The following is a 72,089-nucleotide window of genomic DNA, read 5'->3' on the forward strand; positions in this document are numbered from 1 at the left end:
GAGTTGTGTTGATCCCTCAGGGAACGATCCAGACACAGGTGACTTAAACAAATGCGGGTTGTACATCAAAGAAAATCCTCCCTGTCTGGTTGCCCTAGGAAGAGTTTATGAGGGATCCACAACTGTTCACAACATTCCTTTGTTGCATGATCAAGTCAAGGTTGGTGTTGAGGAGGTTAGAGATACAGATGCTCCGATTCTTGTACCCACTGAAGAGGTTAAGTTAGTGGAGCATACACTTAACACCTTTCCTGCTTGGCCGACACATCTTGTCAAGCGTTTATCAGAACAAATATTTCAGTGTCATTAAATGCTTCTTTTTTCAATTAAAGTGTTCACTGTAATTAACTTATGTTAATTAACTATGTTGGATAAACAGGGAGCTGTGGGACCGGCAAAACCTGCAGATAGGCCGGAGCATGATGTCGATGATCCCCTATATTTCATGACATTGACCATCCCACAGCTTTTTTTGAAGCCATTGCAGGTTACATGGGATGCTACCGTGTTTGGGGTGTTTAATGAAGACTTCCCCTTGTACATAAAGTATGAAGATCTATCTGAAATAGTACATGGTGGTCAATGTCTCAGCATCTCTGTCATACAGTTGTAGATTCTGTAAGTCAATTTACATTATTTTTAATTACCTAACTTATTATTTTAAATTCATACATAATTTACTTTGTGTTAACAACAATAGACATATGACTGAGACAAGTATGCAAGCGGGGAATGCGGATGTGCATGGATTCCTCGAGCCACAGTCCATCCAGAGATCTGGGCAATTACAATTTGAATCAAAAAGTTACATTAAGAATTGAATGCAGAATTCAAAACGGGATGTGTACCTAAGAGCCTGCCTGAATGAGTAAATTAAACTGAACAAATGAATTTAAATAATATATAATAGTATAATAACCTATATTGGTTTCCACTGTAGTGCACATTGGCAAGTGGTCGTCATTTTGCCTAAGGAAAATGTTGTCATATGGTTTTGTTCATTGCATAATAGGCTAGACAACTACCTCAAAGGAATAATTAATAGGTCAGTGTTGTTTTTCAATACATTTTCATTAGCATTAGTCGGGAACATCAATATTTTAATTATACAATAAGCATCCATCTTTGTATTCAATAATGCTTTGAAAAGACTTGACGATACTCCACAAAGTAAAACCAAGGCTGGTGCTAGGTGAATTGCTGTTAGAGTAAGTGATTTAAACAATACTTTTACTTATATTTCAGTACTGTATAGACTAATTTGTACTTAATGTTGAATATCTAAATTTCATAATGTTTTTAGTGTAATAGACAAAAAGGAAGCACTGAGTGTGGGTATTATGCCATGCACTGGATGTCAACTATAATCTTAGGAAGTTTCAAGAATAATTGGGAAACGGTAATTGTTTAATTCGAACAAATTTCATTTTCTTATGATTGGTATTATATTATTTACTTGTGTTTTATTATATCATGCAGTATTTCAATTATGCTAGACCATTGGAACCAGAGAGATTGAAGGCGCTTCACTTACAGTGGGCAAAGTGTTATTTGAAAGTTAAAAATAATACTTAGACTGCTTAGGAAATTTTGTAATTGTAGTTTACTTAGTTTAGATTTTTTACAATTCATGTCTCACAACTGGAAAAAATACTTTCAACATCACTAAGTTAACATCGGTTTTTGATAAAATCGATGTTAACAAAAACGCGGTGGCAAAATGGTAAATAACGAGACTTTATTAACATCGGTTTTTTAAAAAATCGATGTTAACAAGAGCATGGTGGTAATAAATTCAGTTAATTGACATCAGTCTTGAAAAAACCAATGTTAACTACTTGACGTTAACATCGGTTCTTTTCAAACCCGATGTTAACATTAATTTCTTAACATCGGTTTCATCAAAAACCAATGTTAAGTTTGTAACGTTAACATCGGGTTTTTCAAGAAAACCGATGTTGTGTTATTCATTACTTAAAACACCAAATTCTTTTCCTCCCGCCCACTCAGTTTCACAAACCCTTTCTCCCTCACTGCCGTCTCCCTCCTCCACGACACTGCATTTTACGGCCCATCACTGTCGTCCGGGAGTTTGATGTCTCCTCGTCCGCAAGTTTCAGGTACGTGGCTGCTTCCCTCATGTCTTGTGAGCATTCATTGAGGTACGTGGCTACTTCTTTTCAGACTGTGAGCATCTTGGACTTCTGAAAACTCTTCTGAGCATCCTCTTCATCACTTAGTCGAAGATACATTCTGTTGAGGTACGTTGTTAGGAATGTTATTCAGTTAGGTTTCTCTGTGAGTAGTTTAGTCCATTCTTTATTGCTTCCCCTATCACTTCCTTGCAATTGCTTGGCATCATTATGCAACCTAATTCCTTGTGACCTTTTCCCTTCTATTAACTTCGAATGAATTTGACATGGATGTCTTAATAGTGGATTTATATATGATTATATAATTTTCTATGTTCGGCATTCAAACAGGCTATAGCAAAAGGACTAAAAGATCCTTCTTTTCGTGTGATTCAAAAGCACTTTGCAATTTCAGGATACCTAGGAGAGTCAGCAACAAATGTATGGTCATTTTGGAAGTATCATAAGCATTTTGATTTTAGAAGCTAAGTAGAATACATTTACAGTGTAAATGTTTTTTATGCTGGCAAGATTCATAATTATTATAATAATTATTTTAAAAGTCATATGAAATATAATTTCTAATTGACTAAGTTTAAAGTATTCTCAGTGACCATGTATCAAAATTACACACTTTGATACCATGTGGGAATAAACCAAATTTATCTTAAAACTCTTCTTAAATGCCTCCAAAGCTAGGACAAATTCCAAGTGATAATCTTATTAACAATACATGTAAAGACAACAAGAAGTCAAGAGTCAAGACAGATGCAAGCATGTAATAAAAGAACATCACTAGCTTTTAGAAGTAAAAGGATGGTGAAAACTTCAAGACTACTGTAACCTAGAAGGTTAAAGATTATACAGCCTTTAGTTTGTTGTGCTAAATAGTTGCTGCACTTTGGGAATCCTAGAAGAGCCACCAAACAAGGACAACATCATCTACGCTGCTCTTGTCCATCTTTGCATACACTGCTCAAACTTTGCATGAATGATTGAAGAGCAGAAGTCAATGTCCTTAAATAAAACATCCAACTCAATGTTGGTAATAACATCATAGGATAGTGTTATTTTTGCCCTATCACACGCACTCCTCAACCTCCTTTGGAATTGAATGCTTTTTGAAGAGTGATCAATTAATTTAAGGTACTTTTGTTGGGTTTTGAACTCACAGGAATGCCTTTCCTGGCTGCATTAAAACCCCCTATTGGAGCCGAAGCAATAGAATCAGCTTTGCCTGAAGGATTTAATGAGAGAACAAAGGGAAGAGGGGTGGTACATGGGGATTGGGTTCAGCAGCTATTGATCTTGAGTCACCCATCTGTGGGTTGCTTTGTGACTCATTGTGGGTCTGGGTCAATTCAACTGATAGATTCAATTCAACTTCAGACTCACCATGGTAGGGAAATAAAACCTTCATGAGTAAAATGTACAATACAAAGTAAATGTAAGCACTAAACAATCACTTATTTTTCAGTACAATATCTCTAATTTAGCGCAAGAAATAGTGTAACATCTCCTAAGAAGTAACCCGTACTATCTGTTGAGCCATTATGTGCTTGAGAAGCACATACACCATTTACTTCTTCATATGATGTGGGTGGTGTCATGCTGCTATCCACACTAGGTGTAGGAGGGGCTTCAATTCGTTGTCATTCTGATATTATCTATTATTAAAATATACATATGCCATTTAATCATTTGTTGATACCAGAAGAAAACAATGTAACAAATGGCATACTTTTCTATATGGAGAATATAATGAAAAAATGACAAAAGGATACAATGGCTCACCTCTCCCTCAAGTTGATCAAGTATTTGGAGTACTCTTTGATGATAGGCACGCTCTGCTTCAACTTGCATAATAGAAATAACACATTGGAATTAAGTGGGGATAATAATTTCTTATAACTCAGATCCAAGATTTTAAAACAAAAGAATTGCAGAATCATATGGTTAAACAGTAATACCATAGCTATAAGATGCTAGAGGGTTAACCTCTGTTGTTGTGCTTTTACAACAGCCATTGCGGAAGCTACTTCTTTTCCCAATATGGCCATGTTTGTCTTCTGCTCTTGCAGCTTTGTTTCAGCTGCTTCTAGCTTCATAGAATTCTCAGCATTGCCTGGTGTTTCTCTTACTTTTGCCTGGCGTTTGGAAACTTTAATAGCCTATGTAGGTTTAAAAGACAATGTAATTAAAAAGTACATAGGAAAAAAAATCGTTGATGAAACAAATGTAGAAATACATATACCAGAAAACAAATGTAGAAATAACAGATAACAACAATCATAGCTGATACACATATTATGCCCTCTTAGGCCTAAGCTACCATCTCATTCCCAAAATTGTAGTCATACCTAGGGACTACTAGACAAAACACAAATAATTGGTCTCAGACCTTAAATTAAAAAAGCAGGCCCCTAATGTGGAATTACCAAAAAGATCCAACAGCAACGAACCTGAGTTTCAAGGAGCACTAGCATACCATATCCCTAGGTTTACTTTTAACTAAAATGTTAAGAAATTTCATAGATAATGTATGTAAATAACCAGTGGAGTTTTGCAAAATAATGTCAAAGATATAGCTTTACTAATTGTATTAGGATATATGTATAAATAACCAGTGGTATTAGTAACCTTTTTTCAGTTGTGAAATGATTAAAACAAAACTCCACTTTCTGTTCTCAGATTCTCTCAATTTCATTTCTCTTACAAACTCTTTCAAATTGTAATTAGGAGGAAATAATAAGAGTGAAAATGAACTGATTAAGACCTTTTTCACAGCTGCATGAATATTATTTTTCTGATCATAGCCAACAGTGAAGGTTACAAGGTAATTTGGTCTGGACGTAAGATCCTGCAAGTGTGAACTTAATTAAATGCTCTGCACCTTTATTTCATTTTGATATTGGCATGTGAATCTTAATGTTTTACTTATCCAAAGCTATAGATATCTGTTAAACTCAATGGGTTGTTAGAGGAAGAAGTTTACATGACTCAACCTCCAGGGTTTGAGTCCTCTGATAAATCCCTTATATATAAACTGAATAAAGAAATTTATGGACTCAAACTTAAGCCACTTTATTCAAGTTTGGGTAATCTTAAAGCTCTATTTGTTGGAAGATTATCCAGTAGCCTGGTTTTTGTATTTTATTAATTTAAGTTGAGAAAGTATTTGTTTTTTGTTAGCACCCCCTAGATACTGGCTTTGAGGCAACAGAACCTCCTAAGAAAAGAAGAAGGCACAGAGAATAATACATAGAGAAGAAAGGTAATTTGTATATTTCTCATTGATTTTCCTTGCTTGTTATTTACATATATATATATAGGCTTCATCATAACAGAAAAGGATTCTAGAATGATTTGCAATAACGGAATTTGTTAGTGCTTGTCTCCCTAAAGCAAACAGCATCAAGCAAGGATATTCCCTCATAGTGCGTGGTGCCTTTGCTGATCAAGCTCACCATTCTTCCTCAGACATAGTCACTGAGGTAAGATGGTTTGACAATTCTTCTTTTGGGCTTTGTTTCCTCCTATACCCCCTAGTTTGCTATTTTGACCCCTAGCCCTGTTGTTGTTGTTTCTGTCTCTGAGTTCGTAACATTTTCACTTCTGAGTTCTTTCACTTATGAGTTTTCAAATATTGCTTATTGTTATTCTCAAAGGAAATTAAATGCTTGCTAGTATTTGTTAGTATTATCTTTCTGCCACTGAATCATATATTTATTATTATATACTTTTATTTCCTTTACTTTTTCTCCTTAGATCTATCTAAGCATAGTTGAAACTGAAACACCCATTCTTATGTGTTTTTAGTGTGGTAAAGCAATAATTATGAACATCAAGAAGGAAATAGCAAAACATTCATTAACTTGTTGAGTAGAAGACAGCATGCATCAGTGCTTTAGGAAAGGATATATCACAGGAATCAGATAAGAGAACCAGAAAAAAAGTAATGATATTAACCTTGGCTCACTTTGATAATGAGCTTCAACATATAATGCTTGCCTTTTAAGTTTTACTTCCCTGGCCGAAGGAATCCTAGAAACTAGTGGTGTGATCTCAATACAATAAATGATATTTGCATATAGCTAGTAAAAAATTGAAAAGGGTCTTAGCAAACTTAAACACAATACAGAGATTGTACTATTTGATTTATTACTTTATACATAGATTGTACAACTGAGAACTTTTCTTTGCTCTCGATTCACCTAATATATAAAACTTTGAAAAGCCACTGCAGCACTCCAGCTAGCTGTTATTCATGTGGTTCTATTGCTTTGAAAAGCCATTGCAGCACTCCAGCTAGTAATATAGAATTGTGAATTAACAATACCTGCTCAATGATGGAGTTGTCAGTTAGAGCAGTCCTCTGCTTGTTTAGCTTTCCATACCCTTTCTTGTAAATAAGTTCTCTCACACTCTTAAGATTTGGGTATCTAGAACAAAAGCAGAAGTCTCATTAGCAGTTATAAAAACCTATAATCATATTTAAATAAGTGTGGCAGGGAAGTTAACATACCCATAAGTCACATAGGGCTCAACTCTATGCACCATGTTCACTATGGCTTTGTTAACTTTGAGAAATACACCATTGAAAATCTGTTTTACAAAAAGATAAGGATCAGCATCACCAAATTGCTTCTATATAAATACAAATACAAATATTTAGTATAATGCTACTCTTTGCATGCTCAAAAATTCATCATATACTTCAAATGGAAACAAGTTGCATGGAATGAGCACAACTAAACAATTGCCAAGCATCCAATAGTTGCTATCAAACTAAATAAAGTACAAGTATAGTGATCCTCAAAGTACAGGCACTTTAACAGGTCACAAGATTAAAATATAAGCAAAATGTCAAACAACCAAACAATGCACCAAGGCCAAGTGATCAAACATGAAATCATTGCTTAGGTACAGAGCTGGTTCCAAGAGCTAGCCTAACAGTCTTTGAATTTGCAATTTTTTTTATCATCTGGATTACCAAAAACAAGTATTGAAACATGAAGAGAAGTTCCATGGTCTAAATTGCCTAAGATATCTACTGTTGTATCATCTTCTTCTAATATTGTGTACACTAAATGAAATTAATTGCCCAAATTTGCTTCTTATTGATAATTTTTGCAGGCCATACTGATTTTGTTAGTAGGTTTAAATAAATTTGTCATTTCCAAATTTTCATATCCAGTTTTGTGAAAGTTTTGCTGATATGCTTGATTGATTGTTGGCCATGATAAAATCAAACACTAGATATGATCCTTGGCTATTTTCTCTCCTTAAGTTGTGCCTTGGCTGCATATTGTTCCTGTCAATTATTGTTGAAAGAAGATAAATATAACACCCCCAGCCCCCAAAAAAACCTTTATAGTTCAGACTAGGAACACAAACTTGAATAGCAGCTAGAACCAACAACTTCTAAAATCAGTAAAGCAAATAAAATCAGTAAAGCAATATGACCTTTATGGTTCCGGCTCCTCCATGTCCATCCCCTCCCAGCTCTGATCCTCCTACTTCAACCCCAATTTCTCCCTCCAACAACATCAACGTAGAACCTTCTTCCCCGGCATAGCCTTTTCCTCTGACAATACCAACAACAACACATCAAAATTCTTAATTTCCAATCCAACACCCTCAAGGTTTCTAAGAGCCTAGCATAATACTTCTCTGCTCCTTCTCAAGGTTTCCAACAGAACTAAATCACAATTATAACAACATTATTAAATCACATTTTTTAAAAATTAAGGAATGAGGCAGCTTGGCAATAAAATTGCAGTTACTTCTCTTATAAAAGTCAAATTTTGAAACTGTTTCACTTATTCACATTGTATGACTGTCCTCACTACTCTGTGTGCTACTTACAAATGTTTGTTACCAATTAATGTTTTTATTACTTGTTCACTGCCAATAATGACAATTGATATATGATATACAAATTGTGTTCATAATGACCGAACCTTAGATTCTCGTTTGAGATTGAATGCAATGATTCTTGCGAACAGTTTGCATTAATCATTGTATTCAATCTTGAATTTTCCATTTGGACAATTTGGGAAGACTGATATTTTTATGGTAGATTCATGCGTTAAGGTTAACACTATTTTGTTTAATTAGATGACATTTTGGTACAATGCATTTCTAGTTGTTCTCTGAGTGCATACTTGATTATTGGGAAATTAATTTCACCGATTTCATGTCATGTACTTGGAAACCAATGCGAAATGCTGCCGAAATTTTTTCAAATTTAACAAAATAGAATTAACCCTGACGTATGAAGCTACCATAAAAGACGGTCTTCCCGAATGGGATAGGGCCATACCTATAATAAAAAAGTGAGATTTTCATGCATCAAATAACTTCGTGAGTATCACAGAGTTATTACTGAGACGGATCGAAGTTGGATGAATAAAAGTCGCATCAGCCCAGAATATGAGGAAGGCGTCGAGCAGTTCTTACAATTTGCTTCAGAAAGAGGTCGACCGGATGAAGATGGGAAATATTATTGTCCATGCATCAATTGTTTGAACGGAAGACGACAAATACTGGACGACATACGGGAGCAACTGTTGTGTGATGGAATTAAGAGGAATTATACGACGTGGATATGGCATGGTGAAATGACAGACATGCAGAGTGGGCCCTAATCCAAACCATTTGATGTAGAAATGGGAGATCGCTTGGAGGATATGATTCGTGACCTTGGACAAGAGTCTTTTTAGCAAGCACATGCCCCTGTGTATGAAGGATTGTAGAGTGACTCAAAGAAGCCTTTGTATCAAGGGTGCAAGAATTCCTTGACGTTGTTGTCGGCAGTGTTAAGTCTGGTTAATGTCAAGGCCAGATATGGGTGGAGTGACAAAAGCTTTACTTCACTGCTTCAAGTAGTGCACGATCTGCTTCCAGAGGAAAACACGTTGCCTAAAAGCTACTATCAGGCCAAGAAGATACTGTGTCCGATTGGTATGGAGTATCAGAAGATTCGTGCTTGCCCTAATGATTGCATATTGTACAGGCATGAATTTGAAGAAATGTCCAAATGCCCTAGGTGTGGGACGTCATGGTACAAGGTGAAAGATGATGAGGACTGCAATTCTGATGAAAACTCAAAGAAGGGCCCTCTAGCGAAGGTGTTGTGGTATCTTCCCATCATTCCAAGGTTTAAGCGTCTTTTTGCTAATGAGGACGACACAAAAGACCTTATTGGCATGCAAATGGGAGAAACTCTGATGGAATGGTCCGTCATCCGACTGATTGCTCCCAGTGGAAGAAGATTGATGGTTTGTATCCGGATTTTGGCAAAGAGGCAAGAAATCTTAGGCTTGGACTAGCCAGTGATGGAATGAATCCATATGGCAATTTAAGTACTCAACATAGTTCATGGTCAGTTCTACTAGTAATTTACAATTTGCCTCCTTGGTTATGCATGAAGCGAAAATACATGATGTTGTCTATGATGATATCGGACCCAAGACAGCCAGGAAATGACATTGATGTTTATCTAAGTCCTTTGATTGAAGACCTGAGAAAGTTGTGGGATGAGGAGGTTTTAGTGTTTGATGGGTTTCGCAAGGAGACTTTTGAAATGCGTGCAATGCATTTTTGTACCATTAATGACTTTCCAACATATGGGAATCTGAGTGGTTACAGTGTTAAGGGTCATCATACATGCCCCACCTGTGAAGAAGACACAAGCTACATACAACTGAAACATGGTAGAAAAATAGTGTACACTAGGCATCGTAGTTTTCTAAAACCTCATCACCCTTACAGACGATTGAAAAAATCTTTTAATGGAAGTCAAGAGCACGAAACTACACTGATACCATTGACTGGTGAGCAAGTCATATAGCGGGTTCAACACCTGAATACTGTATTTGGAAAGACCCAAAAGAAGGATAAAAGTAAGAGTTGCATATGGAAGAAGAGGTCCATTTTCGTTGATCCTCCATACTGGTTTGATCTAGATGTTAGACATTGTATTGATGTTATGCATGTGGAGAAAAATGTATGTGACAGTGTCATTGGGACGCTCCTTAACATTCAAGGCAAGACGAAAGATGGTCTCAATACCCGTTAAGATCTAGCTGACATGGGTATACGATCGCAGTTGCATCCAAGGTTTGATGGGAAAAAAATATACTTGCCTCCAGCTTGTCTAACTTTGTCTAGAAAGGAGAAGATAAGTTTTTGTCAGCATCTGCGTCGGGTCAAAGTCCCACAAGGATACTCTTCAAATATTAAGAGCCTTGTGTAGTTGAAGGAGCTTAAGCTGGTAGGGTTAAAGTCTCACGATTGTCATGTGTTGATGCAACAATTATTAGCCGTGGCCATACGAGACATTTTTCCTAACAAAGTCAGGTTAGCCATAACTCACCTATGCTTTTTCTTCCATGCCATATGTAGCAAAGTCCTTGATCCTGTCAAGTTTGATGACCTGGAAAATGAGGCCGCAATTATACTATGCCATTTGGAGATGTATTTTCCTCCTGCTTTCTTTGACATCATGATTCACTTAATTGTTCATCTGGTCAGAGAAATCAAATGTTGTGGTCCTGTTTATTTGTGGTGGATGTACCCGGTTGAGCGATACATGAAGATCTTAAAAGGGTATACAAAGAATCTACATCGTCCGGAAGCATCTATTGTTGAAAGGTACATTGCAGAATAAGCCATTGAATTTTGTTCAGACTACATTCAAAAGGCTAAACCTGTTGGGCTTCCTGAGTCTCACCATGACGACAGAGTGGGCGGTAAGGGTTCAAGAGGACTGCATGTTATCACTCCAAGTGTAGAAGATTTGTTACAAGCTTACTTGTATGTGTTGAACAACAGTAATGAAGTTTTTCCATACATACTTCAGCATGAAGCTTTAGTCAAACAAAATAATCCAAAAATGTCAAAGAGCTGGGTGTTGAAAAAGCATAATAAGACTTTATCTGATTGGTTTAGAGATACAATCTTTGCTGATGAAAATGCTTCAGAAACATTAAGAAAGTTAACAGATGGGCCTAAAAGAAATGTTATAACTTGGCAAGGATACGACATAAACAAGTATTCCTTTTACACAAAAGCAGAAGACGACAAAAGTACAATGCAAAACAGCGGGGTCACCCTAAGGGCTGAATCTTAACACTTCGCAAGTGTGCATGATGACAATCCCTGTGTATCTTCCATCCCTTACTTTGGGTTCATTGATGATTTAGGAGCTTAACTATGTCAAATTTACTGTATGTGTTTTCAAATATAAATGGGCTGATAGCAACACCGGTGTGTGGATCGATGATGTAGGATTTATATTGGTAGACTTAAAGAAACTAGGTTACCATAATGACCCTTTCATCATGGCAGAACAAGCTAAACAAGTATTTTATGTGCAAGACCCTTGTGATGAAAGGTGGTGTGTGGTTCTACACGGGAAAATAATTGGTGTTAATGTAGAAGATGATGATTCATACATGGACACTTATGTTAGTCCTTTGTCCACACAAATCACTCCTAACATCGTCTGAGAAGAAGAAGCTGACGACATTCATGCTAATCGTAATGATCATGATGAAGGAGAATTAATTAACATCGTCTAATGTAATTTTTTAATTATGTATTTCATTTCAGTAAATTGATTTACATAACTCATACTATGGTTTTTGATAATGTTAACTAAATCAAGTTTTTCTCTTTACTGCTTAGAAAGATTTGATATGGGAGGATATTCAAGTATTTTAGTTTTCTTCTTTGATTTTCTTTAGTAGCCAAAATTTATAATTTACTAACAATAAAACCTAATTTATTGTTTGTCAGGCAGAATTTGAAATCCCGGAAGCTTCTAACAGTAGGACAAAGAAGAAAGTTCTTCAAAATGTGGGCGAGCGGTGGAGGCAGTTTAAATCTGATTTGACCAGGAAATGGGCACTTGCAGCCGACAAGGACGGTGTGGACGACACTATCTGTGAAAAATACGGTATCAGCAAGGAGAAATGGGCCCATTTTTGTCAAACCCGCAGAGATCCCTTGTAGGAGGTATGTACTTTGTAATTTGAATTGTTTTCCACTAAAAATTAAGTTCTTATAATAGATTGTAGCATTCTTTTGTTAATTAATGTTTAATTTTTGCAGGATGTGTGGAAAAAAGCATAGGCCATCCAGAAGCAAAACACCGCCCCCCATGTGTTGCCTCGTGGGGGTTATCATTATTTAGAACAGAAGCTCATGGCTAAGAAGACAAAGAAAAAACTAGAGGAAGCTTCTTAGTCAGGAAGCACTGAGGGTGTCATTAACCCTCCATCTCCCATCAGACGACACGCGAAGTGGAAGATGGCCCGCACCAAGAAAACTGGGCAGATGACGTCTGAGGCCGCAAAGAAAATTGTTGAGAAGATTGTAAGTCAAATGTAAATTTAGAATTGTAATTATGTTTGTTTATTCTGTGAATGCCTTGGACAAATATATGTTCTGTACAGGATTCTTTGGAGGAGCAGACGTCACAAGGTTCGTTTGTCCCCCATGGACGTCAGGATCTCTTGACTGCTGCCATTGGGCGACCAAAACACCCTGGCCGTGTGCGTGCTGCTGGAGCCGATGTCACCATCAAGCAATACTTCGGATTGGCTCCATGAAGCTCCCGCAGTTCCTCCTCCATCCCTCCCAAAGAACTCGAGCAGCTCACTCAACAAATCAGGGACTAACTGGAGGAGTCGATCATAGAAAAAGTGACTCGGCAGCTCATGGCATCCTTCAGCCAGATGCAGTCCCAGCTTCAGTCACAGATGCAATCACAGGGACTTGCACTGCCTTTGGAGCCTAAGGTTGGTCCCTTAGCTGCTCGTGTTAGCACAAAGGGGAGTTATGTTGATCCCTCACCGACTGATCCAAAGACAGGTCACTCAGACAAATGCAGGCGGCACATCGAAGAAAATTCTTCCCGCCTGGTTGCCCTAGGAAGAGTTTATGAGGGATCCACAGTTGTTCACAACATCCCTTTGTTGCATGGCCAAGTGAAGGTTGGTGTTGAGGAGGTTAAAGATGCAGAGGCTCCCGTTCCTGTACCCACTACGAGGTTCAACTAGTGGGGCATGCACTGAACACCTTTCTTTCTTGGCCGACACATCTCGTGAAGCATGTATCAGAACAGGTATTTTACTCTGATTATATGCTCTTTCTTTTTCAATTGATTTGTTCACTATAATTAAATTATATTATTTCACTATGTTTGATAAACAGGCAGTTGTGTCTCAAGCAAAGCCTCCAGATAGACCGGATCTTGAGTTCAATGATCCCCTATATCTGATGACATTGACCATCCCACAGCTTTTCTTGAAGCCTTTCCAGGTTAACTGGGATGCTATCGTGTTCGGGGTGTTTAATCTAGACTTCCCGTTGTACATAAAGCACGAAGATTTCTCCAAAATCGCACACGGTGGTCAATGTCTCAGCATATTTGTCATACAGTTGTGGATTCTGTAAGTCAATTTAGCTTACTGTTAATTACCTAAGTTATTGCTTTAAATTCATACATAATTAATTTTGTCTTAACAACAACAGACATCTGACTGAAACAAGTATGCGAGCGGGGAATTCTGATGTGTATGGATTCCTCGAGCCACAGTCTATTCAAAGATCTAGGCAATCGCAGTTTGACTCCGAAAGTTACATCAAGAGTTGGATGCAGAGTTCAAAACGCGATGTCTATCTTAGAGTCTACTTAAATGGGTAAGTCAAACAAAACAACTGAATTTAATTAATGTATACTACTACAATAACCCATATTTGTCTCCACTGCAGCGAACACTGGCAAATGGTGGTCCTTCTACCCAAGGAAAACCTTGTTGTCTGGTTTTGTTCCTTGCATAACAGGCCAAACAACTATCTTAAGGGAATAATTAACAGGTTAGTGTTTTTTTCAATACATTTGCATTGGCATTACTCAACAACATCAATTTTTAAATGTTCCTCGTATTCAACAGTGCTTTGAAAGGACTTGATGATACTCCACAGCCTAAATCTAAGGTTGCTGCTAGGTGGATTGTCGTTAAGGTACGTGATTTAAATAAAACTTCTACTTATATATACTGCTTATGTGTGTCTACACTAATTGTAGTTAACGTTTAATTAATATTCAAATTTCATTATGTATTTAGTGTAATAGATAAAAAGGAAGCACTGAGTGCGGCTATTACGTCATGCACTAGATGTCCACCATCATTTTAGGAAGTTTCAGGAATAACTGGGAAGCGATAATTGTTTATCTCAAACAAAGTTGATTTTCTTATAATTGGTATTACATTATTAATTTATCTTTTATTTGATCATGCAGTATTTTAACGATGCTAGACCATTGGAGCCAGAGAGATCAATATTATCTCTGACTTAGAGATCAAACTTAGGATGTTAGCAAAATTAGGATGTTAGGGAATTCATTTTAGCTTACTTAAGTAGTTTACACTACATGGTTTACATTTTTGTAATTCACTATGTCATTTGAACATTGAATGTTATTTATTGATAATTCTTAATAAATCATTTATTTATATTCATGAATTCAGTATACTGTAGTTTTCTGCTAAAAACTGCTTGAAAGCATAATGCAAATGATGTTTGCTGTCAATTGTGGTCTGAAATTGCTTTTTACAGGTTAAATTTTGGATTTTTTTTTAAAAAACAGAAATTGTATATAAAATAAAAAAAAACCTTAAAACAACATCGGTTATTTACAAAAACCGATGTTAATATACACAAACAACATCGATTTTTGTATATAACTGATGTTAACATACAACTTAACATCGGCTCTTCCAAAAACCGATGTTATTTATGTATATTAACATCGGTTATTTACAAAATCCGATGTTAATCTTCAAAACATTAACATCGGTTCTTATAAAAAACCGATGTTAACTCACACATTAACATCGGTTTTTATACAGAACTGATGTTAAAGTTTCTAACTTAACATTGGTTTCTATATAAAACCGATGTTAACGTATAAGTTAACATCGATTTTTCTAGAAAACCGATGTTAATGTATGCATTAACATCAGTTTTGTATAAAAATAGATGTCAACGTTCAGCTTTGTATAAAAAAGTTAACATCGGTTCTTATAAAAAACCGATGTTAACTCACACGTTAACATCGGTTTTTCTAGAAAATCAATGTTAATGTATGTGTTAACATTGATTTTGTATAAAAACCGATGTCAACGCTCAGCATTTATACACTTATTTTGGTGTAGTTCTTAATATATAATAACTGATGTTGATAGTTTTATGTTAACATCAGTTTTTCAAAACCAATGTTAACCATAATACTTTCAACATTGGTACTTTCAACATCGGTTAAAAATCGATGTAGAAAGTCGTAAATAACCGATGTAAAAAGTATATTTTCTAATAGTGTCTCCTTAACATTAAATATTCTTTTAATTCATAATCATTAATAAATTTGTCATCAAATTTTTGGTAAAAATTGATTCAAAACAAAATCAAAATTATATGTTGTGTGGTCTGCTTTTAAACTATGCAGGTTAATTTTGGGGTTACTGAAAAAACATACAGCATATTAAAAAAAATCCTAAAAACAACATTGATTTTCCAAAAAACCGATGTTGTTAATGGCAGTTAACATCGATGTTGTTAGTGTATGTTAACTGCCAATGTTGATATGAACATATATCACTTTTTTATAATTATATAACATCGGTTATTTAAACAACCGATGATGTAATTTTACGTTAACATCAGTTTTCAAAAATCGATGTTAATGATAATACTTTCAACATCGACTAATAACCGATGTTGAAAGTCCTAAATAACTGATGTTAAAAACTTATTTTCTAGTAGTGAAAACACACAGCGAAATAAAGATATTTTGCATCTAAATTATATTTAAATAGACGACATATTAAATGTGTACCTATTGATGAACTCTTGAAGCATAAAAATTTTCTACAATAGTGTGAAGATTTCATGTGTATTCACACCGAGACTAATCTTTATTTGTCAATAACTTTGACATGTGGAACAATAATTGGTGTTATGAGAGCATGAGAAGAGAAGTGATAACTTGTCTCTTCAACATGCAGCCTAGGGCTGTATTTATCGCACGCCGAAGATAATAGATTTGTGATAAGATCAAAACAACTATCTTATCTTTTAAGCCATTTAAAAATATTATTTCTTGTTATTTTCTTGTTGCTAACCATTTAGCAATTTTAAATTAGAAATAATAATTGACCAAGTCCGACTTGTATGTAATAGCTTTTCAAACTAAATTCCAAACATGAAATCCTCCAGTTTGTTTCTTTTCTTTCACCAAATATTTCAAGTTATTTACATTATTTTATATTTTAAATACTAAGTCGGTAATATATTAATCAAATTAATATATAAATCAAGGTAGGCATCTAGCAACACTTCTTAGCGTCCAGATAACATGAAGTAACATTTTTCTTTCAATAACCATTAGAAAAATAGTATAATAATTTCTTTCATCTTTACATCTTTGGGTTAACTCTAGAGTAAGAGTATGGTATTACTATCAAACCTTTTTTAAGTTAATTTATAATGACTTAAGAAACTCATTTCTTCTTTTATTTAATTTTCCTGTCCAGGATATAATTTTATTCATAAAGCTCAAACTCATTACCAAGAGTTTATGGATTCCTTCTTGATTAATCATTAATTCTAAAGGTATTTAATCATATCAAATATTCATTCAACAAATTCTCTAAAGCATCAAGTGTCCGGAATCAAAACATAACAAATAACCTCTTAATTACTATGACAATTTCAAGTCAAAGAAAACTATTAAACCTCTTCTTGAGAAATTTTTATTAACAGTTTATGGTAAATTTAACCATTAAAAAATTTCAATTAAGTCAATTCAATGATCACATCTACATATACATCATCTATATATGCAATTTAATAAATGAGATACATTAATCTTTATCAAATAAAGATCATTACATATATATTGATCCATTCGAATTATTGATGTCATATTCACAATAATCCTACGATCAAGAACAATTTAGATTAAAATTATAAAGGACTTGTTTCTCATTATCATAATGTCTATCATGATAACAAGCCTCTAATTTTAATCAAGGACTTGTCAAATTAACAATTTAATAAAACAATAAATATAATAATAAAATAAAGAACAATTTTTACTAAAATTAATAGCATGATGAATTAGATCTTGGACATACATATTTATACCCAATAATTATAATAGAGAATGGTGAGTACTTTTATGGTTGGGAAACTATTGAAATTATATAGTTCTAGACAGCCGGAGGAAAACAGATAAAAGAAAATGAAGCCCTAAATTGATATTAATTGAAATGTATTATAATGTATTGATATATTCATGGAACCTATATAGTACTAACCTAATTTATACTAATCATAATGTTAGCTAAGTATGAAAACAAATAAAGATAAGATGAAGAATACAAAGGCTAATCCTAGAGAATAATTTATTATATTCTAAAATATGGGTAGACATTTTCATTTAATCCAACAGAAACTAATCTAATCTCAATTCTCTAGTAATCATAATTTTTTTTAACATCTATTAAATTTCTGATGCAGGAATGGATGACCCAAGTGGACCCTTTAGGACCTTAGAAAAGGCCTTGAATGATGACAAGAGGATAAGATACCATAGAAACTACCTCTCAAACCTAACTGCTGCTATAAGGTATATTATTGCAAGTCCTTGAATATTCCTGCTTCTGTATTTTGTAGCATTACTTGCTAGCCTTCTTAATCATGACATATTATAAACTCAATGCAGGGAAGATGACTGCAATGTGCGCGGTTACTTTGTATGGTCATTTCTTGATAATTGGGAGTGGAACATGGGATACACCGTACGCTTTGGACTCTACTATGTGGATTTCAGGAACAAACTTACTAGGATACCAAAAGATTCGGTGCAATGGTTCAAAAACATGCTCAGAATAAAGACAGAACATAATGAAATTTCAATTGCTTTATCATACATCAAATTCATTTTGTAATTGTATAGTTCTTTGAAAATAAATGAAGGAAATGACATCTACAAAGGAGGGAAAAATGATGATGAAGCAAAAGGAGGAGAGAAGAGGGAGGATAATGTGTCATCCCTATCTTTCATTTCAAGCCAGTGACAAATTTTTAGGTAGTTTCAGATCATCATGTGTTTATTATTCTGGTTGGTTTCTATCAGAATCGGATGAGTATTCAAGTTTCTCGTATAAAATATTAACACTTATTCGCCACAAAAAAAAAGAAAAAAAAATTAACACTTGATTACCTATTATATGAAGATTAGTATGGATTATAATCGCCAATCACTTAATAATTTCTCCAAGTTCAAAGACTTTGAGATGATATGAGTGTTGTAATTTTGTATATTTCAAAAGGTTATTATTTATTATTTTTTAACTTGAAATATTTTCCAATATACCTAGAACAACAATGAGTGCATACCAGATACTCCAACTATCAAGATGCTTGAGTTCCTTATTTTTTAGGTTGAAATCTTGTGTAGGTAGAAAATAAGCTGAAATTCTGATACCGATGACAGATGTCGTACCGGATGTCACGACATCACGCTTCAGAACATGCAGATTATATTTGACAGTATGAACAGATTAAACAAGTAAATAACACAAGAGAATTGTTAACCCAGTTCGGTGCAACGTCACCTACATCTGGGGGCTACCAAGCCAGGGAGGAAATCCACTAAAATAGTGTTAGTTCGAAGATCTAACAGCCACTGTTTACAACCTTCTCACCTAACCACTACCCATGCAACCTCTACCTAAGAGCCACTCTTAGATATGAGAACCCCTCTCACTCCCTCTCAATCACTCTCCCGTGTTTACAAATAAATCAAAGACACACCAGAGATTGCTCTCTGAACAATAGAGATCAACTCTACACACTCAGGTCCAACACTTGATGTTAGGGTAACATCAAGGTGGCTCACAAAACACTCAAGTCCCAAAACTCACAAAATAACTCTTCAATCTCGGACTTGGTAGAAAACTCGTGCAGCCTTCATGTTTATATAGCAGTGTGCGTATCTGGGCTGCAACAACTTGCGCTGGATAAGATCTATCATTCTCCTGAAAATCTGCACTTAAAGATCTAAAAGATAAAGTTTGATCTTTTAGTTTTTATCTTTAATCTTTAATCCCTGAACGAACTATTCAAGTTTGTAATTCGAACTTTAATTATCTTTTAATTCGTTCCTAAAGATAGATCGCCAAATCTGTTGCTAACTGCACATTAATCTGTTAAAGATATAACAGATTTATGTGTCCAGTATTTTCGGGCAGGATGTCCTGGACATTGTATCTGACATCGTGGATCCTGCAGCTTCAATTCTTCATTTGACATTTTATCTTGCCTTGTGCATTGTGCAGCCCGATCTGATTCCTTGACATCATGTGCAGCAACTCCAGCTTTCCTTCATTGTCTAAATGCTTATGTTTTAACAAAATTTTAGCCAATCTATTAAAACTCAGTAAAGCTAAGCACTAACATAAGCTTTGATTCACTACTAAAAAAAGTGCTTTTTACGATGCACATTCGAGGTCGGTCATAACAAACCCGTCGTAGTAGGGTGACCGGTGGCATTTACGTAAATATATGACATTTTTGCAGGGCATGTGCATGGTGTGTGACGTCTACAACGACATTTTGTGCTAACACCGTCTTTGTAGGTTAGGTCGGAGCTTATCTAAGACGGTGTGTTTGTAAACACCGTCATAGAAATATTGAGTATCAAAGACAGATTTACAAATACACGCCGTTAATATACTGCTTCATGTATATCCCTTTTTTGCGCGAAATTTGATCAATGACGAAGGCTTCCGTGATGCACTCTACTTGATTGATATTGGACAAAATGACCTTGCTAATTCATTTGCCAAAAATCTATCATATGCGCAAGTCATCAAGAAAATCCCAACAATTATAACTGAAATTGAGAATGTTGTTAAGGTCAGTCCAGTGTTCTTCAAAATGTTTGAGTAAACTCGCTCACTATCAACGAATCTGACTAATTTTCTTTGTTTAGTATTGGTGATTGGTGATTTAGGTTGGTAGAAGGGGCACAAAATTGTTGTTCTTTATTTAAGTGTTGATTTTCTACGGGTTGTGAGTGTTGATCTTGTAACTTAAGTTTCATTTCATGTTGTTGCAGCTAAAATAACAACACCTAATATGAATTTATATATATAATGTTATTAATTTGTTATACATAATTACTTTAAATGAATAACTTTTTTTTATCAATATGTTTAGTTTCATTAAAATAAGATTGGTAATACTTATCATAATTTATTTGTCTTTATTCATAGGTTTTAGTTAATTTAATATAATATAATTATGTTTATTGTTAATTATTAATATAATTAAGTTACATTTGAAATACTTATTGATAATTATCTTTATTCATAATCATTATTTATCATTATGTTGCTTAAGTATATAAAATTAAATTAACTAAAACCATAATATATAGTACACAAATTATATGCACTTATCATAATTACTTGACAATAATAATTTTTATATTTTCAGCTTATACATAGGTTATAGTTTATTTAATATTATATAATTATGTTTATTGTTATTTATTAATGTAATTAACTTACATTTGAAATACTTATTGATAATTATTTTTATTGATAATCATTATTTATCAATATGTTTCTTAATTATATAATATTAAATTAACTAAAACCATAATATATAGTACAAAAATTATATGTACTTATAAAAATTAGTTGCCAATAATAATTTATCAATTTTCAGCTTATATACATAGGTTTTAGTTAATTTAATATTATATAATTATGTTTATTCTTAATTTTTAATATAATTAAGCAACATTTTAAATAGTTAATGATAATTATCTTTATTCATAATCATTATTATTAAAAAATATATATCTATATAAAAATTATTAATTTTCTTTCTATGTCAGTGCTTACGCTGGCACCGACGTAGAAATACGCACTTTCAAAGATGATGTTGTGTAAGAAATGAAGGTTTCTAAGATAGTGCTTACGTCAATTTCTTCTTTGAAAGCGCGTATTTCTATTTTGGTGCTGGCGTAAGCACCGACTTAGAAAGCTTCCTTTCTACGTTCGTAATTATGTTAGCAACGTCTTTCAAATCCAACTTTCAAGAACGGTGCTGATGTAAGCGTCGTCGTAGAAAGTGTTGATTTCTAATTTAGTGCTTACGCCAGCACCGACGTAGAAAGCACGTATTTCTACGTTCGTGCTAGCGTAAGTACCGACTTAGAAATCAACTCTTTCTAAGACGGTGTTTTGTTGACCGTCGTCAATAGTTTTAAGGTCTACAACAACGTCATCTTCAAAGACGGGCCTCCACCGTCATTGAAAGTTGTTTTCGATCGATGTAAAATGCAATTTTTTTAGTAGTGATTCCATGGTTGAAATCCATGTATTGGTTCAATAAGTGGATAATGACCGATACAAAGTGAACATATGATTATCTTAGGCTTATTCGAATATGTTCCTAATTGATTCAAAGATGAATGAAATATAGTTGTCGAAGGTTGAGTTCATTAATTAACCATTAACCTTATTTGTTCATTATTTTGAATTGAAATAGCAATTAAGCCAAAACAGCTAGATATGTGGCGAAATAATGCATTTTACTAACCAGTCAGACATTATGGGCAATTTAGACAACACTATAATTCAAAGGTAATTCATTAGTAAGTTTGAATTAATTCTAAATTAATCTGAGAAGGTGAGAAAACTAAGGTTATCTCAGTTCCACAATTTGTTTATCCATCAAGAGTTACGTTTGTTTGTCTAAAGTCAAATAAACCGAGATAGCTTAACACAATTTGATGATATTGCAAAATAACTCATTGATGGGATAAAGGAAGTAGACTAAAGGTTGAAGCTACTTCCATATCAAAATGAAAAGCGTGTACAGTGTCATTTTCTTGAATTTCTAATGCAGTAACTTTTACTATTTTGAAAAGTTTTGTTGAATGTGTTTAAGTTTAATTAACAGATATATATATATATAATGATTTTTTATAAATGGAAAAATAGAATTTTTTTATTTATTTTCCAAATTTACCCTCCTTTTCACTAATATTTTGGGGAATAGAGTGCATCAGCCATCACGTTCTTGAAAAACACCCTGCATGCGCAGCCACCATCCAACGTGCCAGTGTTGGGCGCCTCCGCCCCAAGCTCCACCCTAATGTTCATCACCTTGTCTTGATCACGCACCTGTTCTCAACTCAGGATTCTTTGAAGGAAAAAAAAAAGAATTAGAATAGGGGGTGTATGCTAATAAAGGGAAGTGCTAATAGCAACTCCCTCATTTTCAAATCTCTCAGGTTGCGTTTGAATCCTGCCTGCACCTTCCATTTTGTATGCATATTCCAAAATATAAATTTACATTATGGAATAAATTTTTCAAGGTGATAGATTCAACCGTGGATATGCAGGAAACAAATGCCTCTCGATAGTTCACAACGAGTTAGATCCATTACTCTCCTTCACCGCCACCATCTCCAAATCACCTATAAATTTTTCCACAGAACTCGAATTTTTGTTCCTTTCCGCACATCCTTCACTTTTCACTTTCCTCTCTCTTTCTCCACCGCACTCGTCTGTCTCCTCTATCCAAATCAAACATACATACCCCACACACACAACCCAACACAACCACACTCGATTCTCCCTCTCCTAGTTTTCAGCCAAAAAAACAACACAACTTGGTTGATGATGCTGCAAGAATCGTTGGAGGGTTGCAGTTTGGGAATTGAAGTAAAAAGTAGAGGCTTTTGGAGTTTGACTGTGTAAGGAACAAGCAAAGTAGCGAGCTTGTTTGATGAAAATAATATTACGATGGAGATTGTTGAATTAAATGTAAATGAAGTTCACACAAATTTTGTGTTACTTAGTTTCAGCATGGTAAGAATTTGTTTGATTCAATTGTGGGAGTAGAGGTTCCTATCTACTTCTCAAAGGTTTTAAAAAAGGTTCTACAACTACAATTGTGGCTGCAATGTTACTGCAATCGCGATTGCATCAAGTGCATTTTTCTACAATTTTCTATAATATCAAGAATTGCAACGAAACCACAACCAGAATTGCAATTGCTTTTCTTGTGGCGAGCTTATAAGGGGTTATGGTTCCGGTCTTAATTTTCCTTTGATGCATTGTGTATAGGTGGTGTACAACTTTCTTGAGGATGAAATCACCAAGATTCTGAAAGTAGCAGATCATTACAGTGCAAGATCCAACCAGACTTTGAAAGAACGGGAGGCTAGTCCGATAATTCATTTGAAGAAACTCAATAACTGGGTATGTGTTGTACTCTTTAATATATGATTTGTTTCCCAGGCAGTACTATGTGATAGCTGATTAATTGTATTGTTAATTCAGCTTTACGCTCATTGAGGAGAAGCAGTACTTAACCTCGCTTGTGCAATGTGTTAATGGTTTTCAGTTGTTGTTTATATACCAAAAGACATTCTCAGTTTCTTGGCTAACCATAGAGTCCATCCTTTTTTGTTTCATAATGTTTACCAGGGTGGTGATCTTATCAAATGGGACTAGGCCAAAATTGGATATTATGTTGGTATTGACATTGCTGAATGCTCGGTATGTATCATGTTTTGCCATAATTGGTTGCACCAGTTCCTTATCTGTTTGTTTCCATAATCAATTCCATCAAATCATACTAAGATGCAGTTGACTAAGGATTTTCTAACTCAATAAAGTCATTTGTAGGAAACAATTACACTTGTTGCCAATGAAGCATCAATCTTGCATTTTCTTCATGTATCCATATCGGATATATATTGGATACGAATTGATGCAATCCTATCCCGCAAGGGCATTGGGTAGAAGACTCCAAGTAGATTGGGCTAGAGATCCAAGGGAAGGCCCTAGGGTTCTCATGAGCCTTAGGGTAGATTTCGAGCCCATGGGCTAAGTATGAGCCCGCTTATCTTTGTAAATATTAGAATAGGTTTTTCCTTCGTTTGGGCCTTGTATTTTGGCCATTCTAATAGTATAGGGTTTTAGCCTTGTATTTCGGGGCATTTTGAGTAGTCTTTGTAGTAAGGACTTTTTTTTGTATTTTCATGTTTTTTGTCGTGGGGGTGAGCTTAGCTATTATAGGGGGTGTGTAGCTAAGCTCTAGCTTCTCATCTCAAGGAGGTGAGCTTAGCTATTAGAGTGGTATGTGTAGCTAAGCTCTAACTTCTTTAGGAATCTTCTTAAGGAAGCTTCTTAAGGAGGTGAGCTTAGTTATAAGAGGGGTGTGTGTAGCTAAGCTCTAGCTTCTCAAGGAAGTTTTCTCAAAGAAGCTTCTCAAGGAAGTTTTCTCAAGAAAGCTTCTCAAGGAAGCTACCTAGTCTATAAATAGAAGCATGTGTAACACTTGTTGTAACTTTGATGAATGAGAGTCTTGTGAGACACAACTCAAAGTTCCACTTCTCTACCTCTTTTATTCCTTCAATTTCGTGCTCCCCCCTCTCTTTTTCTCTCCCTCTTTCTTTTCCTCCATTGAAGCATCCTCTCCAAGCTTCTTATCCAAGGCTCATCTTGGTGGTGAAGCTCCTTCTTCCATGGCTTATTCCCTAGTGGATGGCGTCTCCTCTCACCTCTTCTCCTTTGTCTTCCGCTGCATCTCCATGGTGGAAAATCACCATTAAAGGACCTCATTGAAGCTCAAAGATCTAACCTCCATAGAAGCCCCACAAGCAAGCTTCCATCACGAATACTCTAAGATAGTAGTCAATAGCAAGATAGACTGGCGCTACAGTGGAGTGGAGCGACAATATTTTTGTGAGCTATAGTGGCGCTACCACGATGTAGGCATCAAAAACCCATTTTTTCCTGTGTTCCATTTTGTTCTCTTTCTTTGGACTTCCCAATTCATGTTTTGCTAATTTGTATCTATTTTGTTATGTTCTTTTTCTTTTAATTTCACCATCATCTTTCATTTTTGGACCTCGTTACCATGTTCTTTTATTGCTCCAAGATTGATGGTGACTGTGTCTAAACTTGTGACTATTATTTATCATGGATTTCTTTAATTTTTGGGTTTTTGTTTTGATTTTTTGAGTATTATTATGTATAATTTTTTTAGTTTGTATTATAATATTCTTAATAGCGGTCATCATGTTTCCTGCTATAGCATTTTCAGTTGGCCACTGTGTGTCACTATCCGATATTGATAACTATGCTCTCAAAAACTTCACTAATTCACTTATATGTATCCATGATGTATCCAAAGAAGAAAAGTTATGAAAATCTAATTTAGCCAAATATGAGACATAGAAGCATTGTCTCTTGATGAACCAAAAGTGGAAGTTGTTCTCTTTATGGATGATACTCAAGAAGAGAATGATATTGATACTTTTCCAATTTGTAGGGAAGTAACAAGCAGTGATTTATGATGACAATGATTTATAATTTTCATTTTCTTTCTTGTAATGCCCAAGAAGTTTGTTCTTAATTTGGATTTCTAAAATTTCATTTATATATTTATTATGTATTACGAATCTCGTACTTCCAATGTGGAACTCAAGTTTTTGCTAGTGGTAGTAAATTTGCCATTGCAGCTATATATTTCCCCAACTTTAAGTGATGAACTTACAATTATATTTTATAGCTCAAATCCTTGTCGTTACATGGTTAAATATTGTATCATTTTCATGTCAAACTATTTGTAGTTATCGTGTCTGTCCTCACTGTCTGCTCATTGAATTCAACAATCTTTCCTGAACAAAGACTACTGGACACATTATAATGGTGATATGCTGACTATCATCCGTGACATAAAAAGTTTACATTTCCTGCTCGCCTTATATGTGGAGCTTGTTATGAGGTGATTAACATTTCTGTCCTTCAAAAATAACATTTCTTACACTCTCATCTTCTTCTCCCATTTCTATTGTTTAAAGATTAGCATCTGAAAATTGTTTCAAATAATAGTTTTCAAAACAAAAAAACAAAACACAATCAAACACATCCTTAATTTTCTAGCCATCTTGTGTTCCTCAGCTTCAATATCAATATCTGAATTTTGTATAGATGATCAAAGTAGCTCTAATTGTTCATAGCTTCATATCATTTGCTATTGTAGGTTCGCTTGGACAAAGTTCTTGTAGATGATGCTCCTTTTGATATTTGTAGTTGCCAGGTAAATGATTCACTCTTGAACTAATTATATGTAATTGGTGTATTTATGCAGAAAGAGTAATTCATTGTGCTGCTAGAAAATCTAATACATTTAGAAGTGGTCTCTCCTAGTAATTACCTTGCTTTTTGCTTTAACTTTTGGCCCATACAATTTTGTTAAACATTTCTTTAGTTGCATTTAAGATGATTTATTTGATGTCTAATTTTGTTCTTGCAAAGCCCTCGTTCCGCTACAGTTGTCCTGATACAAATTAAATAAAACATTATTTGTTGATATGTCTACCATTTTTTTCTTCATAACTACCTTGTTTCCCCCTTCAATATGCAAAACAACCATACTGTTTTGTCAGTACAAGCAAAATCAGCATAATGTTTGCAGTTAGACTATTGCATTGAATACAATTATGTTCTTTCCATCTTGAAATTGTATGTTGGTTTGTACTTTCTAGTCTGATAAACTTCTTAAATGCTGCAGTTTGCATTGCATTACTCATGGTCTATAGAGGCCCGTGCCCGGCAAGCATTGGCTAATGTGTCAGCTTTACTTCACCCAGGAGGCATTTTCATTGGAACTATGCCTGATGCCAATGTGATTATCAAGAAGCTTAGAGAAGGTTTTTCTCTCATGTTCAATTCTAATTATTATTCATTTAAAGTCAATTTAGTTGTTGATGAAGTCCAATGACATGAATTGATCATGTAATTAATTGATAAAAAATCATAATTTTTTTAAGACAGTACATTCACAAAGGCTTGCTAGTTGCTACTGTCTAGAAAATAATTTTAATTAAAATAACGGTATATCTAGGAATTTGATCCTTTGTCATGTAAATTGTCTCAAGGCATATAAAAGATTTCATTTGTTTTACATGTTGCTACTCTTATTGTATTTTGATATGGCAGTGTAATGCTCATGTTTGTGCTGCCAACAAGAAAAGAAATTATCTATTTCACGAGTAGCATTTTACACTTACTCTTTTGTTATTGCTTGTGAGATTTTCTATATAAATATTTGAAAATACTAGTAATATACAAAACAAAATGCTATGCTGTATTTATTTCCACCTCTGTAAATAGAGGATCAAAGATTCCTATGCTGCATATAAGGGGGAATTTTGTTGGATATGGCAGATCTTAATTGTCATTCTTGATTGGAGATGCTATTTTCTCTGTGAATTTGCAGCTGAAGGATTAACTTTTGGTAACAGGGTCTATTGGGTGCGTTTTGATGAAGAATTTTCTGATAATGTAATTTTGCTTTCCTGATCCTGTTGCTTCATCATTTCTTTGTTAATGCATGGAACCTCAGTGATTTTGGAAATGATTTTGTAAATTCTACATACCTGAATTTTTCCTTGTGTCATTCAGAAATTTAAATCTTCCAACCCTTTTGGAATAAAGTACACGTTCCATTTGGAGGTATCATTTCTTTTTAATCTTCCTTTTCTAAACATCAAGTAGCTGTTTTCCCATCACACAAGACTGATTTGGAGTTTCCTTGTCAAATAACTAAGATGTATGACTTTGTGCATGCATAAACATGGAGAACCTTTGTGTTACAAGTGTTATGATGTTACCATTCAAAGACTCTTATTTAGGGCCCTTTAAAGTTTGCATACTGTAAATACCTATGTTGTCATTTAAGACAACATCTTGTTTCAGGATGTTGTTGATTGTCCTAAATGGATTGTCCTCTTCCACGTATTCAAGTCATTAGCTGAAGGGTATGCATCACTGTCTAAAACTCTTCCATATTCTAGATTTTCTAAAGCTAGTATTGCATTGCAAAGGCTTGTTCTTCTAGACTACTCATTTAAACTTGTTGTTTACAGTATGACTATGAGCTTGTTTTCAAAACTCGCATGAATTTGTGCATTAGTATATGAAAAAACCGGAATTTGTGGAGCTCATGGGAAGACTTGATGCATTGGGAGATGGCAACCAAGATCAAAGTAACCCTTTGTGCCTAGTCTCTTTCTTTTCAATTTCCATTTAATTTCAATGAACGTTGTTTTTCCCTGTCTTTTGTTTGAAACCCCACCTTTACCTCTCCTGATTAACAGGAAACCTAGTAACATAATGCATGTATATATTGCTATGTGAGGTACAGTCTCCGCTGATGAATGGGAGGCAGCATATTTATAAGTGTCATTTGTATTGAGAAAGGTCAGTATCCAAAGCACTTGAGTTGGCTGCTTCATGCTGACAATGAAAATGATAGCAACAGTAGCATACAGCAGAGCCAAGTCATTACCAGACCAATCCGAAACCGCAACAAACCAGCATACCTGAATGATTATGCTTGATGGGGCCAGCCTTTGTGCTCAATTCCGTTAGGAGAAACTTTAGTGCTCATCCAATTTTGTTATAACAGAATTGATAATATAATAAATATCCACTATTGTAAACAAACAATATAAATATCAATGCAGTGAATGGAAAAGAGACAGAAAAGAATTCAGAATTTACTTAGCCTTTCATAATTCCTTCATTTATTTTCCTTGTTTATTTATTTAGATAGCCATTTGCTACCACAAAACTTTTCAATTCACCTCTAGTGCATACTCTCCCCCCCCCCCCCCTTTAAAGCAAGACACATTACGTATATCGTTATTTTTTCATAATTTAAATTTTGACTTAAATATGTTTGAGATCTCTATTGGAATTTTCAGTTCTTTTGCAAGTTTTCTTTTTCTATTTTTCGGTTGCTATTTCTATGGGGAGTGATTTTCTATACATGGTCCATTTTCTATCCACGTTCATCAACAACCCATGATCTTTTTTTAATATCTTCATCATATCCATGTTCTGATCCACAAAGGTTGAGCTTTGTGATGGACAGGGCTCTATCAATAGAATTGGGTGCTCTTAGATCACCAAGCCTACTCGTTTCTTCAAATAAAACACATCATCAAATTTGAGTGAGTGAGGGTCTGGAAAGCTAAAACTGTGAAGGCTAAAGAAGGTCAATAGCAATGGCTGGAGGTAAGTACCTTAGAAAATTATTTTTCTTCTCTATGTTCGTTGTTTGATCTGAATGTGTTGTTTATGGTTATTAACGTATTCAGACCTATATATTTAAATATTTTACTATCTCTACAAATATAACACTATAGTTAGTCTCCACATAAATTTTTTAAGTTTTTGAATCCCTCCTATTTTTGTTGTCACTTGTTTTGTTCCCACCATGACCTGTTATTACAAAAAAATGTTCTGCCCCTACAAATTTAGCTTTTGATTCATGTAAGATATAGCAGTTTTTGTTTTTAGTCTGTGACTTGGTGGCCAAGTAAGTGGGTTTTGCGCCAAGGATCATAACAAAGTCACAACGAATATTGCAGGATCACAAACTCAATTTTAGAAGGACTAAAAATCTATTACATTTGAGGGGAAAATATATTTAAGCCATAGTTATTTTTAAAATAAAAATAAGGAAAAACTGCCGATTAAAGATAAACTGCAAGGAAACAGGTATTACAAGAGTAAGAATACTAAAAATTTGCACATTCTTAATAATGCCACCATTGTCAACTTGTTCCTTAAAAATTATGATCATAAATAGGTTGAGTCCGGCTTTCAACTATTTTGGCCAAAACATTTCATTACACGCAGATGTTCCATTCTACCCGAGCCCAACTTTAGCCCAACAGCTAAAAAGACTTGCCCAAACATGTAGTATTTCAGCCTTATTCCAGTTAACTCATACACAAGACCCAACCCATCACCAGCCTTCACCTACACCTCCCTCTGACCTCCATACACACCCTTCCCTGGACCATCTTCTTCATCAATTTGATGATAATTTCTGAGAACCACAACAACTTCCTCCTCATCGCAACATCACTCATCACATTCATCTTTTACCCAATTCGAACCCCGTGAATGTTCAATTGTATTGCTACCCTTACTCTCAAAAGAATAAATCAGAGAGACAAGTTGTCGTGATGCTTGATGCTGGCATGATACAACCAAGCCATAGTCCATTTTCCTCTCCTATACAGAGCTTTGAACGTTATCACCATTAAAGATCATTTCCCCATACCAACGATAGATGAGTCAGTCGATGAACTCGGACGCGCTTCATGGTTTTCTAAACTCAACCTCCGTCAAGGTTTTCATCAACTTCGAATCAATGATGCCGACATTCATAAAATCATGTTCCGCATACATCACGAACATTATGAGTTCAAGGTTTTTCCCTTTGGGTTGTGTAACGCCCCCTCAACATTTCAGGCCACTACGAATGACCTTCCCTGGCCATTTATCCAGAAATTGGTGGTTGTCTTCTTTGATGACATATTGGTATACAACCATTCTTTTCCTTCCTACTTGGAACATCTCGAAACAGACTTCTCATCCTTTTCGTAGAGGGCCTTCTTCTTTTGTCGTTTTAAATACATATTCTCCAAACAACAGTTGAGTTACCTTGGCCATATTGTATCATCACTTGGAGTAGCCCCAAACCCAGCTAAAATACAGGCCATGCTTGATTGGCCAACTTCGGCATCACCCTCTGATTTGAGAGGTTTCCTAGGCCTCACAGGGTTCTATAGAAAATTCATCAAAAAGTATGCCGCCATAGCAGAGTCGTTGACTGCGCTCTTGCATAAGGGCAATTTCTCATGGAACTCTGAAGCTCAAGAAGCTTTTCACCAGTTAAAATCCATGATAACTCAGGCCCCTAGCCTTGCAACTCCAGATTTCACCATTCCATTTATCATGAAATCAAACGCCTCTAGCACAACTTTGGGTACAGTCCTATTGCAGAACTCCCACCCCATAGCTTTCTTCAGCAAACAGTTGTTCCCACAACTACAAAAAGCTTCAACTTAAATCCGTGAACTTCATGCAATCTCATATGCAATCCACAAATGGTGCCATTACCTTTTAGCCCATTCTTTCATCATTTTAACTGACAACTGGAGTTTGATAGAATTAATATCCCAAGTCATCTAGATGTCGGGACAACAATTATACCTCTCCAAGCTGCTTGGGTATGATTATACCATACAATATAGGGGTGGTTCTTCCAATGTGGTCGCAGACGCTTTATCCAGGATCCCCGAGACACCAACTCTGCAATTACTGTTATCCATTCCCAATTCCCTTTTAATGGAGTAACCCCGACAAGCGTGTCAGGCGAACTCCACATATCAGGAGCTCCTCCACCAGGTTAGTTCGCACCTAGAAGCTCACCCTGATTTCACCATTAACAATTATCTTTTCCCCTTCAACAATAAGATTTGGCTCCATTCTGGACATAATTTTACTGAATTGTTCATGGAAGAATTTCATAAAACTCCTATTAGGGGTCATATGTGTGTCTCTAAAACACTTTGCCGCATTCAAAATAATTTCTTCTAGCCTCACATGCATCAAGATATTCATTGTTATGTTGCCCAATGCTCCATTTGCCAACAAAGGAAATATGAAGCTCGAAAACTTGCAGGCTTGTTGCAACCTCTGCCAATTCCTTCAGCTATTTAGGAAGATTTATTAGTGTTACCAGTTTCCAATGGCTTCACAACAATCATGGTCGTCATTGACAGGTACTCTAAAGGAACATACCTCGACCCTTTTCCCCCTCATTTCACAGCACATAATGTTGTTGTGCTATTCCTAGACATCATTTGCAAGCTCCATGGCTCCCCAGGAAGTTTAGTGTTCGATCGCTGCCTCATTTTCATCAGCTCCTTCTGGAGAGAATTATTCTTCCTGAGTGGCACTAAGTTTCGCATGAGTATGGCTTACCACCCCCAGACTGATGACCAAACAGGGGTTCTTAACAGAGTATTCGAACAACATTTGTGCTCATTTGTGCACGATCAGCCCAATCATTGGTACAAATTCTTATCCTTGGTAGAGTGGTCGTATAACACCTTTGTACATGCCAGCACGGGCTTCACTCCATTCGAAGTTACATACAACAAACCCTCGCCTTCACTTCCATTATACCTCCAAGGTTCTTCAACAGTGGAAGCCATCGATTCACTCCTTACCTCCAAGGTTCTGCATGAGTATGGCTTACCACCCCCAGACTGATGACCAAACAGGGGTTCTTAACAGAGTATTCGAACAACACTTGTGCTCATTTGTGCACGATCAGCCCAATCATTGGTACAAATTCTTATCCTTGGTAGAGTGGTCGTATAACACCTTTGTACATGCCAGCACGGGCTTCACTCCATTCGAAGTTACATACAACAAACCCTCGCCTTCACTTCCATTATACCTCCAAGGTTCTTCAACAGTGGAAGCCATCGATTCACTCCTTACTTCACGGGCTGCCATTCATTCAGTCCTCCAACAACGATTGCAAAAATACCAAACTTCAATGAAAACTCAGGCTAATGCTCACCACCGAGACCTCAAAATCACCGTCGGCAACTGGGTTTATGTTAAACTTCGTTCATACTAGCAAACATCCATCCAGTCCATTTACTCTAAATTGTCCAAACACTACTATGCGCCATTTTTGGTACAAACCTACATAGGCCCCGTTGCCTATCATCTGCAATTACCCTGACATTCCAAAATACACCCCGTTTTTCATGTTTGTCTTCTGAAACTTCACCACAGGCCCATTCCCAATGACACCTCCCCACTTCCTACTTCCAACACCGATAATCACCCCATTGTTCAACCATTTCAGCTCCTAGATTGGAAGTTGGACAACCCCACCAATCCACCTACCCAACAGGTCTTGATGCAATGGGACAGTCTTGCCCCTAAAGACACTTCTTGGGAACCTTGGGACATAATTAAAAGCACTTATAACCTTGAGGACAAGGTTGGTCTTCAACAAGGGGGTATTGATATCAACAACATCATACAGGAGAGCCAAGTCACTACCAGACCAACCCGAAACAGCAACAAACCAGCATACTTGAATGATTATGCTTGATGGGGCCAGCCTTTGTGCTCAATTCCGTTAGGAGAAAGCTTTAGTGCTTATCCAATTTTGTTATAATATAATAAATATCCACTATTGTAAATAAACAATATAAATATCAATGCAGTGAATGGAAAAGAGACAGAAAAGAATTCAGAATTTACTTAGCTTTCCATAGTTCCTTCATTTATTTTCCTTATTTATTTATTTAGATAGTCATTTGCTACCACAAAACTTTTCAATTCACCTCTAGTGCGTACTTTCTCCCCTTTAAAGCAAGACACATCACGTATATCGTTATTTTTCATAATTTAAATTTTGACTTAAATATGTTTGAGATCTCTATTGGAATTTTCAATTCTTTTGCATGTTTTGTTTTTCTATTTTTCGGTTGCTATTTCTATGGGGAGTGATTTTCTGTACATGGTCCATTTTCTGTCCACATTCTATCCACGTTCATCAACAACCCATGATCTTTTTCCAATATCTTCATCATATCCACGTTCTGATCTATGAAGGTTGAGCTTTGTGATAGACATGGCTCTGTGAATAGAACTGGGTGCTCTCAGATCACCTAGCCTACTTGTCTCTTCAGATAAAATATATCATCGAATTTAAGTGAGTGGGGATCTGAAAAGCTAAAACTGTGAAAGCTGAAAAAGGTCAATAACAATGGTTGGAGGTAAGTACCTCAAAAAATTATTTTTCTTCTCTGCATCAGTTGTTTGATTTGAATGTGTTGTTTATAGTTGTTAACGTATTCAGACCAATATATTTAAATATTTTACAATCTTTGCAAATATAACACTATAGTTCGTCACCACATAAATTTTTTAAGTTTTTTAATTTCTCCTATTTATGTTGTCACCTGTTCTGTCCCACCATGACCTGCTAATTAGAAAAAAAATGTTCTGCCCCTACAAATTTAACTTTTGATTCATGTAAGATATAGCAGTTTTTGTTTTTAGTCTGTGACTTGGTGGCCATGTAAGTGGGTTTTGCGCCAAGGATCATAACAAGTGACAACAAATATTGCAGATCACAAACTCAATTTTAGAAGGATTAAAATTAAAATCTGTTACACTTGCACGCGAAATATATATTAAAGCCATAGTTATTTTTAAAATAAAAAAGAAAAACTGCCAATTAAAGATAAACTGCAAGAAAACAGATATTATAAGAGTAAGAATACTAAAAATTTGCACTTTCTTAATAATGCCACCATTGTCAACTTGTTCCTTAAAAATTATGATCACAAAATAGCTGAAGGGTTTTTCTTGTGATCACACAGCGAGGTCAACCTGACAAAACCCAACCGAGTGGCAGAAGGGACCGAGGGTCGATGCACATTTCGGAGGAAGACATCATGTACATTAGCACTGATGATTAAACGTGAATAAGAAACAACCAGTGACTAAATTTTCTGCAATGTCGTAGGGCTTGAAGCGGTTTGTATTTCCAGCAGTACCATTGTTCTCACTACCTTATGTTGCAGCAATTTTTTTTGCTGCAATATGCACGTTGAATTTTGTAGGTCCACTATAAAAAATTGGAAACAAAATTTCTGCCTCCCGTTTTGTATTATGGGTGTTCGTGTTTCGGTTTCATTTTTTATTGTTTTGAATGGTTTTTTATTTTTATTTTGGATTGGTTTAGATTGAAGACCCCTAATTTGTATTAGCTTCTGGACTAGATTTACGGCTAGTTATTTTTAACAAACTCTCTATAATATATTCTTCCCTGTTATAGAAGATGATAATGTTAGTGAAAATTGAAAATGATGCATTGGCACGGGTTTTTATTTTTAGGGAAGGAACAACTGTCTAACAACACAATGTTAGAAAAATCCTACATTCATTAGTAATATCACTAAAACTATATATATAAGTGAAAGGATAACTCATTAGTTTGAGATTTAAATTTCAAAATTTTAGATGATGTCAAATATTATCCTAATTATTATTGTTAGGTTAATTCCGCCACCCAATATTAGACTACTTGTAGATGTTATGCACTATGAAGGCTTGAGATATCTAATTTTTCATGAGGTGTATATTAGAGGTCTCACGTTAATTAGTGATATTATTAAAATAATATAGGTAAGTAAAGGGTGATTTTCATCTTTTATGTTAACTTTTAAAGTTAAAATTTTAATTCATGAAGTGAGTCATTTATTATATATATTATTTTAATTATGTTACCTATTAATGTGAGATATTTAACAAGACAACCTAGGCGATTGCCATTATCTTGAATCAAAAATGGAGTTTGATTTTGATATTGGGAGATAAGAATCCAACTCGTGATCTTTTAATTAAAGATAAAATAATAAATTATTAAGATATTTACTTTGTTTAATTAATTTTTTAAATAATGTCAAAATTACAATTTATATAGCCTAATATGTATTATATAGATGAAATTTTAATTTTAGTTGAAGGACAGTGTTACAAGCCTATAAAGTATTGCATTTAAATCTTATTCAACTTTTGAATAAAAAAAAAATCTTATCCAACTTATCCAATGTCTACGAGCACAGCTAGTTCAATATAGTATTAAAAAGATTTGGATTCTCCCATGTTAACTAACATGGTAATCATGCGATAGAAAAAACACAACTTAATGGATTTTACCTCCAGTTGTGGGTATTAATATCATTATTGTGTTTTCTGCCTTGTGTCATGAGTTCATGATATTGTCATGTTAGTAATTAATGAGAGGATTCTTGTTTGTATTGAAATGACTTGTGTATGATTTTAATGCAATATTTGTTATTTTAATACATCATGAAAAATCGATTGGTTATACTCATTGGATTTCTCTCATAGATGAACTCTTTATCTAGTCACTTATGCATTTTGCAAACAGCTTGTTTTCTATTCTAAAAATATAATATTTTCCAAACATTGGCTTGGCCTATGGTAAATGTGACGAGGATATGCAATTCATTTAATTAAGCGTTTTGCTATTTTATTATATTATTATAGCAAAAGACATATTATATATGTTAGCCTCAGCCTCTATTTATAAGATATAATTAATATTTTTTCTTGTTATAAGATTTCGGTTTATCTCTCTGTTGCATTAAATATTTTATTAAAATATCTTAAATTATCTATTTCTCTCATATGAAAATCCAAAAAAAAAAATATTTTTAATAAAATTAAAGATAAATTTATAAAATATTATAAATTTAATATTAATAATTAAACTAACTAATTTTCTTAATAAACATAAATTAGTCAACTGTATGTATTATAATACTAGTGACGATGGAAATAGTTAAGTTCTCATCAATGATTTGATATAAGAAGTACTTAGACTTTTGAATCTATTTTTAAAGCAAATGGCCTTCCTTAAATTCCCGCAGCTGGTGCAATCCAATATTCCTAGCACTCGCAAACCAAACCCAGCATTTTTACCATTCCATTGCTCTTCGATAACCAATCACCAAAACACCTAGTGGGCCAAATGCTGGCTAGAAGGTGACTCCAAACTAGTGGTTTCGGCGCCCACCCTTCCGTTGTCCCTTAGAAGCTCCTCAACAGATGGCAGAACTGCTTAAGGATAGTCTTCCCCATGGACTTCAGAGTTTCGCATATTTTCAGAGAAAAAAATATTTGTGCTAAAAAATGAACTAATCATGCAGCTTATAATTTTTCTTCCTCTTTTTGGATACCCTTCCCCATTTGTTTGGGAGGATTTTTGTCACAATAGATGGGATCTTCCCCTATACAGATTCTCTTAATTTGGCATGAATTTTGGTTCGGTTCCCCCATGATTATGTTCTTCGTTTTTTCGATTCTAATAATTTTGGGTGTTAGAGGGTGCTTGTTAGGTGCTCATATAGCAGAACAAGGAATGTCTAGCTTCGAGGGCTAGAGCCTCCAGAAAACAAGGTGAGGAAAGGAATTTTATTATTTTTGTTTTGTTTTTCCCTACATTCGAAGGCTCTATGTATATAAGAACTAGGATAATGCAGAATTTAGGTACTAATGAGATATTAGTGTAGAAGCAAAGCTTCATGGTGAATCAAAGGTGATTCAAATGTATTTTGATGATAACAATGATGATAACAAAAGATGATGACATAGGTGATGACAAAAAGCTCAAAGATCAATCAAAGAACAACTCAAGTGAATCAAAGTTTAATCAAAGAACAACTCAAGTGAATCAAGAACAATTCAAGAGTTCAAGATAGAATCAAGAAGAATTTAAGACTCAAGAAGAAAGTTAAGAATGAAGATTCAAGGTTCAAGATCTCAAGAATCAAGATCAAGACTCAAGACTCAAGATTCAAGAATCAAGAGAAGGTTTAATCAAGATAAGTATGAAAAGTTTTTCTCAAAAATTGAGTAGCACATGATTTTTCTCAAAACATGTTTACCAAAGAGTTTTTACTCTCTGGTAATCGATTACCAGATTGTTGTAATCGATTACCAGTAGCAAAATTGTTTTGAAAAATTTTCAAATTGAATTTACAACGTTCCAATTAATTTCAAAAAGCTGTAATCGATTATAATGTTTTGGTAATCGATTACTAGTGCCTTTGAACGTTGAAATTCAAATTCAAATGTGAAGAGTCACATCCTTTCACATAAAAGCTTTGTGTAATCGATTACACTGATTTGGTAATCAATTACCAGTGTTTGTTTCTGAATAAATCAAAAGATGTAACTCTTCAAATGGTTTTTGACTTTTTCAAATTGGTTTTAAGTTTTTCTAAAAGTTATAACTCTTCTAAATGGTTGTCTTGACCAGACATGAAGAGTCTATAAAAATAAGGCTTTGTTTTGCATTTCAATGATCTTGAACAATCAATTCATTACAATCATTTACAAGCCTTGAATCTCTTTGAACTTCTTCTTCTTCTTTGTGCCAAAAGCTTTCCAAAGTTTTCTGGTTTTCTAAACCTTGAAAACTTGTGCTATTAATTCTTTTCATCTCTTCTCCCTTTGCCAAAAAGAATTCGACAAGGACTAACCGCCTGAATTCTTTTTGTGTCTCTCTTTTCCCTTTTCCAAAAGAACGAAGGACTAACCGCCTGAATTCTTTTGTGTCTCCCTTCTCCCTTGTCAAAGAATTCAAAATGACATAGTCTGAAAATTCTTTTGATTCTTCCCATTCTCTTATACAAAAGTGTTCAAAGGACTAACCGCCTGAGAATTCTTTTGTATCCTCATTCACAAAGTATCAAAGGTTTAACCGCCTGAGATCTTTGTCTTAACACATTGGAGGATACATCCTTTGTGGTACAAGTAGAGGGTACATCTACTTGGGTTTGACTGAGAACAAGAGAGGGTGCATCTCTTGTGGATCAGTTCTAGTGGAGGGTACATCCACTAGGTTCAAAGAGAACAAGGGAGGGTACATCCCTTGTGGATCTTTGCTTGTAAAAAGATTTTTACAAGGTTGAAAGAAATCTCAAGGACCGCAGGTTGCTTGGGGACTGGATGTAGGCACGGGTTGTTGTCGAACCAATATAAAAACTCTTGTGTGTTTGTTTCCTTCTTCCCTACTCTTTTACTTTCCGTTGTGCATTTAATTTCCGATGCCACTTGATCCAACAATTAGAAATAACAATTCCTATTACGAAATAGCAGACAACCACATCTGGGTCTAACCAATCCTAGCTTACCACATCATAATTCCCTAATAGAATTCATTTTACACAGATTACACAAAGTCCCTGAGATATTGTGGTTTGATGATTCTGCGAGGTGGTCTTTGGGCAGTGTTTATCTCTGTTGTGCTTGGTTGTGCTGGCTGCGTTGCTCCCTGTATTTGCTGATATATTTACTGGTGTGCTTGTTGGTCTATAACATTCCGCCCCACATCAAGCAACACCTTGTCCTCAAGGTGATAGTCAGCTTTCAATTTATTCCAATTTTCCCAAGAAGTGTCGTCTAGTGAGAGACCTTCCCAATGAACTAAAACCATCAACTGAACTTCTGGTTCAGAATGTTCCCACTTCGAGTCAAGAATGACTAAGAGAGAAATGATAGGATAATCATTAACAGTAGTAGGGGGTAGTTCAACCCCCTTAAAAGCAGTTGCCAAAGAATAGGGACACGGTTTCAAAAGAGAGCAGTGGAACACAGGGTGGATATGAGAATTGTCTGGAAATTTGATTTTATATGCCACATTTCCAATTCTTTCTAATATCTGGTATGGCCCATAGAAGCACTTAGCCAATTTAGAATAGGATTCACCTTTCACAGAAGTTTGGCGATGGGGTCGTAATTTGACAAGGACCCAGTCTCCTACCTTGAAGCTGATGTCGCGGCGATGATTGTCTGCGAATCTTTTCATTGTTTCTTTGGCCTTAATCATTTTCTTCTTCAGACTTGCAAACATTATCTCGCGATTTATCAAGAAGTCATCCACTACTTCAAGCTTGGAGGTCCCCGCTAAGTACTAAGAGATATTGGGAGGTTTCTTTCCAAATATGATTTCATAGGGAGAGAAGCCCGTGCTTGAATTAATGGACGTGTTGTAGGACCACTCCGCCTACATCAAAAGTTTTCCCCAGGACGCAGGCTGATGACGAACAAAGGTCCGTAAATATTGTTCAACCACTCGATTGAGCACCTCCGTCTGTCCATCCGTTTGTGGATGATAGGCCGAGCTCATGCGAAGCTTCGTGCCACTGAGCTTAAACAATTCTTGCCATAAGTGGCATATGAACAACGGGTATTGATCTGAGATTAAGCTATAGGGCATTCCATGGATTTTGTCCATGATGTCCATGAAAAAAAGTGCAACTGTGTAAGCAGTGAAGTGCGTCTGGAGAATGCCTAGGTGTATCCCTTTGGAGAATTGATCAAGGGAGATATCCTCCCATGGGTGAGACGGGATTGGAAGGGGACAGAGTAACCCTCCCTGTTTTCGATTGACATATTTGGTGCACTGGCAGTCAACACAAGCCTCTATGAATTGACTAACGTTGTGCTTCATTCCAGACCAAGTAAAATTTTCACCAATGCGTGCTAAGGTCTTTGTTACTCCCATGTGGCCCCCTGTAGGTGAGGTGTGGAACTTGTTAAGCAGACTTGTGATAAAACCCAATTCCTTTGGAAGCCAAATACTCCCTTTGTGCATTATCAAATCTTGTATGATAGCGTAGTTTGGATGGTCCTAAGGGTTGTCGGATACGGTTTGTCGAAGTTTAATGAATTCTTGATGACTCTGCAATTCACGCTTTAGTTCCTGCAAAAAAAAACAAAGTTAGGTATTGTTAGCATTAGAAATTGTCCTGCTACTAGTTCCGTGATTCTGGATAGGGCGTCAGCGGCAGTGTTGGTCTTGCCTGACCGATACTGGATTGAATAGTTGTACCCCAATAGATGAGCTAAATACATCTGTTGTTCAGGTGTTTGAACAACCTGAGTCATTAGCTCTTTAAGACTTCTATGATCCGTTAGAATCGTGAAGTGATGGCCCAATAAGTAATGGCACCACTTTTTAACTGTCGTGGTAATGGCAACGAGCTCCCTAACGTAGGTCGACGAGTTTTGGAGTTTCAGACAGAACGTCTTGCTAAAGAAGGCTATTGGATGTCCATATTGGGACAGGACGGCGCCCATGTCGACCCCTAAAGTGTTCATTTCGAGAACAAAAGGTTTTGAGGAATTTGGCAGCCCACCGAAGCTTGGCAAATTGCAACCTTCAAGGTGTCAAACGCGTGATAGGCCTCTGAAGACCAATGAAACTGTTCGCTAGCCAGCAATTTGGTTCAAGGAGTGGCGATTGAAGCGTACCCTTTTATAAACCGGCGATAAAATCCAGATAATCCCAAAAATCCACAAAGGGCTCTCGTCATGCGAGGTTGGGGCCATTCTTGAATTGCCTTAACCTTTGCCGGAACAGGTTCAACCCCAATGACAGAGACTAAATGCCCCAAGTATTCTACTTGCCTCTACGCAAATGAGCATTTTGATAACTTCATAAAGAATTGCCCTATAAGTAGTATCTCGAAGGCAGTTTCCAAGAGGATGAGGTGCTCTGGAAGGGTTTTGTTGTAGACTAAAATGTCATCAAAGAAGACGATGATGAATTTGTGCAAATGAGGACCAAATATGTTTTTCATGGTCACCTGGAAGGTGGACGGGGTGTTACAAAGCCCAAACGGTATGACCCTAAATTCATAGTGGTCATGGTGGGTTCTGAAGGCGGTTTTGCTGATATCTTCTTCCTTCATTAAAATCTGATGATACCCTTGGAGGAGATCGAGCTTTGAGAACCAGGAGGCGTCGCCAAGTTCATCCAGTAACTCGTCTATGGTGGGAATGGGAAAACGGTTCTGTAATGGTGTTCCGGGCGTGATAATCAACGCAAAATCTCCAAGACCCATCGTGTTTCTTAACCAAGAGTACAGGTGATGAAAAGGGACTCATGCTTGGCTGAATAATGCCATTCTGAAGCATAGTCCTAACTTGTGTCTCAATTTCCTTCTTCTGAAAATACGAGTATCTGTAGGGCCTAACATTCACTGGTGCAGAATTAGGAAGGAGATGAATGGTGTGATTGGTTGGCCGCGAAGGGGGCAAGGTGGTTGGTGTCTGAAAGAGTGTGTGGAATAAGATAACCAATGATTGTATATCAAAATTTGGGAGGGTGTTGTCAGTGCAATTTTTTGAAGGGAGCTAAATGGGTAGCATTCAAATATGAAAAAAACCGCTCGCGCTGTCAGTTTGTACCATACGGCGGAGTTGCAGCGAAGTAATGGTCTGGAGGGTAGAATTTGTTTCTCCTTTTAACTCTATGAGGCAGTTATCATGAATGAACTTCATTGTAAGGTCATTGTAGTCCGTTAGGACAAGTCTCAGTTATTTGAGCCACTGGACTCCAAGAACCAAATCTGCCCCACACAGTGGAAGAACATAAAGGTCAACGGTGAAACTCTGGCCCTAAACATGAACGGTGACCACTGCATAAAGATGGTAGCATTCAATCTCATTACCATTGCCCACCATCACTCGTAAGGAATGAGTGGGCTGAGCATGCAGGCCCAAGGTGTGCACCAAATGTTGTTGCACAAAATTATGAGTGTTTCCTCTGTCAATGAGGATGAGCACCTTCTGAGTTGATATTCGGCCCACCAAGCGAAGGGTTTCCGAGCTAGATAGCCCGAAAGGGTGTAAAAACTTATTTGAGCACTTGTGCCCTTTACTAAATTTTTCATCACAATTGAAGCACAATCCTTCTTTCCTAATTGACATTTCTTCGGGGGTTAGGCGCTTAACAGGAAGAGGGTGGCTGGGGTGGAACGGGTAAAAGTGGAGGAGGTGGGGTTACGGGTTGGGGATATGGTGATGGTGGAAGAGGGGAAGGTTGATGGGTTCGGCCCCGGAAATTCCGACATTGGTCAAGAAGCTTTTCTTCCTAAAGTCGAGCCAAGGTTACGGCCTGGACCAGTGTAAGTGGTTGCAACGCTTGCACTTCATAGCGGATGTCAGGGGATAGACCCGAGACGAAGCAACTCAAGAAAAATGGTGTGGGCAGCCCAATAATGCGATTGGCGAGTGTCTCGAACTGAGAAAGATACTCACTAACTGTTCCGCGCTGAGAAAGCTTGAAGAGGGTTCCGATGGGATCATCATAGTGGGACGGGGCAAAACAAGCCTCAAGGGCCTAAAGGAATCCTGGCCATGAAGAGATTTGGCCATTCCGGGTCATCAATTGGAACCACGCCAAGGCAGGGCCCTCCATATAGAAGGAGGCAATAGTGAGACGCTCGTGGTCTGGTGTGGCATGGTACTCAAAAAATTGAGTAATCTTGAAAATCCAGCCAGAGGGGTTCGTTCCATCAAATCGTGGAACTTCCAACTTCACTCGCGGAAGATGTGATGAGGAATGGGACTGGTTCACAGATGAAGAAGAAGGTGGAGAAGAGTGTGGTGGGGATTGCTGTTGTTGTTGAGTGGTTTCCAGGGTGGTCATTCGCTGGAGTAGCTCGTCCAATTTGGAGGTGACATGGAGTTGATTAGAGGCAAGCTTGGCAATAACTTCCTCAATGTGGTCCATATTAGACTTTGAACGGGTGGATTCTGCCATAGCAACTCAATGAAAGCATTAAATGTTAGGTGCTCAAATAGAAGAACAAGGAATGTCTAGCTTCGAGGGCTAGGGCCTCCAGAAAACAAGGTGAGGAAAGGAATTTTATTATTTTTGTTCTACTTCTCCTTACATTCGAAGGCTCTATATATAGAAGAACTAGGATAAAGCAAAATTTAGGTACTAACGACCATATTAGAAACGACAATTCCTATTACGAAATAGCAGACAATCATATCCGGGTCTAACCAATCCTAGTCTACCACATCATAATTCCCTAACATAATTCATTTTACACAGATTACACAAAATCCCTGAAATATTGTGGTTTGATGATTCTGCGAGGTGGCCTTTGGGAAGTGTTTGTCTTTGTTGTGCTTGGTTGTGCTGGCTGTGTTGCTCCCTATATTTGCTTATATATTTGCTGGTGTGCTTGCTGGTCTATAACAATGTCGGATCTTTAGTGCTTTGGGTGCCAACATAATTGGAATGTTTAGCTCCATTGTGATGCTCTCAAGCTTCCTTTTTTCTAACAAAAAAATCACCAAACACCTTCTCAACTCTCAAGTTATATACTATATCAATAATGTGAGAAACCTGGTCACACAGCACCAAAATTTTGCTACAGAACGCATGAATATTCCTCTAACAAACCAACACATGATATATGCTACTACTCACCACTTTCTTGCATTCCTCTTACTATGAACCCCAAATGGACCATGGATAGGGCAACCCATCATCTTGCCCATTTATACATAAATGAGAGGCTTAACCATGCATACTTCTGGTCACTTTGGTTCAAACTGTAATTTAATTTTCTTAATTATTTTTTAGTTAATTTAGTCTATATTTTTCTTTTAAATAAATTAAACATGGTCATGTTTCTAATTTTCTACTACTTAAAATCATGGTTCAAAGATGCAGTTGTGATAGCAGTTGGAATTTCGTCGTGATCCTTGACATTGCGAGAAAATACGACTTGTAATTACAATTGTGATCACAATACAATTGTTGTGAGTCAAAAAATCTTTACGTTGTAACTATAATTGCAGTGGCAAACCAATATTTAAAATATGCTTAAAATTTTCATATTCGATTTTCTACTCAATTTTCACAATTATTTGAGTAATTTTTTCTGTTAAACAAATCAGCAAGCAAAATATCAAATTCTACCCAAAATAATCAAAACAAAAAGAACTTCCAGGGTTCATTGTATTTGTTAGAAATTATGATACTAGACCGGACAAGTATATTTTGTTTCATGTCTGACAAGAAAAAGGATTTTCAGCCAATTATAACAAAAATTAATATAATATATATCATCTAAAATTATAAAAAAAATGAACATAATATATATTAATTAAAACTATCCACCCAAACGTAAAATAATATGTCATTCAGTTTAAATAGAATATCTAATCCGAAATAAAACATTGACTTTATTCAGTAAATTTTGTTTCAATATGAGGTCATTTAAATTTTTAAAAATTTTGTTCTATGGATTTCAAAAAAAAAATTAGAACTAACAAAATGAAGTATAATTTAATACCCATTTTAGTCGTGATTAGTCTTTGAAACTTTTACATAATCAGTTGATCCGTCAATGTTACAATCTCATAATATAATATAGGATAAATGACTTACTTATTTATCTTATTGGTTTGATTTAGTAGGATAATTTATCTTTTAAAAAGTTTAATTTGATTCTTTATTTTATTTTATTTTTAGTTTAGTCTTTTATCTCTTTTTTTTCAGTTTCATCCTTTAATTTTTTTATTGCTTAATTTAATCATTTAAACTATTTAAAATTGACATTATTAATCATTTAAAAATAATTTTTTTCAATTTTCTTCTCTTTTCCTCTACTTTTTTTTTAACAAAAAAATAATTTTTAAATAATTAACAACATCAATCTCAAATATACTAAAAAAATCAAATTGAATAAAATAAAATAAACAAAGGATGAAACTGAAAAAAAAATAAAGGGCCAAATAAACTTTTATTAAAATAAAGGACTGAAAAAAAAACAAATTAAACTTTTTAAATAATAAATTATCAAACTAAACCAAAACAATAAGATAAATAAACATATAAGTCATATAACCTATATTAAATTCTGAGATTGTAACATTGACGGATCAACTGATTATCTAAAAGTTTGAAAGATTAATCATGACCCAAATGGATATTAAATTATGATTCATTTTGTTGGTTGTAAAATTAAAAACAATTTTGAAGTCCATAGAAAATAATTTTAAAAAATATAAATAACCTCACAATGAAACAAAATTTACTGAATAAAGTCAATGTTTTATTTTGGATTAGATATTCTATTTAAACTGAATGACATATTATTTTATGTTTGGGTAGATAGTTTTAATTAATATATATTATATTTATATTTTATATAATTTTAATTAATATATATTATATTATTTTTTGTTATAACTGGGTGAAAATTCTTTTTCTTGTCAAACATGAAACAAAATATATTTATCATCTAATACCATGATTTCTAACAAATGCAACCCATTGAAGTTCTTTTGATTTTGATTATTTTGGGTAGAATTTGATATTTTGGTTGCTGATTTAAGATTGATATTGTTAATCATTTAAAAAAAATTGTTAAAATTGAAGTAGAGGGAAATAGCAAAAAATTGAAAGAAAAAAAAATAAATGAGCAAAATAAATTTTTTAAAGGTAAAGGACTAAACTGAATATAAAAATAAGATAAATAATTAAATTAAACTTTTTAATAGATAAAGAATGAAGATAAACCAAAAAAAAATAAGATAAAAACCAAATAAATCATTTTTTCTTTAATATAACTTAAACGTTCAACACATAAAATTACATATAAGCTACTATTATAAAAAGTTTAAAACACTACTACTACATAAGTATTACAAATCAATATTACAAATATAATAAGGGTTTGGTTTAGTGTGGCTGGATTCTGATTTAATAATATATAGAAACTGAAAATCTAATTAAAGAACAATTAAAAAATGATTATTTTATATTTTTAGTTTTAGTTGTTTAGAATGGTTTTAAACACCCTCCTTCCCACTCTAATTAAAATGGTCATGATCACCCACGTGTCTTTCATTGTCTAGCTTTAATAAAGAAACAATAAATTGCTTGTTCTATCAATTTGCTCAAAGAGTCACAAGCTTCTCTTTTCCACGACCATTTATTATGTTCCAGACTTTGAGTTAGTCTACGTGACTACGTTGATAGATGTTCCAGACTTTTTGTGTCAGTCTACGGTGAAAATTAACTGAGACTAGACTGTCACTAGAGTATGAAAGTGATGTAGATGGATAAAATCTCTCGATGGATAACATGTTGAAGAGTAGTGATATAAAGTCTCTATATATCAAACATTTCAATATTAATATTTATTAATTTATTGTTTTTCTATTATATTATGTTACTTATTATATGTTTTTTTGTCTTCTCCCTCTATATCTCTAGAATCTAATTAGTGTTAAATAGGGTTAGACATCGACCAAACTTTTCCCCAGCTTCAAATATCACACAGAAGGTTTTGACCTAGTCTTCTCTTCCATAAGCTTAACTTTCCGTTAACTTTTCAGAAATATTTATGTAGAATCGACATTGGTTAATATATTAATATGTCACTCCTAAAGTTGGACCGAAGTGAAAGATACATATATAACGAACATAATCATACATCTTATCACGTGTAGATAAAACAGCCTGTACTTCTTGTATGATGCCACTACATGTGTTTTATAAAAACTTTTAGGCTTTCTTTTAATAAGCATGCTTGTTTCGTTTATCTACTATCCTAATTGACTGATCAGTGGTATCTATGGATCCTACATGCATTCTAATTCTTATGCGATTAAAGTACAGCACCGAAAGCATCAGTTAAGTAGTGGAAGAACAACTTGCATATTGTTGATGGAGCGCTCATCCATGTGTTCGATTACTAAAATAGAATTTATAGCAAACATGGTGTTCAATCTCCATTTAAGAATCAAGAATCAATGTCCAAGTGATTGAGTGTCACATTAAATTTTCTATTCAACTTAAGGTGAGACTTTAACAGTGTCACTTTTTTAAAGAGTTGATAGAGACAGATCCGGAAAATATATTCAGTGAGAATAAGAAAATAATATTTTTTTATCAACGATAAGAAAATAATATATTATATCTTTACTCAAGAGAAATATTATATATTTTTATAAAACATAATTTTATGATAAAAAAAATTCAAAATTACTTATACAAGCTTTTACAAATCACAATTGAGTATGTTTTTCACCGTGGAAGCAATTGCCCCACAGTCCCTAAGGTATATCCATTCCTAAGGGTTGATGCCCACAACAACTTTCACTTTAACACTAAATTAGTAGTCTTTTCTCCTTTGATGACTTCACTCACTTGTTGGTATTCTCTTTCTAGGTCTAACTCTTAACGAAACCACCAATTGTTAAAGACGTGTAAAGAGTAAAACCTAAAATACTAGTTCAGTATAACTTAAGTACCACATTAAACTTCTTATTCTACTCAATTTGGGAATACTTGTATTCATCAAAGAGTTTTGAAGGTTAAAGTTGAAACTTCCAAACATAAACATTTTGAGAACCTATTTCAACTTTACATCACACAAGTTTTCAGCTACAGTGAGTACTAGTGCTCAACAACTTTCAACTCGTTTTAGTCTGAATAATATACATTGAGCCACCATCACTTGTCTTTCCGTCCAGGTAGAGCTATACACTACAGGGAATAGGCAATATGTTCAAACTTCAAACCGATGTATGACCAACATTAAATGCAAGCCTTTAAAGAAACACAATAATTTTCCATTCCCCATTAGATAAAAGCCGATTCACTATCTGAATCCCTATTAGTCGAAGTGTGAACCACTCCCAACACTACTAACTTTATCTATCCAATCACAGAACCCAAAAGACAAACAAAGATGATAAAAATAAACAAAAAGTTAAAAATAAATAAATAACTATCCAATAAGACTTTCAAATGTTAATGGAAATAAATTACCGAGTGCGACACATCGTCAATTTAAAAACAGTTCAGACTTGATTACATGGTTTTAAAAAGATCAGAAAAGTCAACAAATTGTAGTTTTGCTTCCAAGAGTCTTAAGCTCTCTTTGTCACTATCACCATTATCACTATTATTGCCAAACCTGTGAAGGTTCCTCCCATGCTAATTTTACTATCCATGAAACTTGCTTTAGTGTTCCCATCAACATCACCAGACATCTTCTCTTTCATAGCATCAGGTGGTGGGAATATGTTCTGAAGGAAACCAGACACCCTACTTACCAATTCAATAACGGTTAGCTTTACATTCTGTAGAAGATCCATGAAATCGAAAATCCCATTTCCCGGGTGAGACTCAGCTGACACTCCCAATTTTTCAGGGGATTCAACTGTTTCAGAAGTACAACTTGAGAACTTATCCAATTCCTCAGTATTTCCTGCTGCTCCAAGATCAGCCACTGCAGCACAACTTGCATTAACATCCAGCACATAAGAATGGATCCTCTCATTTTGAATTTTCACATGAAATTGTATCATTTGAAAATTGTGATATCCTTTTCTTAAATGTACACAAATTTTAATTTAATATGGCCTCAACTATTTAATTTCAAACTAAGAGATATAACAAAAAAATTTCTCATGATATGGTCATGTGAAAATTCAACGTGATAAGATTCATTTTCAAAGTAACCGGACTAACATTAAAAATAAGGACAATAACTAGATCCAATTCCTTAGAGTGTGTTTGGATGAGGCAATTTAAAATTTTAAAAATTTCAAATACTTCAATTTAAATTCCTTCATTTTTTAAATTTTGTGTTTGGATATAGCCTCTCTCTTCAACAATCACAGAATTACCACCAAATGAAAGTTCCATATTTTAAACCAAAACCAACAAGTCAAACCCAAATTCTCCTCTCTCTCCGTCTCAGACCCGTCTCAATCTCAGTCTCAGCCACTTCAACCCCAACCCCCTCCTCCATCCAAGTCGACAAATCCCCGGTCTCCGCCACTCCCTCCAAGCTTCTTCCCTTTCGGATTGGTCACGGCTTTGACCTCCACCGTTTGGAACCCGGTTATCCCCTAATCATCGGTGGAATCAACATTCCCCACAATAGAGGTTGCGAGGCTCATTTCGATGGTGATGTTCTGCTTCACTGCGTTGTTGATGCGATTCTAGGGGCACTAGGTCTTCCTGATATTGGCCAGATTTTCCCCGATTCTGATCCTAAGTGGAAGGGTTGTGCCTCTTCCGTCTTCATCCATGAATTTGTCAGTAATATCTGCCTCCCTTTTTCTTCTCTATCCATATCTCATACTACTTTTGGCTATTTCTATTGTACTATTGTTGATTTTAATTCGATCCCTGTCTTCAATGGATAATTTGTGGACACTGTGTATGACTTTTAACATTAGTATGCAGAGTTAGAACTTAAGTGGTTGCTGAAATTCAACCTTCTCAAATCACAGAATTTTCAAATTCACTCTCTTGAAGATAGAATTTGCAATTCTATTCTTTCAACTAACTAAAATCCCTTTTAAAATTCTAAAATTTTGAATTCTTTTTACTAAAATATCCAAATTTAATAAAAAAGATTTTAATTCCCTATAAAAAATACATTACCTAGTTAAATTACTTTATCCAAACACACTTTAAGTGCTTTTGATGTTGTTCTCCAATTGGAATTGGAGTTCTACCTCGGTAGCTTATGCTAACCCTTAATGTAAACCTTTACTATGTGGATTACGGGGTGAAACTCCAATTCTGATTGAAGAAAAGTACCAAAAGCACCTAAGGCTCCATCCAATTTTAAGTATTGAAACTTTCAAAATAACAAATCCAAATTCAGTTTGAGTTTTCAGTTTCAATTTTTTATTCAGTTTTTAAAAAGTTTTATCCAACAAAACAAAGACACATTAAATAGGAATTAGGACTACCTGACTGTTGTGATTGGAAGAAACTACTGACAGCAGGATTTTCCATGACTGCATTCCATACATTTGGGTCACAAGCAAGTGAAGCCACAACAGCCTGGTTGAAACCAAAAACAGGTGAATGCTATCTATTAATTCAATAAATGAACCTAAGACTTCATTTAATAAACATTTAAATATTTCACGATTACGAATCAATATAGCTAAAGAGACTGTAATTTTGACTTGAAACACCATCAGTTTACCTGGGCCTCACGACTTGTGCTAAGCAAATGAAAAGCCTGAATGGCATGCTTTGGCGCTGAAGAATCTGAAATAGCATCAACTACACAAGATCTGTTCACTGGCTCATAAAGAGTAGGAGACAAAGCAGAGACTTGACCACCAGTAGGAGACAAAGCAGAGACTTGACCACCACGAGATGAATATTGAGAGGACTCAGGAGAAAGATATACTCTGAAATACAATAAATATGATCTCAGAGATAAGTATCACCATAGCTAAGATATCCCACAATATGGGTGGGTGGGTGTGTGCACACATGAAAAATATCCTCAACCGGACAAAAGCAGGTTCATAATGCAAAAACATAATTATTGTTCCCCAAATTGCACTCTTGAGTCTTGACCCTGGAAAGGGAATTCATAAAATATAACTTCATCAAGCAATAACTTCTTGACCAAAAGTAATGAATAAGTACATGTTTGGATAACTGTTGCACCCTTTCAAAAATACGTTCAGAATAAGAGATACAAAGAATGTTATTTTCCAAAAGTGTGTTCAGCACCCAAAACTAAGTTTGAACCGTCACCCAAACAAGCACTTCCTAAAAGTATATTCAAAATGGTTATTCAAACATGCACTAAGTTCCCAAAAGCAAAACTTCAAGGCTTAAATGGTTAAGATATTAATGTTGACAATGAGTAGATTAGACAAATAAATCTATGTCACGTCACTAAATTTGGACAACATCAGGTTAATTTCTTTCCAACCAACACATTTCAAATTTATTGGAAGAACCAAAATTGTAGATTTCACATAACTAGAGGATTAAATGTCTCTATTTTAAAATAAATGGATTAAAATTATGGATTTTAAAAAATATGAGAACTAAATTTCTCTATTTTAAAATAGGAGGATCAAAATTACAGATTTTGAAAAATAGGGAGACCAAAATTACATTTAAATCTACCTTTAAACGTACCAAATTTACTGAGACGATATTCATATCTAGAACCAAGGATAAAATACGCTAACAGGGTTTAAAAAGAGAAATAGTAGACAATGATAACAAAGCCAACAGTTTTTATCCCTACTATTACCAAGAACAATCATCATGAAACTTACTATACAAAGGTCAACAAAAACAGCAACAACAGCTGAAGAAGCTATCATTTTCAATAAAAAGTGAGTTTCCATATCCATAAAAAACGGAAATTTACATGTATAGTTTAACTTTAATCCTTGCATAGTCCATTACACTATCGGCATGAAAAAAAATTAAAACTTTCATACTCACTGGACTAACCCTATTGATCAAAACCCAGTTTTAAACACATTGATGATTACCAACCAAAAATAAACCTCACACGAAGAGCATAAAAATGAAACCTTTAGAAAAACCGGCACAGCAAATCAGTAAAAAAAAACTTCAAAACTGAAATTGAAACCACAAATACACAACAATAATAAATAAATAAATAAATTCTAAACACAACTATCATCATCAATTCAAAAAAAAAGAACAATATACTGATCAATAGCATCCTTCAATTCTGCGGTGGCTTCCTTAGCTTCAGCGAAAGTGGGGACAGAGCCGAACACCATCCTCGGCACGACCAAATCACCGTCGTCGGCCAAGTCCCAGTCGTCCCACGGCGCTGCCGCGTGAAGCGGCGCAACCTCAGTGGATTTCGCCCCCTTCACTCCGACAACCGATGTCGGTCTCGACGCGTTGTGGACCGCCTGCTCCGTCGGGAGCGCCGAAGGACGGAGCGCCGCCTTGGAAATGCCGATGCCGGCGATCTTCGCCGCCGCCGACCTCATTGCTCCTCCTCCGCCCATTTTTTGTCAGATATCAACTCACTCACAAACACAGGGAAAAGAACAAAACGCTGTCTGGGGTGGATCGCTTAATTTACACTATTTAAGAATAAATATCGTGGATAACCATGGTGACACGTGGCACAGGCACACAGACGGGTATGAGGTTCTGTTAATATTTTGTGTTATCTCTTTTTTATTATTTGTGTAATTAATTATTTTTGTTAAAGTACACAAAATATGATAAATTTATTTATATATTAACTTTCATGACCGTTACATGAGTTTATGTGGGACGAATCTATTAGCATTATACATTCATAGAAGAAAATAAATATTTGTTTAAATTATAATTTAATTTTCATCTTTCTCTTTTTTTGAATCGTTGTAAGTATAACATTGTAATAAACATTTAAAAAGTAGGAAAATAAATATGAATTAAAATAAAACTTTTATTGTGACAACAGTAGCTAATAAAAAAATAAGTTGGATTTCATTTTTTTTAAGGATTATCTTAATAGTAGTACATTTTTAGTTAAGTCTCATACTTTAGATAAGATATTATTACATTAAAAATCTCATAATAAATTGATTATGTTTATTAATCAATCAATATTATGTTTATTATTATTATCTTTGTTCTAATTTAAACTTGTTTTTCTATTTTTTTTAATACTTAGTGTGTGCTTCAACAACTAAAAAATAAAAAAAAATGAAGACTAAATTATATTTTGGATAAATAGTAATTTTCATTTTTGAATATATCATACTCTTTCATTAACCGTTGTGAATGGAAACTAATAGATGGATAACTTTATCGCATTTTTTCATATATAATGAATAATTACTTTTTTTGTTACACAAATAATTACAATGTAGTAAAATAAAAATAAAATAATTAGTATTATTTAGTGAAAATAAAAAAAGTGCCTTGAATTATACCACGTAACAAAATAATGATGTAGTATTACTTATGAGTATTTTTTTTCTATATCAGCGTATAAATAGTTAAAAAGAAAAAAAAACAAAAACAAAAACGAACAGAAATAAAAACAAAAAAACAAAAAATAAGACTCAGTTTGTTTTCCGAACTAAGTTACAAAAAATATTTCCAAAATCGATGGTCTGGTAACCGATTTGTAAAGTGTGTTTCTTTCTTAATAAAATTATGCAAGTGCGCCATCAGTCTTGGAAAACCGATCTCTCATGTAAATCTTACATAGTATTTTGTATCATCCACATATGTATTATTTGAATAAATATTTGTTTTTTTATATTTTTGGGTGAAAAATTCTCACTTTCAATCCTTAAAGTACTTTCGGTAGTATTTTATATAAGGATAAAAACTATTTAAATAGTGCTTAAAATGACAAAAAAAAAATACATTTCAAAACTAGAGAGACCAAAATAATACAAAAATTTTAGATGGACTAAATTTTAACATTAATAATTTTAGAGACACCTACAATATAATTTATTCTAAATGTTTCTCTATTTTTGGGATTAGTGTGTGCAATGCACTTCTAAGTAAGGAGAGAAGAAAAAAAAAAAATATATATATATATATATATATATATATATATATATATATAAAAATTTAAGAATTAAAAATAGGTTTGAATAACACATCAAAAAATAAGGTAGTTTCTCACCATTAAAATGTCACATGTCATCATCATTTGATACTTGGGGGAAGATTAATTCAGTTACAAACCAAATTTAAATTAGTATTTAATAAATCATTAATATAAATAAAATAAATTAATTATATAATTGATTCATAAATAATATGAATTGATTTCAAGATTAAAATATTTATCGATTATTAAATAATTTAATTCATTAAACTATTTTTTTATAATTTAAACTGTATTTAAAAATATGTGTATCAATTTATTTTGTTTTTTTATAAAATATTTATTGATCATTAAACATGTGTTTATAAATAATGTTTAAAGAATAATTACTTTTCTAATAAAGAATAGTTTTGTAACAATTAAATTTGTAAACAGAAAATTTTAATTTATTTTCGTGTATAAATTAAAAATAATTACTTTTCTAATAAACATGTTTCAGTTCTGTTAATATGAAATTCAATATTGAAATTTTTAAATTAAGAAAAAAAATATTAATGCAATTTGAAAAATAATATAAATAAAGACCAAATTGAATAGTTAAGCGGTAAAAATAATTTTGTTATAGTATGCAGTTTTGGTATAACCCAATGCAATTAAAATTCATTAACTTGAAAAAGATATTATAATTAATTAATACAAAAATCAGTAGTTGAATTCAATTTTAGTTATTCTCAATCAATTCTAATTTTGTTTAAGATAATCGGGTTAATATTAAAATAATAAGATCTTTTAAAATTCATACTTTTAAAAGTGTATTTTTTATAATTTAAATTGAATTTAAAAATATGTTTATGAATTTAATTCATTCTAAACAGTAAAAAATAAAATGTTTTTAGTATATTTTTAGATATTAATTTTTTATAACGAAATTTTTAATATATTTAACAAAAATAAATTTATTATTATGAAAATTCATTAATTCGAAAAAAATATTAATCTTAATCGATTATAAATATTCAAATCAATTAAAGATTTTATGTAAAATAGTATTACGAAATTAAATTAGGGCGGTAAGAAGAAGAAAAATATCCCAATCAATTTTAAAATTTGTGAATATATTGTTTCCATTTTGAATACTCATTTTCATAAAATGTATTAATTATTGCAATTAAATTATTATCCTGATTATTAATGTATATATAATGACATCTTCATTTACACAACATTAGCTTGTATCAAATAGTTATATGAAAACAGGAAATTGGTTTACATCTATCTTCAGATTTTTTCATCATTTTTGTCTGTTTTGAGATAAGTCTATATGTGCTAGTGGATAGTTCTATGGGTTCACATAAATCTCTTCAAGTTAAGGTTGTGTGTGATAAGATGTTACATAATAATGTCTTTTTCTTGAGATGTATGTGTTGACTATTATTAAAAGGAATCAATTTCATTTGATCTAATACATTTTTTTTTCATCTCATTTTTCATGCTCACAATGATGTGATACAGTTTTTTCATTTCTTTTACTTTTTGTTAAGTTTCAGTTTTGCTTACTAATTGGTTTTCTAGGTTTTGCACTTACAATCTACATGAGAGTGAGAAATATTATCAAATGATTATCTATTATTTTAATATTTTTATTATTGTAAATTGACAATTTCAAAATTTTGACTATTTAATACATTATTTCATTCATCATTCAAATTTTTTTATGACCCACATTCTCATTATCACATGTAACATGATGAGATTCTACACTTTTTTTCTCAATAAAAGAGAAAGATAGTAAAAAATCAACATGTACTACTTAACAATCAATCATTTTTTTGTCATTTTTTCTTGAAAATTGGTACTTTCTATTTTCTTATTTCTATCTTTCTTCGTTTGAAAATGACTTTTTCTTTACACTATTATGTTTTTGTTTCTTTCTTAGAATAAAAATTGATTGAAATTTGTTTATTGACCTTTTTTTTGGTCAACATGCATATGTTCTCTATCAAGAGGAAGTTATAACTTAAAATACCACATAGTTATAAGAGGAAGTTAAAGTTTAAACCAAGAGCTTCTTGAAATTATGCAATAATATTAGAAGAAAAATCATAATAAATTAAGTTTTACTCATATTAATTTGTACAAAAAATATCATCACTTAAATTATAAATTTATATAAATAAATATAAAAACATTAATTAAATCTCATATAAATAAAGTTAAAATAACAATTCAAAAATAAAAAAATAATATTTGAAACAAAAGTAAAAATTAACATTTGACAATATTTATTATTTATGATAAAATTAAATTTGAATTAAATTAAGTACAACAAAATATAAAAAATATTAACATTAAATTATCATTTAAGGGGTTAATGATAATTTATGGTAATTGATGGGTATGATTTTATCTATTTTATTTATGTATATGCATCTTATTAAAATAAAGTAAGTAACTTTTGACGATTAACTTATATTATTTATATTTTTTGTGAATATTTATTTTATTTATATGCAAATACATTAATTTTTTTAAGAAACTAATTTATGATGAAAAATATTTTTTTTATTTTTTGGTTTTAATTTTTATTTTATAAATTATCTCTTAAAATAATTGAAAATATTTTTCTAAAACAAAATTATTATAAACAAAGATAATGAGATCTTTTTATATTATATAATGAAAGTAATTAATGTGATAATCAACTACATGTAATTATTAAATATATTTGAATTAAAAAATTGAGGATTAATTAAAATGATTTTAAAATAAGATAAATATGTAATTTCCATGTATAATTTATTTTTTATTATATGTAATTACTAAATGTTCCTAAAAAAATATTTTATTTATAACAATACATCATTATATTAATTATGATAATTACAATTGATATATATTATGATTTTAATTGATTAAGATAATTATAAACAATATATACTCTAATCAAAGTAATAAAAATCAATGACTATTTTTTCATATGAAACTCAATTTCATCTTTTAGAGATTATTTTCAGCGACGATCAATTGTGTGTTGCATTATTCATAATTAAGTCAAGAAGGAGTATTAATTTTTAATATCCGACGCTAAACAAAGAGTATGTACAATAAAAAAAAACAATTATCAATAACACATGCCTACTATGTGACCAAAATATACAAAGAGTTAACGCTATTTTAAGAAGGGGATATCACTATAAGAGAGACAGATAGGTTAGGGATTTTTTGTAGATTGGAAAAAAAGGAAGTGTGTGTGTAATTGAAGTAAAACACAAAAAATGTCATTGTAATTTTCTCATAAATAGCTGAAACACACTAAAAGAAAAGGTTGAATAGTGTGATGAATAGAACTTAGTCTTTTCAAAAACTCTTAAAAGCTTTCTGAAACAGATATCAATGGACGAATGGTTTCGTCCAAGGGGTTCAAAATCACATTGTACTTAAAAAAACCAATTCACAAAACTTGGATATAAGTGTAGAAGTGACTTATAGAAAAAAAAAACTAGTTATATTGAAGAAGTAATGAAAACACAAAGGTTTTATACTAGTTTACCTCAACTCTTGGGCTACGTCTAATTCTCCTTCAAACCTTGAAGTGTTCCACTAATCAAATATTTAATTACAACCAAGTATTCTCTATGTCACTTTTGGCTACAACGAGTACTCTCTGGGCCATTCCTGGCACTACAATTAATCTCCCCCTAGGATTAAGACCCAAGTATTTTGTCATTAAGTCACTCCTGGCTTTCACAAACAATATATGTTTGATAGAAAATGTACTCTAATCACTCAATGAGTGTTTACACAGTAAGTTCAAATACAATGAAACGTGTTAACTTAGCAAAGCTAAGATTCACTCAATTTCCTCAAGTTTTCTTTGTCCAATGAAACTGACAACGTTACAGTACTTGTTCAATTTGTCTTAAATTATTCTCTTATGATTCGACAAATTTAGCATGAGCATCCTCAAGCTTTATATAGACTTCAAAGTTTTGATCCGTTAAGAGATTCCATTTAGCCGTTGTCTAATAGCTTTGACGCTTGACACGAGGTCATTACTGTGTAGAGAGAGAATGGGACCACAAACACTTTTTGCATCATTTCTTTAGAGAAGTACAATTTTCCAATGTCACATAGTGCTCAAAGTTGACTTTCATCACACAAATTGAAAGAAATGTTAACAACATAAGACAAAAAGAATCAAGAATGTCAAGACAAGCCAATTTAAATCTTTCCTTTTATGCACTATCGTATGAGTTTCTTACTGAACCTATGAACATTACTTTCTTGTGATTATTTTTAGTACTTGAGGATTGAGTAATTATTCCATTGCTTTTGTATTGTGAGCCAAGTGTTAAAGCACTTGTCTTCTCAGGATTGGACGTTAAAGCAATATCGTCTAATGATTGATATTTTGCTTATCGTCCAGAGCCTCACAGTTCATGCTTTTTTGTTTGTATCTCAGAGATATATATGAACTTGTAGCTTAAGCACAAAAGATTAAATACATAAAATTTATACTTTGTTAACATCAAAACCTTAGGAAATTGATTGATTGGTACAATCCAATGTGATTTGGATGCAACCAGACTTAATAATCTTCTTCTTTTTTATAATGACAAGCAGTATAAATGTTGATACCAAAATGATAAGATAAAGAAATTAAGATCAAAGTATTAGAGCAGTTTAGGATGCACTATCACATACTGCTTACTCTTTATTTGTGTCTCTAAAGAAAATATTGTTGACATTCAACAAACTTGTTAATTATTAGAGTATAAAAATATCTTTCAAAAACATAATCAGAGCAAATATTGCATAATTAGAGAAGTTATGTGACAATAAATGAAACTCCCATTGCGTTCATTATCTTATGAAAATATCAAAGAATATGTATTTATCAGAGCATACATGAAATTAGAACATACATAGTATTTGTGTAGGAAAAAGAAAAACATGAAAGACATACATATGTGACCACTAGAACACTTGTTTTATTAAACAATGTATGAATACAAGTGTGTTATTCATCAAAATTCTTACTCTACTTTCTCCCCCTTTGTCATTATCAAAAGACATGGGTTTGCATAGAAAAATGAGGAGATTAGACCATCATGCTCATCCAGTAGTGGACAGAGGTTGAGGAATGGAAGATGGTGACTTTGGTGGTGAAGGTGGAGGCACAGGCACATGATTTTCAATGGGTGCAGGTGCAGGAGTAGTAGGTGGTAGAGGAGGAGGTTGGACAGTTGGAGGTAGCCTTTGTTGCATTAAAAGGTTCACGTTGAAGAGGATTGAGTCATTGAAAGACCTGAGAGATGACTCTAGAGTATTTTCATCAGCAAATTGGTTTCCATGCGTTCAACACGAAACCTTTTCTCTATAGTTTCTTCTATGTTGGCATGTTGAAGGCGCAACAACTCTTGAAGGTGCTACTCATACACACCATTTGAAGCAACGACAATCAAAGGTGTTATCTCTCGTGGAGTACCAGAAGTGTTGATAGTTGTGAGCACATTTTCAGGTATGGATTGGGAAGTGACTTCAACTAGCGGAGGTTCAACAACATTGACATGGGGTCCAAGATGAACATGTAGGTTGTTGAATAGCTCTTTAGATTTGAGCTTTTCCTGTTGTTTCTTGGCTTCTGCCTCTTTTTGCATCTCCATAAGCTGGCAATTAAGCTTTTCCTGTTTTCATTGAAGTTCAGTAGCCATTCCTTGTTTTGGAACCCAAGGTTTATGATATGGAGAGAATGGATGTTCTTTGAGTATAGGATGCCTTGCCCAAGCAATGACAACAACTTTTTGCATTGCAGATTTAGGACACCTATGCAGATTTAAGAATAATCAAGAGCGAAGATGAGAAGTGTCATGGATGAGGCACTAATAGAACTCGTTATCTCCTTCTTGCCTTAGGAAGTACATTTTCCAATCATTGAATCTGTAGATATTTGTTGGACGCAAGATTTGCACCATACGCATATGATTGAATGTGTCTTCCTTTTCGTAATTTGATATGGACATGAGACGTGAGTTTTCATACATGTCTTTGAAGTAAAAAAGCATGGCGTCATTCTGGTCGAACTTAGTGTCTAGTTTCAGAGTGACTGTCTTCTTAGCCTCCATAGTGAAGTACCTGCTCCAATCATAGGGAAATGAATGTCAGACAATGTTGTCTTTGGGGCTAGGGTGAGGCATTGGTTTGGTGTTAGGAGGCACCTTTCCATTCTTTTTCCTAAGATCCAAAGGAGGAAACGATGGAACAATCCTATCAAGCATCAACTTAATGGCGATGGTTGGTCGAATGTGAATTCCTCAAGGGTAGCTTGACCACTGGTTAGTAGGCCACACTACATCATTATCATCCCAACATTAAAGATGTTGTCCTTAGTCAAAAGAATGGCTTGATGGTCATAGACTAAAGGAACGAACTAGGACATGAGAATGAAGAGTTGGATGTGCTTTGGACGTAGAAATGGTAGCAGAAAATAATCAAAATATGGGTCAATATGTTGTGCATCAATCTTGTGGCACCATCCAACAATGTCTTTGTTGTAGTTGACCACTTCTCTACAAGCCCCAAATAGAATCTTGTAAACACTTTAGTGCAAGGCCGCTAGGGATGAAGGCTTGGATACCTTAGAGTGAAGGCTCTTCCAAGTTGGTGGAGGAAGGACTTCAATCCCTTTAGGTTGATCCAATTCAACAGAAGATGGTCATCAACTTTAGCCATGGACGGATGGCATGTGACAACTTCATCCTCAACATTTGACAGAAATTACGTCCAATTGATTGAAGGTTGGAATTTCACATCCAATCTCCTTTGAATTTTGTAAGCATTCTTAGAGAGAAAGCCCATAAGAAAACGCAACCTTGTGGTGTCTTAAACAATGAGGTTGGGTTCGATGGTAGGTTGTCCTTGATGTTGGAAGCGATCAAGGTGGATGGGGGATAGAGGTGCTTGGTGTTGAATCTCATTGTCCATGCCAATAGTGGACTCAGTTTTCTTCTTTTTCTTGAAGTGAATAACCTCAGTTCTTCTTAAACTTCTTTAAAATTTCTAGGCTGTGGAGGTTTATTCTCAAACTGGAGGAATCTAAGTGGGTTGAGGATCATTAGCAACAGTAGCCATAGAGGATTGCTTGCCCATTGGACGCTTAATTCTTTGAGTGATGGGGAGGGGGGGAAGGTGGAACCTGTGGAGTTGGTTTAACCTTATTCATTTGAGGCGCAGTGGTCTCATCCAAAGGTGGTGCAACTTTCTTTTTTCTAAACACCAACCCATCTTCGTCACTCTTAGTCTCATTAAGTGCCCTTAGGCATTTTGTAGTGGACGAAGGTTGTTGCTTCTTTGGTGCTACCTTTTTTGGCACTTGGGCCATTGCGCCTGTTGCCTTAGAAGCAACTAGAGTGGGCAATGGATGTTGTGGTGCAAGAGTATCCTGAGACGAAGGTGCATCCATCTTATTTTTGGTTCTCTTTTCAACTTAAGAGATGTTTGTGTCCACCATGTCTTCTTCTTCAGTAGCTTTCTCCCAAATTGTGTCCAGCTGGTCATCTCGCACAATGTTGAGTCAAACTTCTAAGGAAATTTAGATAGAATGGAATCATCCATCTAGGGCGTCTGCTGGAATGAGCCATCATCGACTAACCTCATCATTGAAATATTCTTTAGGCTGAAAGCTTTCTGTTTGGGAAAAAATACCCCATCAAAATATATTCTATCTTGTACATCCTCAAGTGTCTCATACTAGAACTTTCTGATGACTCCATGGGCTTCAAAGACTTTAATTAGGACGAGATTATGGTAGATGTCTTTCCCGATGCTCTTGTCCTTCATCACTTCACTTGACGAGAATATGGGGCAAGTCAAAGGGAGTGCCCTCCATCAAATGGTATAGAATGAACTCTCAGGCATTGGACAAGAAGTCCTTTGACCCTTATTTGTGGATGATAGCTTTGTTGGAAATCTATCAAAAAATCTTCGCCTTGCTCAGCAGGGTGCCATATTTCCTTGGCATGTTGGCCAGTTAGGTCCCCATAGGGAGTTCCCAATTTGATCTTCAAGTTTGATGAACTTGGTGCCTCTACGCTCATAATCAGTAGCTTGAGCGATGGTCTCTACTAACAATTTCACAATGATTCCAAGAACATGGTCAACGAAATATCCTCTGATGACCCCATTGTGGTAGACTTTGGTGTCCTCCAGAACTCATAGATGAGTTCAGGCACCCCCACCTTGGGGTCCTCAAAGAAATGGTAGATGCCTCACAACATGAGGTGTGCCTTGATAACATATCCAACATTCTCCAACGATTCAATGTCAAAGAAGTGTTCGGTGTGAACTTTGGGTTCTTTATCCTTCAAGGTAACTTTTGCAACAATGAAGGACATTGGTGCAAATCTAAAAATTTGTACTACTTTATCGAGAGAGTTATCCTCAGATGAAGCGGATGGTGGGTTGTTCCTAAAGTCAAGTTCAACTTAGGTGGTTTGGGTTTGGTTCTATTTCTTGGCCATTGCTAGGGTTTTCGGAAGTTTATGAGAGAATGAGAAGTTTTGGGAGCAAACAGGTTTCTAAAAGAAAGAGAACATAGAGAGTTTGCAGAAGGTTAAACAGTGAAAGGTCGAAAGGATTTATGATGGTCACAATTAAATGTTTGGGGTGAAAAGAAAGAAAATATGGGGGAAAGTTGAAATGAAATGGGTTTTTTCAAAAAGATTTGACTTGTTTTAGGCGACTCGGTACAAAAACACTCAAAACTTTGTGTTTCACTAATCATGTGTTCAGGGTCACAATCCATATGTTGGACTTACATGTGTGGTGCATAAATACTAACTATGCCCATTGAACGATAAGTTTGTAGGATGCTTAGTGATGTATTGAGGCTTTACACATTGATTTGAAACTTCATTCCACAAGAATCATGCCAAGCCTTTAACGAGATTAGGTTGTCTTCTATGGACACAAACTGTAATTCCATAATACCCTTTTGAATGTGATCCCTCATGAAATGGTTTTATTTCTATGTGTTTAGCATGTGAATGCATGATGAGATTTTTATAAATATCTATGGCAACATTATTATCATAGCAGACAAGAATGTTACTCTAAAAAAAGTCGTAATCCTCAACCTGATGATTGATCCACAAAAGTTAAGAACAACAACTTGCAATTGATATATACTTTACATTTGTTATTGATAGAGCTATTGTCACTTGTTTCTTGCTCGTCCAAGAAACTAAACATCCACCAATAAAGTGACATCCTGCACTAGTGCTTTTTTGTTCCACTCTATCTCTAGTGAAATCCGCATCACAAAAACCAAGCAACATGTATTTTTTTCTCTCTTAAAGCACAAATCAAGGTTAGGAGTTCCAATTAGATACCTAAATATGTGTTTGACAGAAGATAAATAAACTTCCCTAGTTCTTTTTGGAATATGGCACAAAAGCATACACTAAACATAATGTCAAGTCTAGACGTAGTAAGATACAAAATAGATCTTATCATTTCTCTATATGTCTTTTCTTCCACCTTCTTTGACTTTTTGCCCACCTTCTTTGATTTTTCATCCAGTCCAAGTACACTGGTTAGATGCATAGGGGTTTTCATATACTTTGCATCATCCATCTTAAACTTCTTTAAAAGTTCATTCACATACTTAGTTTGATGTATGTATATGCCTTCGTCTGCTTGCATGATTTGAAGTCCACTATAGTCTATACCTTCTTTAAAAGTTCATTAACACCCATTTAGCTCTAACAGTTGATTTTCCATTGGGGAGTTCTACAAGCTTCCGTACATCATTCTTTTGAAATTGGTCCAACTCTTCTGGCATTGCTTTGACGCAGTATTCATCAAACATAGCATCATCTATGTGCTTTGGCCTGATCTTTGAGAGTAGCATTATATGCTTGAGAGAGTTCCTTTTTTAGACTTTGTCCTTGGGATCACCAATGATCTAGGACTCCGAATGATGTTTCCTAAGTAAGCATCCAGTTGGTTCCCTGACTTCTTCAGGATGATCATCCACTAGTGTGTTGGATGCAGGCTTATCTTGACAGGATGCAATAGAAGACTTGGCCATATTTTCTATTTTCATCTCTGCAAAAGACTCATCCAACTCTGACATTGTAGTGTTAGACTTATTGTCATAAAATTTTACATGAATGGCCCCTTCCACAGTCAAGATCCTGGAGTTGTACACTTTATATGCCTTGGATGATTCAAAGTATCCATGTAAGAGTCCAAAATCACATTTGGAGTCAAACTTCCCAAGGTTATCCTTGGTGTTTAAGATGAAACACTAACATCCAAATGGGTGGAAGTAAGAGATGTTGGGCTTACGTCCCTTCCACAGTTCATAAGGAGTCTTCTTTAAGATAGGCTTTATATAAATTTTGTTTTGTAAATAATAGGTAGTGTTTACTGCTTCAGCCCAAAAGTGTTTGGAAGTTCAATGATTGTTAAGCATTATTCTTGTCATTTCTTGAAGAGATCCATTTTTCCTCTCAACAACTCCATTATATTGTGGTGTTCTTTGAGTGGAATATTATGGTGAATACCATCTTCTTAACAAAAATTTTCAAAGAGATCATTTTCAAACTCTCCCTCGCGATCACTTCTGATTGAAGAAATACAAATGCCTTTTTCGTTTGTAATCTTTTGGTAGATTTTATAAAAGGTATCAGAAGACCCATCCTTATGAGTTAGGAACTTGACCCATGTCCATTTAGTGTAATCATCCACTATGATTAGTCCATATATGCATCAGGATAAGGATGCAGTGTTGGTTGGTCCAAACAGGTCAAGGTGTAGGAGCACTAATGGCCTAGAAGTGGAAACAATGTTTTTGGCTTTATAAGAACTTTTTACTTGTTTCCCTTTCTGGCAAGCGTCACAAAGAGAATCATCTTGATATGATAGCTTTGGAAGTCCTCTTTCGAGGCTATGCTTTTGAAGCTTTGAGATTAACCTCAAGCTAGCATAACCAAGCTTCTTAAGCCATATCAAGTGATGCTCTTTGACTGAGAGTAAGCATCACACCTTTTGACTAGACAAATCACCAAGATTAATCTTATAGAGATTTCCTTGGCTCTTAGTAGAGAAGAGTAAAGAGTTGTCCTTATTTTGGACGATACACATATCCTTGTTAAAGGTGACATTGTATCCATTGTCACATAATTGACTTATGCCCAACAGATTATGCTTCAACCCTTTAACAAGCAAAAAATTCATGGGTTGCCCTTTTCAGGGAATTCCTTGCACTTGTGAGTTTCATGACCCACTTTTCCACAGAAATAACAAATGATGACTTCTTCACCATATACAATCTTTTTTCCTTTGAAACCATGTCCATATTTGTCTTTGGGGTTTCTTTGCACAATAATAATTTTGTTAAGGGCTTCATGACCACCAACAAATTTGCCTAGTCTATCTCTCAGAGTTTTTATCTCCTTATAGATTTTTACAATCTCAGGAGGTAGTTCCTTCAACCTTTAGGCTTATAATTCAAATCAAAAGACATCTTTTTGTAATGCAGACATTTTGTCTAGAGACTTAAGCTCTTATTTTTTAGCTTATCAAGTTCATCATTAGCAAGGGTGCATTCTTTTTTATGTAAGAGTTTTTGTTTAAGCATTTCCTTGCGCCTTTCTTCTAAATCTTCAAGGGTTGTGGCTAAGGATTTTACCGTTTCTTCCAAGTCTTGAATATCCTTAAGAAGATTTTTGCATCCACTGGATACCTTTTCATCCAATGGTGCCTTGAATTCCTCACAAACAAAGGCATCTTGTGCACTACCAGGCATTTTGGTTTCCAGGACAAAATCAACTAAGTGAACTTGATGAGCTTTCTTGAGATCCTCATGCTTTTTTTTCAAGATGTTGAAAACGTTAATTTAATTTTCTATAAACTTTAGAAATGTGAGTAGAGGTAGATAGAAGTCAGTTGTATTCTTTAATTAATTCTTCTCTAGATTCGAATATTACTTCTTCACCATCAAAGTTGACAATGTCATTAGGTAGAGGATCCTCATCATCTAAACTTGCATCCAGTGCTAGTTCTACTTTACTGGTGGATGCATAAGCCATCAGACATAGGTTGGTTTCTTTCTCGCTATCCTCATCAGATGATGAATCATCCAGGTCTTCCCAAGTGCTCATGAGGCTCTTTTTTTTGGACTTGAAAAATTTATTCTTCTTATCCTTTGGCTTTTCATGGTCAAGACATTCTGACTTGAAGTGCTCTGACTTCTTGCACTTATAGCAGATGATTGGACTTTTCTCTTTCTTGTGGAAAGATCTTTTGGACAATCCACTGAACTTGGAGGAGTTCTTATTTTTCCACATCTTTCTTATCTTTCTTGTGGTCAAACTTAGCTCATCATCTTCTGAATCAGAGTCATCATCATCAAATTCTTTTTCTAAAGCATCATTAATAGCAAGGGCTTTGGACGATAACTTTTTGGATGCAGAATTGCGTTTTGGTCTTTGAATCGTAAGGGCTAGCGACTGCCCTTTCTTTGTTCCTTCATCTTGAGCAAGCTCTTGCTCATAGACTTTAAGGATTCCAAGGAGCTCTTTAAGAGTCATTGAATCAAGATTCTTGATGGCTCTTAATGTTGTAACCTACGATCTCCACTTTCTAGATAAACTTCATAAGATTTTATCAATGTGATCATAATTATCATAATGTCTACCTAGGAAGCGAAGTTCGTTCAGAATGGTTTGCAAGCATCCAAACATGGTTTATATATCTTTTCCCTCTTTCATATTGAAGAGTTCATACTTATGTGTTAGAAGGCTCAACCAGTTGTGTTTTACCCCAAAGGACCTTTCATAGGCAATGGCTAAGGTGTCCCACATCTGTTTGCTGCTTCTGAAGTTGTGAACTTTGGAATACTCTTCTTGAGATAGAAATCTAAACTTATGTTGTTCATTTGTCCCTAGGGATTTTGTTTCTTTAAGCGCCTAAAGGAATTTGATTGCCTTTTTTCTACAACATCCTATATATCGATGTAAGTGAATTCAAAGAAGGCAATCATTCTTTCCTTCCAGTAGTCATAGTTGGCCCTTGAACATGGAAGGTTTGTTCATAGGCTATCCTTGTTCCATCATTTCAGGAGTTTTCTTTCCTCTACTCTGTCAAGAGATCAACCTAGAGGCCAAGCTCTGATACCAACTGAAATACCTGAAACACATTAAAATAAGGGTTGAATAGTATGATGAATAAAACTTAGTCTTTCCAAAAACTGTTAAAAGCTTTTCTCAAACAAATATTAATGAACAAATGGTTTTGTCCAAGGGGTTTAAAATCACATTGTGCTTCAAAAAACCAGTTTGCAAAACTTGAATATAAGTGTAGAGTGACTTATAGAAAAGAACTAGTTATATAGAAGCAGTAATGAAAACACAAAGGTTTTATACTGGTTACTCCTGGTTTTCACAAATAATATATGTTTGAGAAAAAAATTTATTCTAATCACTCAATGAGTGTTTACACAGTAAGTTTAAATACAATGAAACTTGTTAACTTGGTAAAGCTAAGATTCACTCAATTTCCTTAAGTTTCCTTTGTCCAGTGAAACTGACAGCGTTACACCACTTGTTCATTTTGTCTCATATTATTCTCTTGTGATTCGACAACTTTAGTATGAACATCTTCAAGCACTTCAAAGCTTCGATCCATTAAGAGATCTCAGCTAGTCGTTGTCTAATAGCTTTGGCGCTTGACACGAGGTCGCTACTGTGCAAAGAGAGAGTGGGGATCACAAACACTTTCTGCAGCATGTCTTGTCTTTAGATAAGTATAATTTGCTGGTGTCACCTTATGCTCAAAGGTGACTTTCAGCGTACAAATTGAAAGAAACGTTGACAACATAAGAAAACATAAATTAAGATAGTTTCTAAAGTGTCATGATTTAATGCTAATAATTAATAATTAATAAATTTACATACTAATAAATGATATTTTGTATTTATCTTAAACAATATAAAATTACATATTTTAAAATAAAAAACAAAATGTTAAGGCATGGGTTTACATGCTAGTATATATAAATTTAACACTCTATAAATAGATTTAGATGGCACATGTTGAAATAAGATAGTTTTTAAGGTGTCATAATTTAATGCTTGGGAATATATTGGTTTGATTATAATTCAAATTCAAATTCAAATTAGTACTTAATGAATTATTAATATAAATGGGACAAATTAATTATATAATTGATTCATAAATAATATAAATTGATTTCAAGATTAAAATACTTATTGGTCATTAAAAATTTATTTCATTAAACAGCTTTTTATAATTTAAACTGTATTTAAATATATGTTTATCAATTAATTTTGTTTTTGTATAAAATATTTAATTCTCATTAAAAATATGTTTATAAATAAATAAATAAAAATTTAGTATATTTTTAAAGAATAATTTTGTTATAATTAAATTTACAAACGGAAAAATTCTAATATATTTTTCATGTATAAATTTAAAAAATTGATTTTCTAATAAAAATATTTTTGTTCTGTTAATATGAAATTTAATGTTGAAAATTTTTAAATTCAGCAAAAAAAAAAATAATCTGAAAGCTAGTGCAATTTGAAAAATAATATAAATAAATGAAAAATTGAATGGTTAAGCGGTAAAAAGGTTTTGATATAGTGTGTTGTTTTGTTATAATCTAGTAAGATTAAAATTCATTAATTTCAAAATCTATTATAACTAATCAATGCAAAAATAAATAGTTGAGCAGTATTTCCATTATGTTATAGGTCAATCATATTTAGTTCAACTAATAAATATTTAATTTTAATTATTTTCAATTAACTATAATTTTGTTCAAGAAAATTGGGTGAATATTCAAATCACATTTAAGACCTTTTATAACCTTATTTTTTATAATTTAAACTGAATTTAATAATGTTTATAAATTTAATTCATTCTAAACAGTAACAAATAAAATATTTTTAGTATATTTTTTAGATATTAATTTTGTTATAATTAAATTTAAAATAAGAATATTTTTAATATATTTTAAACATATAAATTTATTATTATGAATATATTTATTATTATAAAAATTTATTAACTTGAACAAATATTAATCCCAATCAATTAAAGATTTTACATAATTAAATAGTATTACGGAATTAAATTAGGGCAGTAAAAGGAAAAAATATCCCAATTAATTTTAAAATTTGTAAATATATTGTTTTCATTTTGAATATTCATTTCGGTAAAATATATTAATTAATATATAATGACATTTTAATTTACATCGTATTAACTTGCATCAAATAGTCATATGAAAATAAAGAAATTGATTTACATGTATCTTGAAATTTCCTGGTCTTGATTTTGTTTCTTTCGAGAGAGGTCTATATATTGTGGTGGATAATTCTCTTCAAGTTATGGAGGAGGTTGTGTGTGATCATATATTATATTATATTTTTTTTTTCTTGAGGTGTATATATTGATGTTTATTATAAAAAACAATCAATTTCATTTGATCTAATACATTTTTTTTTCTCATTTTTTTTTTGCTTATAATGATTTGATGCAATTTCTTCATTTCTTTTAATTTTTGTTAAGTTTCTAGTTTGCTTACAAATTGGTTTTCTAAGTTTCGTACTTACATTCACGTTCTCATGAGAGTCAGAAATATTATCAAATGATGATTATTTTATCTATTTTAATATGTTTATTAATGTAAGTTGATATTTTCAAAAACTTAACTATTTAATACATCATTTCATTTATCATTCAATTTTTGTATGACCTACACTCTCATTAACACATGACACGAGGAGATTATTCTACACTATTTTTTCTCAAGAAAAGAGAAGCATTGTGAAAAATCAACATGTACTATTCAACAATTAATACATTTTTTGTCATTTTTTTTCCTTGAAAGTTGATACTTTTTATTTTGTTGTTTCTACATTTCTTCATTTAAATATGAATTTTTCTTTACGTTATTCTGTTTTTTCCTTACACTAAAAATTGATAGAAACTGAAATTTTTTATTGACCTTATTTGCCGCCATGAATTGATTATCAAGAGCATGTTATATGAGAAGAAAGAAGGTCAACATGCCTGTATTCTCTACAGGAAGTTATAACTTAAATATCACATGGTTAGAAGAGAAAGTTAAAGTTTGAACTATAAGCTTCCTGAAATTATACATGCATATTGGATGAAAAATCACAAGAGCCCTTAAACCCTTATATGTTAATATAAATTAAATTTTACTCATTAATTTGTACGAAAAATATCACTTAAGTTATAAATTTTATATAAATAAATTTAAAAACGTCAATTAAATCCCATATAAATAAAGTCAAAATAACAATTCGTAAATTAAAAACAAAAGTAGAAAAACTAACATTTGTAAATATTTATTATTTACGATAAACTTTAATTTGAATTAAATTAAGTACTACAAAACATAGAAAATTATTAACATTAAATTATCATTTAAGGGGTTAATGAGAATTTATGATAATTAATGGGTATGATTCTAATGGTTTTTTTTATGTATATGCATCTTATTAAAATAAATTAAGCAACTATTTGATGACTTATTTATATTTTTTGTAAATATTTATATTATTTATATGAAAAGACATTAGTTTTTTTTAATAATTTTTTTAATTTATAATGAAAAATATTTTTTTATACATTATCTTTTAAAACAATAGAAAATGTTTTTCTCACACAAAATTATTTTAAACAGAGTTAATTAGATCTTTTTATATTATATGACGAAAGTAAATAATGTAATATTCAATTATATAATTACATGTGATTAATAAATATATTTGAATTAAATATTTGAACATTAATTAAAATGATTTTAAAATAAAATGTTAAGATAAACATCTAATTATCATGCATAATTTATTTTTTGTTATATGTAATTCCTAAATGTTGTTAAAAAAATTATTCATAAAATAAATCATTATATTAATTATGATAATTACGATTGATATATATTTTGATTTTAATTGATAAATATAATTATAAACAATATATATTTTAATTGAAATAATAAAAATCAATCAAACTATTTTTTTCATTTGGAGCTCAATTTTATCTTTTAAAGGTTATTTTTGTTGATGATCAATTGTGAATTGTATTATTCATAATTAAGTTAAGAAAGAGTATTAAATTTCAATATTCAACACTAAACAAAAAGTATGCACAATAAAAAATTATATCGATAACGCATGCTTATTATGTGACCAAAATATATAAAATGAGTTAAATGCAAGTGCTATAAAGATAATAATTTAAAATTATATAACATATTCTATTAACTATTTTGAATCATTTCTTTCATCTCAATTAATTACCATTTCAATGACATTTACAAAATAATAGTTAATTATACAGATAAAATTTGTCATGTTTAATGGTAATTTTATAGATATACAATAATAACATATGAATAATTTAATGAAAATCTTATAAAAATAGGAAGAGAAAATTACAATGATACTTTTTTGTATTTTACTTCAATTACACATGCACTTCCTTTTTTTCAATCTAAAAAATCTCTAACCACAGTCAATGTTACATTCATATCCCCCTCTTGAAATGTAATCAAAATTACTTTTATTATTATAATTATTTTGATTATTATTATTGATGTTGTTGGTAGTGATAGTGGTGATGTTTAAAAAAAAAGTGAAATAGAAATATTTATTATATTAAAATTAAGTCTATTTTTAATAATTAAAATTATATAATATGGTATTGAAAATCTTTATTAATTAATTCAAGTACTTATTAACAATAATTCTCTCTTAAAATATTGTTGGATGTTGAGTTCTCATCATAATATTCAAGTGAATATTTGTCTTATATATCACTACAATATTGACATAATAATTCTTAAATTAATTTTGTTTTAAAGTTTTGTTCTGAGAAATATTCATTAATATCGTCTATATACTTACAAATATTTATAAAATACATACATTGATGTTCATCGAAGAAAATATTGGTGCAAGTATGAGATAAGCAAGAGACGTATTTTCATCTAACGTAATGATGACGATCATGAGAGACTAGTATCCGAGATCACCTCATGTCATTGTCATCCCTTATAACGATTTAGTCTACACAATATCAAATCATATTTGTAAAAATCATTAATATTTTGTATACAACATTTATATTTA

The 72,089-nt window shown here is 33.5% G+C and overlaps 2 protein-coding genes and 1 pseudogene across 3 annotated transcripts; 2 read left to right on the plus strand and 1 right to left on the minus strand.

Annotated features, from left to right (window-relative positions):
* The first annotated feature begins 12,901 nt into the window (after positions 1–12,901).
* On the plus strand, positions 12,902–34,629 carry LOC114378825 (annotated as a pseudogene).
* A 13,636-nt stretch (positions 34,630–48,265) lies between these two features.
* On the minus strand, positions 48,266–52,407 carry LOC114379756. 2 transcript variants are annotated; one of them, XM_028338455.1, is made up of 4 exons: positions 52,029–52,407; positions 50,521–50,731; positions 50,279–50,372; positions 48,266–48,809 (listed from the first exon to the last, which is right to left on the minus strand). In XM_028338455.1, exons 1-4 carry the CDS (start codon positions 52,337–52,339, stop codon positions 48,643–48,645), a joined length of 783 nt encoding a protein of 260 aa, XP_028194256.1. In that variant the 5' UTR covers positions 52,340–52,407; the 3' UTR covers positions 48,266–48,642. The 2 variants fall into 2 exon arrangements, with proteins under 2 accessions (XP_028194256.1, XP_028194255.1); XM_028338454.1 differs by having other exon boundaries at positions 48,266–48,798; positions 52,029–52,405.
* Positions 49,081–49,730, plus strand: LOC114379757 (2-C-methyl-D-erythritol 2,4-cyclodiphosphate synthase, chloroplastic-like). Its single transcript, XM_028338457.1, has one exon. The coding sequence runs from the start codon at positions 49,205–49,207 to the stop codon at positions 49,721–49,723; it is 519 nt and encodes a 172-aa protein (XP_028194258.1). The 5' UTR covers positions 49,081–49,204; the 3' UTR covers positions 49,724–49,730.
* Positions 52,408–72,089: the final 19,682 nt, after the last annotated feature.

The sequence above is a fragment of the Glycine soja genome, chromosome 12 (assembly GCF_004193775.1).
Source record: "Glycine soja cultivar W05 chromosome 12, ASM419377v2, whole genome shotgun sequence".
Taxonomy (NCBI): domain Eukaryota; kingdom Viridiplantae; phylum Streptophyta; class Magnoliopsida; order Fabales; family Fabaceae; genus Glycine; species Glycine soja.

Bases quoted from the DNA above. Each gene is read 5' to 3' on its own strand.
- LOC114379757 (XM_028338457.1), top strand. From the start codon at position 49,205: ATGAAAGTTCCATATTTTAAACCAAAACCAACAAGTCAAACCCAAATT.
- LOC114379756 (XM_028338454.1), bottom strand. From the start codon at position 52,339: ATGGGCGGAGGAGGAGCAATGAGGTCGGCGGCGGCGAAGATCGCCGGC. The intron at 50,732-52,028 runs GTATATTGTTCT...ATTGTATTTCAG, and splicing joins TTGAAGGATGCTATTGATCA to AGTATATCTTTCTCCTGAGT. The intron at 48,799-50,278 runs GTAGTCCTAATT...GTTGTGCTGCAG, and splicing joins CTTCCAATCACAACAGTCAG to TGGCTGATCTTGGAGCAGCA.